This window comes from Scomber japonicus, chromosome 4 (genome assembly GCF_027409825.1).
Source record: "Scomber japonicus isolate fScoJap1 chromosome 4, fScoJap1.pri, whole genome shotgun sequence".
NCBI classification, from domain to species: domain Eukaryota; kingdom Metazoa; phylum Chordata; class Actinopteri; order Scombriformes; family Scombridae; genus Scomber; species Scomber japonicus.
In genome coordinates, this window is record NC_070581.1 from 30,322,909 (window position 1) to 30,394,997 (window position 72,089).

At 40.2% G+C, this 72,089-nt stretch overlaps 1 protein-coding gene across 1 annotated transcript; it reads right to left on the reverse strand.

Moving 5' to 3' along the window:
- Positions 1–12,839: 12,839 nt before the first annotated feature.
- LOC128357693 (membrane-associated guanylate kinase, WW and PDZ domain-containing protein 3-like) lies at positions 12,840–53,480 on the reverse strand. The gene is made up of 21 exons (XM_053318062.1): positions 53,398–53,480; positions 53,041–53,278; positions 52,849–52,965; positions 49,296–49,415; positions 47,372–47,545; positions 45,991–46,207; positions 44,964–45,034; positions 43,704–43,871; positions 40,983–41,152; positions 40,791–40,890; positions 39,542–39,713; positions 38,796–39,447; positions 36,714–36,777; positions 35,982–36,176; positions 35,611–35,883; positions 21,285–21,479; positions 20,347–20,423; positions 19,998–20,144; positions 16,580–16,718; positions 14,515–14,876; positions 12,840–14,448 (listed from the first exon to the last, which is right to left on the reverse strand). Exons 1-21 carry the CDS (start codon positions 53,437–53,439, stop codon positions 13,840–13,842), a joined length of 4,302 nt encoding a protein of 1,433 aa, XP_053174037.1. The 5' UTR covers positions 53,440–53,480; the 3' UTR covers positions 12,840–13,839.
- Between the last annotated feature and the right edge of the window lie 18,609 nt (positions 53,481–72,089).

The following is a 72,089-nucleotide window of genomic DNA, read 5'->3' on the forward strand; positions in this document are numbered from 1 at the left end:
ACACCTTTACACATGGTAACACATTTTACTCAGCAACAACATAGTCGGGTAATCGGTCCTCACCTGATAAGAAGCAGAAGAGCAGAACAGGGTGGATATTCATTCTGAAGTTGTTTCTGATGAAGAAAGATCTTTAAACTGCAGAAAAACTGTGGTAATGACTTCAGTGTCTTCTGTCTGATATATATACACACACTTGTGTGCTTGTGTGAGTCAATGTTACATACTCCCTTCCTCTTAACAGCTGACTCAAAATTGTGACTCATGTTGTGTTTGGAAATTAAATATACAGGAGCCCTAAGAAAAAAGTAGTTGATCTAAATAGTTTACTTAAAAACAGATAAGAGGGTGTGCAGGTGGTTGAGTGGTCAAGAGCGCATGCCATGTACGCAGTGGACCCCGGTTCAAATCCTGGCTGGAGGACCTAAGATATGATGGAGCCTGATCATTAAGAGCTTTGAAAGTGAGGAGAAGGATTTTTAATTCTATTCTAAATTTTACGGGAAGCCAATGCAGTGAAGCAAATGAGAAAAAAGGTTTTGCCGGGATAATGTTTCAAAGTTCCTTGTTTTGTTTTTCTCTGCGTAACATCATTGTTACTCCCCTCATCCCCCTTGCTTGGGGATGTAACACTGTATGAACACTGTATTACATCCACGCTGCATAAGTGTTGACACCAAGATTTCTACATCACATGATTATATTGACCAAAAACCAAAACAATGTACATACATAGTATTGTCATGTATGCATTGTTTTATGACAGACTTTAAAAATGATGACACTATCCTTCAACAATTTAATGACTAGTGTAATGGGAAGAGGGTGCAATCTGTCCCTCCCTGATCCAAAGTTTAAGAAAGGAAAGGGTGTGTTTTTTTTTTGCAATCTAAATTGCTCTTTTTTGTCTCAGTCAGCTTGGAGGTGTGTCATGTTATTATGTGATATCTTATTATGTTATAATGTGATACTCATAGTTGATGTCAGGCAGAGTTGAACTCCCTTTGATATCAATAACATCAGAATCTCACCATGTCCCAAGTATGACGTACAACTTAATCAAACCGTGTAAATGAGCCATATTCCTTTCCATTCACCACAGACTGTTTCCTCATTCAGTTATGAAAATGTGAAAGGTTTCATGCTATAACGTGATAAAGAAAGGTTTTCAATCTAAGGAGTTAATGTTTGTTCCCAATTTAATGTGGTAGCAATGTCACTGTGAAGAAGGTGTAATAGTTTGTGGAAGTGTCTATTGTCTAATGTCTAGTGTTTAGGGACCTGATCGTTTTACAAGAAGGCTGAGGTCACCTTCCCAGGAAATAGGGACAGAAAGCAATTTTTAGGTTAGGCACTGATAAGTGAAAATTATCGAAATAGGTTTCATTTCTTTACATAACTCTTTACGTAGCTCTTACCTCCGTAGATATACATGCACTACTGCCTCTGCTAGCCCTGTACCAAGATGGCAGCACTTTAGGCACGCCTCTCCACAATCAATGTGGCGTCTATGTACTATGATACTACTTCTCAGCCAGTTAGCTGAGTTAGCGGACAAGCTAGCCACCGAGTTAGCAGCTGAGTTAGCCGCCGAGCTAGCTGCTGAGTTAGCAGCAGAAAGCTCTCAAACGTAGCGTCCATGTTTCTGGTAGAGGTGATGACTTTGATTGACAGGTGACACTTGGTAGGGGGCGGGGTTTCAGGGGACTCGGTGGGCACTCCCACAGCGTTTGGGAGCAAAGAAAGAGTTTACACAACTTTGAATCCTAATTTCATATATTTGGCGATCATTCAAATTTGGCAGGGTGGTTAACAACACACTTTTCTGTGGTATGTCAAACTCAGAAAACATATTAATTCTTACTTTACACGGACTTAAGTCCAAAGATAACTGGCTAACCTACTAATCTCACTACAGGCCTCTGTCACTGTAGTACAATTTAAAAAACACACACACAAACACAAACTTGAATAAAAGCCTTTTATTTAGATCTGATAATAATTTTTATTCTTGGATCATCTCGTTATAACTGCAAGTCATTTATTACTCAGAGTTTAGTTAAAATTCTCTGTGAGCTGCATTCAGAAACAATATCAACAGTTTAGAAAGCTGTACATCTCTTCCATCCTCAAGTTGTTGTTTTTTTAAAGCTCACAAACCAATCAGCTGATCAATGATGTCACTGCAGACAGCTGATCCATGATATCACAGCTATTTCCTGTCTGTCGTTTAGCTATACGATAGCTGTATTTCCTGTTCTCCTGCAGCGTTGTCGCGGTAACCAAACCTCCGATAACACTTTGCTCGTGTTAATGTTTTAAATTCAGTGTTTGTGGTGAAGTTTCAGTTCACAGTGTGGCCACCAGGGGGCATCAAACTGCAGACTGAACAATAGAGAGCCAGTTTAGCTTTTAATACTTTTTAATCAGTCGGCTATCACATTTAATTTGAAAATGTCAAATTTTGATATAAAAATTGGAATAATTACAACCATAGTGGGTCAAATTTGACTTTCTTAGTTTGAAAAAGGACCTTTAAGTCCTAATTATAGCATCGTAATTAATAGAAATGTGTTTTCTTCTGATCTTTTTATTTTGTTTTTGTTAGTATTGTATGTATCTAGTATTAGACATTGAAATCTTGGATAACTCTAGAAATTGTTGATACCAAAATTAAATGCTTGACATCAGAATTCATGCTGCTGATATAAGATGGCTAATTAAATTATTGACACTTAAAAGTTAACTGTAATGGGTAAAAACTTCACCTGGTAATGTGAATACACCACTACCTTGGAGAAAAGCACATGAATAGCAATTTCACATTGGAGCTGAATCTACATTATTTAAATTAAAATTCAATAGTTTTCAAATTGAACAAAATATATATTAAGAATACAAAAATATACGATAAAAACTGCAGTTTCAACTTTAAACCAAAATAACACCAAAACCATGTGTTTTATAAATGTGTGGCATACATTTGTTTCATTGTTAAGAGTCTCTTATATCAACAGCATCAATTCTGATATCAAAACGTTTAATTTTTAAGTCGTAGAAATATTTGATTGACTGATGTGAGGTATACTGTATACTCTGCATGTGACAAACATACTGATTTTTAATGTATGAAATGATTTAATCTTGGTATCAAATTAACATGAAAACGATGAATTTCATGACTGAACTAAGATATTATTGGATGCCTGTGTGTTGGATATGTGTTGGATACTGAAGGTGGCACTTTCCTAGAAGACAGTGAGAAAAAAAAGGATTAAAATCTAAACCAGCTTCACTCGACTCTTGAAAGGAAAAAACATATTTCTGTTCATTTTAACATCAGCAGCACAGATAAGAGCTTCTGTTGCTGAGCCAGACCTGATCCAAACCTGATCTAAACCCGAACCAGACCTGATCCAGACCTAGCAGAGCTGAGCCCGGCTGCCGTAGGAGTCCACTGCTGGACGTTACGACGTTAAAGACAGGTTTAACATTTCCAAGTGTGAGTAGACTTTTTTTTTTCATCATTTTGGAACAAAATCATTTTTGTCACCGTACATGAAGTCATTACCAGCTGATATGAAGGGTTAGGGTTAGGGTTAGGGTTAGGGTTTAGGGTTAGGGTTAGGGTTAGGGGTTAGGGTCTGGAGTTAGGGTTAGGGTTCGGGGTTAGGGTCTGGAGTTAGGGTTAGGGTTCGGGGTTAGGGTCTGGAGTTTAAAACGCGTCAAGGCTGTGGCTGCAGTTTCTGTTGACGTTTGACCGCTGTGATAAAAACCTAAACCTAAGAGCTTCTGTTGCTCTGTGGTTCTGTTTCCACTGCTGAACCAGACCTGAACCAGACCCGATCCAGACCCGATCTAGACCTGAACCAGACCTGAGCCAGACCTGAGCCAGACCGCTGTGGCTGCAGTTTCTGTTGACGTTTGACCGCTGTGATAAAAACCTAAACCTAAGAGCTTCTGTTGCTCTGTGGTTCTGTTTCCACTGCTGAACCAGACCTGAACCAGACCTGATCCAGACCTGATCCAGACCCGATCCAGACCTGAACCAGACCTGAGTCAGACCGCTGTGGCTGCAGTTTCTGTTGACGTTTGACCGCTGTGATAAAAACCTAAACCTGCATCGTTTGATCTCTGGCTGGAGGTTTGGTTTCCAATAATAATCCACTGTTGTAAGTGATGTTCTTGTGTGTGTATGTTTGTGTATGGCTCTGATAAAGCATGGCACTGTAGGCACTGACTATCATATGAATGCTAGCTGACTGCTAGCTAATAATTAGACTGATTAGCTGCTTGCTGATTGGATGACACCTTCATCAACTGGCTGTCTCCTGATTGGCTAAAACTGGCTAAAACTCACACATTTAAACTATTAGACCTTTTTTGTTTTTGCATCCAAGCTTTGTGTAGCACTTTGATTATTTTTCTGCGCATTTTCTTTTTCCTTTTTTTTGTGAAAATGTTGAAAACCCCCTCCATGAAAAAAATCTCCAAAAAACATATAAAACCTTTAAAAAAATCTTCCTGTAACACATTGTCAGGTTTACTATACTCATACTAAATAAAGCCTCCAGACAACCACATTCAGCAGGCAGACACTCGGCACCACACAATAACCGCGTTTAACCAAATGTTCAGGTGGCTGCAAGTGGGCAGCATATACCGACTTTATAGTCTATGTATCGTCATTTTAGAAAGAAGTAAGCGTTTTCTGTGGAAGCCAATTTCTGCCCAGAAAATAAAAATAACAAGATTAAATGTTAGAAGTGATAAAAAAAATTCCAAAGTGTAAATGTAGTTTGTCATACTTTTGGTATTACAAGTGACATTTGTTTTAACTTTTGTCTCATTATTTTGACTCATAAAACCCAAATTTTAACACAGTATGTCATAATTTTGACATATACCTTATAATTCTGGCCCAGAATCGCTGTAAAAAATAACTTGGCAATAATTTGGCAGAGTTTGTTATGATTTGAATGTGCCGTGTCATACTTCTGACACAAAAGTAGTATAATAAAAAAAACCCTTGACATCGTACCTTTTATGATTTTGACTTAAAACGTGATAATTTTACAGTAATATCTTATGAATTTGACATTGTATGTTATAATCTTTCATTTTAAAATTCCCAATTATTTTTAAGTATTATCTATTAGCTTTGAAGTAGTGTATTATATTTTTTACTTAAAGCCACAATTTTGATGTAGTTTCACAATTTTCATATAGTATCTTGTCACAGTATCTTATAACTTAGCATCTCATACTTAAATAACCTTAAAAGTTGTTGTAGCTGTCTCTTAAGATCTCACAATTTTCACTAATGAAAATCATCTTTTTGTGTTGGTATTTCATAATTTTACATCATATCTGAATTTTCAAACTATGATATAATTTTGTGTCCTAAATGTGTTTTCAAATTACAGTTTTAAAGTTGTCGCTATCATAATTTTGTCATGGCTTCATGTTGTATCTTATTATTTTTGCATCTTGTTGTAAATGGCATCTCATAATTTTAAACTTACCATGACACAATTTTGACAGCGTAATTCTGACCATTTTATCATTTTGATGTGTTATACTTAAAATTGCATCATTTTGAGTCACAAAGTCACGCATTTGACACAATGCTTTATAATTTTGACATATTGACTTAATAATTATAATTTTATACTAGTGTCATATAACCATGACACTGTATCGCATAACTTTGACCTAAAAAGTAACTACTGTATTTTAAAGTATTATCTTAGAAGTAATGTTTCTATATTTCTAAATATTTTGATTTAACAAGTCATACTTTTACAGTCGCATCTTATAACTTTGATATTGTATCTTTTACTTTCAGCTCAAAATCTAATTTTAAAGCAGCATTTTATAATTTTTGTTTAAAAAGACACAATTTTTAAGTATTATAACTTTAAAGTAGTGTTTATATATATCAATATATGTTATAATTTGTTCTATGTAGTTTCATACTTTTGATGTAATTCTTGTAGTTTTGTCACATTATCTTAAAAATATGAGTTAGTATCTCATACATACTAAAGTGACAACATTGGCGTGGTGGTTATTGTCATCATTTAAAAAAAATAAAATGTGATGTAATGCATACTTATACTTTTTTAGCATCTCAGTTTATCTTATTATTTGGATCATGAGTTTGATATAGTGCCGTCATTCTGCGTTATCACATATTTTGAACATTTCATCTACTTTTTTTCTTTTCCTGACAGACTTGCCCTTCCACAGTTTTCACATTCACTTCAACACAGTCATGGTTAGTTTTTGTTGTTTTTGTCATAAGAGGAACTGGGAGTGTCTGCTGAGTGCTGATTGTGGTTTTTAAACCAAACAGTCATCAGTGTGCTGTTTCTGATCAGGAGTCGATAGGTCATCTCCCCATTAGACATCTGACCAGGCCAACAGCGTACGACATCATTAAATGTTTAAACAGGGAAAAGGAGAAAACTTGCAGACGTAAAACAAACAAAGACATAAAGACATAAAGACATAAAGACGGATCTCTGAGCTTTCTAAAATGAAAAAGGCTTGCTCCTTGTTTGTCTGGGGCTGATTGATGTTCAGAGACCACACAGGCGACAAGATTCAAACTGACACTCATAAAAAAAACAACTCCTGACATCAACAGGAAGCAGATTTTCATTAATTGTTGGGTTGTTGTTTTTTAAAAAGGATAATTAGTTAGTTAATTATCAGCTGTAGATTTTGACTGTTGTTTGTGTCGTCAAATTGATTTATTGTCAACACCGTCGTCTCTGTCGCCTCCAACAGTCAGCCAAGTGTCGGGTCAGAGGAGCTGCGATGTAGACGCGTCAGGATGGCTTTTATTGCTGAAGGCTCGAGGTATAAACTAGAGACTAATACAGAAACACAGTACAGTAATGACCAACAGGTTCATTCGATGATTTTCTCTGAATTCAAGATCATGCAGTTTTTCATTTTGATGATTTTTTGGACACATTTTATCCATTTCCAAGTTTCTGGTATAATCAAGGCCATAGCCAGGATTTTTCAAATACTGAGGTCAAAAAGAAAGCCACAATCTATCTTTAGGTATTGAGGACTCCATGATGTATTAATAACGCTTTCTTGCTGTGCATTTCTCAATCATGGTCACTCTTGTGCTCCGGTCCTTTCTTATCACTTCCAATTTTGCAACTTAAATCAACTCCTATTTCAGTATTCTACAACTTCCATGGTTGCATATTTAAAAATTATAACTGCAATATATTTATTTTCTTTCTTCTTAAAACGTGGACTGGAGCAAGGTCTGCTGGGAGAAAAGGGCTCATCCAATGTATGAATGAACAGTTTGCAAAATCGGTCTAGTCTAATTCACAAAAGTAGACATACTTAACATATTTCTGGCAATTTTCAAGTCGCAGTTCAACATCTACTGCAGTGAATATGTTTTCTGGAAGTGAGCTCTATATAACTACTAAAATCTCCAGTAATATGCCGACTGTATATTTGTGAATTTGTGACGAATCTGTTGATGGAAGCACAACACAGCTGGAGTTGTTCGATAAGGAAACCAGTTAAATTGGAAAACAGTTGGGTCAAAACACCGGGGCCGGTGAAAAGATTCCCGGTGGATTTCAAGGCCTCACTCCGTCGCTTGCTATAGCTGAATACTTTCGTTTTGACATGGCAGCCGATATCTGCAAGTATGTGTCGAAACTTCAAGAAAAAAATACAGAGGACCTCAGTGTCCTCAATCGTAGCTACGGCCATGGGTATAATATTAGATTTGTTGAACATCATTGTACTGTGTTACTTTAGTGGGAATAATAAACTTTCTAATGGCAGACGTTTTGTCACAGCAGGAAAAAGCTCACTTGTAGTTAATAAAGTTATAATAATGCCATTACTCAACATGTCTGCTACAAAAAAAAAGTCATGATCTGTTTTACCTGATAAAGTCAACAGGAAGTCCATTCTGTCACAGTTAAATCACCTCACAGAACTGAACTATAAACTACGTTGTTGGTTATTAGTTAACGAGCTAAAATAATAAACTATTGACTTATCACGAGTCCCATTTACACACTGATACTACACATATATCATTGTTCACAGTATCTAAGTTGTACTTGTTGAGTGTTGTGAAAGGTTCAATCACCTTTTATAACTCGTGTTAACTTTTTATCACAGTTGTGGATTAACCCTCCTGTTGTGTTCGAGTCAAGGAAGGAAGGGAGGAAGAAGGAAGGAAAGGAGGGAGGGAGGAAGGAAGGGAGTAAAGGAAAGAAGGAAGGGAGTAAAGGAAAGAAGGAAGGGAGGAAGGAAGGAAGAAGAGAGAAAGGAAGGAACGACAGGAGGAAGAAAGGGGGGTGGAGGAAGGGAGGGAGGAAAGGAAATAAGGAAGGGAGGAAGGAAGGATGGAGGAAAGAAGTAAGGAAGTAAGGAAGGTAGGAGGGAGGGAGGAAAGAAGAAAGGGGGATGGAGGAAGGAAAGAAGGAAGGAAGGAAAGAGAGATGGAAAGAAAGAGAGAAGGAGAGAGGAAGGAAGGAAGGAAGGAAGGAAGGGAGGAAGGGAAGGAGGGAGGGAGGGAGGGAGGGAGGGAGGAAGGAAGGAAAGAAAGAACAGTCAAAACAGATCAATTTGACCCGGGAGGACGACAGGAAGGTTAAAGAGGATGAATTAGAGTAATCTGGGACATTCAGCAGTATATTTCGATATGAAGCCAAAACATTATATCTGCACCCAATCCTCCTATTTGTCCCAGATCCTTTCAAGATGTGGGACAGTTCGTGCTGAAATCTGGGACATTCACCAAAAGGTCTAAATTACTTTAATTCTTACAATAAAAGACTCATCTGGTCAATAAAACTCAAGGCCAAAGTGCATGCTCATGTTTGGTCATTTCAGTAATTGCAATGTTTTTGCTGTTACAGATAATATAATAATGTATAATAAATTATTATTTATCAATATTTATAATCATATATTTTGAAATCTGCCCAAAAATAACAACAACAAAAAAAAGACACTAGAACCCCTGAATAACTAACTATTGGTATTGCACATGAGTAAAAACCAGCTGACAATGAAAAATTAACTGAGATGAAAAAAAAACCTTCATATAAAACATGTTTTACTATATTATAACATATTTTGATGCCCCACATTAAACCCCACATTCACATTAAACTGAATAAAAGAGAGAATACTGTATGTTGGCCTGTGAACAGACTGAAACACCTGTAGAGTTACTTCTTATACCTGATGGTTGTAATCAATAAATCAATAACTGATCATTTGAGTGAAAAAACACAAATTACTCATTTAAACTTGAACTACTACTACTTTTTATTGTGCTAGACCAGGGGTGTCAAACATGCGGCCCGTGGGCCAGAACCGACCCGCCGAGGGATCCAATCCAGCCCACTTTCCTTCCTTCCTTCCTGCCTTCCTCCCTCCCTCCCTTCCTTCCATCTGTCCTTCTTCCCTTTCTTTCTTTTTCCTTCTTTCCTTCCTTCATTCCTTCCATCTGTCCTTCCTGTCTTCTTTTCCTTCCTTCCATCTGTCCTTCCTTCTATCCTTCTTCCCTTTCTTTCTTTCTTTCCTTCCTTCATTCCTTCCATCTGTCCTTCCTGTCTTCTTTTCCTTCCTTCCTTCCTCCCTCCCTTCCATCTGTCCTTCCTCCCTTTCATTCTTTCTTTTTTCCTTCCATCTTTCTTTCCTGTCTTCTTTTCCTTCCTTCCTTCCTTCCTTTCCGTCTTTCCTTCCTGTCTTCTTTCCATTCCCTTCTTCCCTCCTTCCTTCCATCTTTTTAATGGTCCGGCCGACATGAGATCAAATTGGGCTGTATGTGGCCCTTGAATGAAATGAGTTTGACCCCCCTGTACTAGACCAACTCATTCATCAGGAAGACAATGAGAACCAATAATGAGAAAGGTCTTGGTCTCAACTGAAGCAGAAATGTTGTGTTTATATGCTTCTTCCACCAAATCACCTCATTTCTGTTGTTTGACATAATTTATTTTGACTTTAATGGAAGAAACCCTTTTTTGGGGGACTGTAATATTCATCCTGTAACAACGAGTATGAGCTAATGAGGGACTGAAATGTTTTGAGACATGTGCGTCCACTAACCCGATGACCTGGATCAGACCGTCTTTAACTGTGACAGAACGTCTCAATTTGTTTAAAACACAAAGGATGGTGATTTTCTTTATTTTTCTTATCATCAACAAATCTCATGATCAGACCCAAACCAAACAATGAACGAAGCTTGATATATTTTATTTCTCCGTGCCGTAGATCTAAACATGAGATTTGTGGCCAAGAGGAAAAACACAGAAAATCACCAGAATGATCCTTTTAAGAGAAGAACTTTAAACCTGCAGCGTGGAACATTTACATATAAATTAATGTCTGTTACTTTCAATCCTTAAGCCTCTAATTAACATGAATCTCTGTTTTTGTACAGTACACTAGATGCATACTGCACATGCTCAATGGGCCGAGCCGGCTAACTTCTGGTTAGCTCTTTGCTAACCTTGAATGCGGATAAAATAATTGAATCGTGCAGCTCTTCTAGACTTTCCAAATGTTTTTGGACTGAATGGATCACATTCTGGTAATAAAACAAGTCATTTTGTGGGGGCGATTTGACGATCAAAACAATTTATCCACAGCTTTACAGCCGGACAGTAGCAACAGTCGGCTACAGGAAGCCTACGATGTTAGCACATATTGTAATTACTCTCACTGCCACAAGGGGGAGAGAAAAGTCCCACACTGCAGCTTTAAGTCCCTCAATTCATCATATATAATCAGAATACAATCAATTAATAAATAGTTTATAACACACTATATATATATATATGTAGTTAAAAGCAGATATAAGGACATTTTAAGTGTTTATTTATTATAACTTCTCCTTTTAAGACATATTTTAGTTTATAAATATTGTCATTTATGATCTGTTTATACAGGTAATAATATCTGGATGTCCACAGGAGGAGTTATAACTGTTGAGTAATACATTAATAAACACTAATAGTACTCTAATAGTGTGTTAGCAACTATTCATTAACTCTTTATATGATGATTATTAAGTGTTTCAGTCAGTCTGTGTTGTTTTGAAGCTCGGTGATGTTCTTCGCAGACGTCTGATGGATAAACTGTTGAATCCTGTGCAGACCTCAATGCTTCTTGGTCGTCTTTGGACCAGAACCTGAATAATTCGATCCATCTTTAGAACCAGAGTCAGACTCTGTGACCATCAGCGAGCTCGTCCTCCGATTGGCTGCTGATCAGAGAGAATCGATCACCAGCAGACAGTCTTTTAGAAAATGCATAGAAGACAAAGATCCAAATGCCCTTTAAGAGAGAGCAGGCTGAGGGGGGGGGGGAATAAATGGCAGCGCAAGGGATTGTGGGAGTTGTAGTGTGAGTGCTGAGGGTGTGAATGTAGACAGACAAGGCGTAAAACATCATAATGGATCATGCAACTGAACTGCGTAACATTAAATGAATCATCTAACGTGACCTTTATTAAAATGTTTACTCTTGTAATAATATTTGCTTTGAGATTCAATCAAACCTACAGAACTGATTTCTCCCCTGAAAATAAAGACAAAAATCTAACTGAGAAGGTGATCACATAGAAATACAAAATAAAATTAGATTCATTTAAAAACCATTTCTACCCAAACCGTAAAAGTAAAAATATTGCAATAATAGCATTTGCTGGTTAAATCATCAGTTGGTTTTCAGTGGTATATAGCGTAACGTTATGAAAAGTGGAGGTATATATAGTGTGATATGATTTGACGTGACAGGAAGTGGCAGTATACAGCGTGATGTGATGTGGCAGGAAGTGGCGGTATATAGAACCAATCGCAAAGGTTTGTTTACAATAACTTCCAGGTAGAAATCTCCCTGCGTCAAATACATGCAATTTAACGACTATAGGAGCAGAAATAAATGTCAGTTAAAGTAAAGACTTTAACAGAGAAGCATGTTTATGATGTGTTTTGTGTCCATGTGGTTTAGTTTAAATTTAAAGGGTTAAAATGTGAAAATAAACGTATGAATAACTTGCACACATTCTTTTTTGTGGACTCAGCATCAAATTTCTACTTTTAATCCATTTTGAGAGAATATATTAGAGGATTATGGTAAAAATGTCTAAGTGGTGTAACCATAAAAACTTTCTACCAAATAATTCAACTTGCTTAAAAACAGTAAATTCCCAATAAAACACCATATCAACTAGTTTGGCATGATCTTACATTATAACTTTTATACTAAATAAAGCTAATGGAATACTATTGTTCTAAATATTACATTTAATCTGGAGGATCATGGAGATCAGGAAACATTTCTTTTTCTTTTTAAATGAAGTCATTATTAGTATGAGTCTACTTAAATACACTGTAGGTCTATCATTCTTTTGTGGTTACACCATTTGACATTTTCAGGAGCATTCAGTCTTACTTTTAGTTAAAAAAAATGGTGCAAATGTCATTTCAAATGATATAAAACTAACAAAAAAACAAAATGTTGCTTTTAAAACTTTTTAAAAGATATTCTTCAATTGTTCATCTTGCCAACCCTTATTTGTCACTGACCCATATTAGTATAAGTAACTATAAGCAGTAAGTAGTAAAAGTAATTAAAAGTAAGCATACATGATTAAAGCAGCAGTAAGGCGACTTCCCACCTTGATAAAGTCAGCCACCTTTGGTTTAGCAAAGCAACTCAGTACATAAAATAAGCAGAGATGTGTTTCACTTTATATCTTTTAAATGTTTAAAGTTTAAAGCCAGAAATGAAAACATATCAGCTGATGAATGAATTGTCTACCCGGAAGTGACTGTTATTGTTATTGTGGGACACCACGGAGATAGCATGACGTGACGCGACATGATGTGACAGGAAGTGGCGGTATATAGTGTGACCCGACACGACGTGACAGTACATGACAGGAAGTGGCGGTGTCTCTGCCTGCAGCCTCGGCGTCAGTTTACAGGACAAAGGCTGAAGTTAAATGAGGCACTTGTTATGATGCAGAGCTGCAGGTCGTCGGCCATGTTGGCCACAGAGTGTCTAGGTGTGTAGGTGTGTGTGTGTGTGTGTGTGTGTGAGTGTGTATGGCTCTGTTACATCATCAGGAATTTCAAAACATCGGGCAATTTTCTTTTCATCTCTCGTTTTTTTTTTGTTTTTTTTTAACAAGCAAGCAAGCAAATCAAATCATCTCTGCTTCTATTTAATGTCTAATAATAATGATAATAATAATATTAATAACAATGACGTCATTGAGCCGTCACATGTTCAGTTTATAAAAATAAAAAATCATTCCGCTGATATTCACATGCTCAGATACACAGAAAGACTGTTTGATAAGATCACCAGCTGTGATACGAGCCGCTGATGATGATCTTTGCATACGTTTATATAAAGTCAGAATAATGACGATGATGAAGATGAGCTGATGTGACGTTTTGTTTTTTTTCAAGTGAAACGTCTCATCAGGACACACTGCGGGATTATGGGGTTAAAATTTGAAACATAAAAATAAACATGTTAGTTAAAGATGCGGCTCTGTGTGCAGCTGTTGTGTCATTAGCCAGTCGGAGGCCTAGAAATACCCGTCCACCAGCCAATCAGAAATGGGTCCTCACGCTGCATGCTTCCTCATCCTCCAAACAAAACCAGAAGAGTCACCGACACGATGCAGGAAGAGGCGGGTCTTCTCTCAAAAAGCCCTTGTAATTAGCCAAAAAAACAAAAAAACAAAAAGAAACACAAAAAAACAGTCAGCAAATGAAGAAAGAGAACGTCCTCGCTGCTGGCCAATCAGAGCGAGAGCCCGCCCTCTAGTCCCCGCCCACTGATCCGACTCCGACTCAGCTCCTGCGTCAGTCTCTGCTGGCTCGGTTTCAGCCAGGGACCTGGGCCCTCCCCTTGTTGCCGTGACAACTGGGCTCTTGTCCAACCAGAATCCCCCCTCCACCCTGAGGTGGCGATGCTGGCTGCTGATTGGCTGAGCTCTGAGAAGCTGGCTTCCGATTCGTTGTCAGACAGACGCTCGTCGTCGTCGTCGTCGTCCATCGGCATGAGGAAGGAGAACGCCGCTCTCTGGGCTGAACTCCCAGAATGCTTTGCGTGGGAGGTGGCGCTGCTGTATTCCTCTTTCCTCCTCTCTCCTCTCCTCTCCTCCTCCTCTTCCTCCTCTCGCACCCTCTTGCTCTTCACCTCGCTCTTCCTCCTCCTCTGTTTCGCTCCTCCGTACTCCTCCACCTCCTCACGCAGCGTCGGTGTGTCCCAGGATCGAGCACTGCTCCTGGGTAAGCTCCGGCTCCTCCTCCCCTGCTCCTTCTGGTGGTCTCGCATATCCTTCTCCCTCACAGTTTGGCTCCTCCTCTTCCTCTCCACCTCCTCCTCCTTTCTTCTGCGTCTCTCCTCCTCCTCCTCCTCCTTTCTTCTGCGTCTCTCCTCCTCCTCCTTTCTTCTGCGTCTCTCCTCCTCCTCCTCCTCCTGTTGCCTCCTCCTCCTCCTCTCCTCCTCTTCCCTCTCCTCCTCCCTCCATCTCTCCTCCTCCCTCCATCTCTCCTCCTCCCGTGCCTGCTCCTCCACCACGTCCAGGTCCAGATCAGGAGGCACCAACCCTGCTCCCCCTCCTCCTCCTCCTCCTCTTCCACCTGTTCTTCTTTTGGTTTCTCCCTCTCTGCTCTTCCTCCTCTTCTCTCCTCCTCCTCCTCCTCCTCCTTCTCCTCTGGTACTTCCTCCTCCCCTCTGCGAGCTGAGGGAGGCGGTCTTCATGGTTACTGAATGCACGTCCTGCTCCTCTGTGTGTGAAGAGGAGGAGGGGGAGAGGGCTCCTTCCTCAGGGCCTGAGAACAGACAGAAAACATTGAGCTGCAGTTCCTCTTGCGTCCAGCTGGTGGCGCTGTGATCAAAGACATGTTCATCTCTCAGCAGATTCACTGAACTTCTTCTACTGTCAGGCTGATTTTAAAGATTCAACACTGGCTGTCTCAATTTAGGATGGTTGAATATGATTTTTTATTTCACATCCAAGATAAATAACTTTAAAGGACGTGTTCTCAATTTTTTTAAGTTTGTCTTAAACCAACAGTCAGGAGCCCAAATGAACTTTAAAGCTGTTTTCCTTGCTGTAATCATTCCTCCTGTACCTACTGACCATTAGAAGATCCCTTCATAATGCACTTATAATGGAAGTGATGGAGGACTAAATCCACAGTCCTTGAAGCTTCAGCCGTCCATATGACTCAAATCAAGTCTCCTATGATTCCACATTACAGTTTTTTTAGTGCTAAAGTTCCTCTTTTTGTTACTATACTTCCACCACAGCTCAACAGGAAACACTAAGAGGGAATCTGATGCTATAAAGACTGTAAATGTGTCAGATATCCCTTGATATGACTAACTCACACTGCTGAGCTCAATAGAAGCTGATCAGAGACTTTTAAATGACTGTGTGGATTTTGGCCTCCATCACTTTACATTGAAAGTACATTTGAGACACCAGGTATGTGGTAGAAAATGCTGATCCCAAGTCAGTTTCAGGAGTCAGAAACTCCCAGTTTAACTTTAATTTATATCCCAGCATCCTTTGTACTGTAATTATTTAGTGATTACAGAGTTAAGTCAGTTTGTCTTTGTGTCTGCTGATGAAAATGTACAGATGAAGGGATGAGAGAGAAAGTTCAGGAAAAGGAAAATGAAAGGAAATGAGATGAGATGGAAAAAGTGAGTCTGAGAGAAAAGAGAGAAGTTACCAACCGCGAGTTTTCAGTGCGTCCAATCACGTAGAAGCAGGGCTCCCCCTGTTTAGAGTTGGTCATACAGAGAGACAGGCTGGACAACTCCACTGAGGAAGGCGAAGAGGAGGAAGAGGAGGAAGAGGAAGAACAGAGCAGGAAACAGAAGAAGGAAGAAGAAAAAGAAAGTAAGAAAGAAATAAAAAAAGACAGGAGGGAATCAGAGAGAATCCAGAGCTCTTTTAAAGCATCAGGCTGAAGATTTTCTATATTTTTCTTATTGTCAGCAACAACAGAGCCAAACAATGAACTGAACAATGAAGCTTTGGATACACACACAAAACGTGTTATTAAATCAGTTCATTGTTGGTTTTTGGATCCAAACATGAGATTTTGGATCATCTTAAATCAGTGGTCTCCAACCCTGCATGCATCCACACACCTGAATCTAATAATAAACTCATTATCAAGCCCTTTGACGAGCTTCAGCTGCTTGATAACGAGTTAATTATTAGAATCAGGCGTGTTAAGAGTGGGGCGATACGTTAAACAAGCAGGGCAGTAGCTCTCCAGAAGAAGGGTTGGAGACCACTGCTTTAAAGGCTTTAAGCTCAAACTTCACTTTGGTGAATCGAGAGGAAAAGATTTAGTTAAAGGTGAGAATTCAACACGAATCAGGAGGTTAAAAAGGAAACAGAAGTTAGAAAGAAGCAGCAGCTGGAAGCCTGACAACCTTCTACAAACTTCTTCTTCTTCTTCTCCTCCTGCTAAATGGTGCGTTCAGGGACATCATGTAAAATTGTAAATCTCACCGTAGTCGGGCACGTATCCGTTTCCCTTCTTGAGGACGAGGTGGATCCGGTGTCCTCCTCTCCTGATCTGCTCCACGGCCTGACTGTGAGTCATCCCCGATGTGCTGTCTCCGTTGATCTCCACCAGCTGATCGGACACCTGAGGACACAACAAAGCGGACCGTCGAGACCTTCGGTTACAGGCAGTGAGGAAGACGCTTAGACTACGGTTTACACGTGCCTGGATATTTTCATAAACGGACATTTCATCCTCTCCGTTTACAAAAAAAACTGCGTGCACATCAGTCAGTTTTCAGAAAGCAGCTCAAGCCCACAGCCAAGTTTTTAAAAAGCATCGTTTTCAGGGACTAATTATTCGTTTGCGTCTAAACGGAGGGAGCAAACGATGGTTAATGTCGCCGTTTTTAAAAATAACCGGGTACGTATAAACGGGGCCTTAGTTTATCTTCAGTTTTACAGTAAAGTCGCTGTGAGTGAGGCTGAATTTCTGTCAGATCGATAGTCGTTTGATTAATTATCCGATGGATCAAAATTATGTCTGTTTCATTGATTGGTTGGACTTCTAGCAGCTCCAGAAATAAGAAAACCTCGTTAAAAGAATCTCATTAGCATTTTTGTAACTCTGCTAACACCTGTAACCATAGCAACGCTGACACGGAGCACAGGTGGATCCTCTGGCTTTTTCAAAGAGTGTAGACTTGGTTTTAACTTTGGTAGGGATTTTGTTTTATTTTTTTAAAGCAAACGCCAACCGTAGAGTTAGTAGCTTCTGTAGTATTTCTTTTTTATTATTTATTCATTTATATCTTTTTAATTGACCTCAAAGACTTAATTTGTACTATTTTTCATTCAACTCCTGAATTTATGGCTCAATCTTTTTAATTTTTATTTCCTATTGTTCACATTGCTTGTTTACTTATACTGTAATTTATTCTTTTCTCTTTTTTTTTATTTTTTATTGTTGCTCTTTCTATTTTCGCTATTCACAAATTTCCCCATCGTGGGACTAATAAAGGAATATCTTATTTTATAATCTTATACTATCTTTGTCTCCATGCTGCTGCTGACTGGATTTTTATAATAAACATGATGCCCGATATTCACAAACATCAGTTGGGTGAGCTGTAGTTAATTTAGCTTATGACCCATATGCAATAATAACTCATCCACTCTATGAACTTGGAGGGACGAGGGTTATATAAATATTTCTCCTAATAATGTCAAAGAAGATGAATCATTGATTTTTTTAAAGAAGAAGTCTTTCAGCTGTTATTTACACTTCAGTTCCTCTTTAAAAAGACCTTGAGTCTTAATTTGCTTCTGGGATTCATTTTCGCTGACAGTAATCGTTCTTTAATTAAACATCATGTCTGAGCAGGAATTATAAATCAGGTAGGAGGAGAACACTTAATGGCTTTAAAATTTAAATATGATATTAGTTTTGTTATATTTAAAACACTATGAATAAACCACTTGAAATCCCCCCACTGTTCATCACAGACTGTTACCAGATGATCTAGTCAAGTGTCTCCTCTTTCACTCTCTATCATTATAACCTGCTTCTTTTAACCCTTGTGTCGTCCTCCCTCCTTCCTTCCTTCCTTCCTTCCATCCTTCCGTCTTTCCTTCCTTCCTCCTTTCCTTCTTTCGTCCTCCCTTCCATCATTTCTTCCCTCCTTCCTTCCATCATTCCTTCCTTCCTCCTTTCCTTCTTGTTTCCTTCCTCCCTCCCGCCTTCTTTCCTTTCCTTCTTTCCAACATCTAAACCAATGCTCAACAGTATGTTTTGCTTCATTTTATTAATGAGGACAGGAGTTATCTGAAAAAAAACTGTTCAATATAATTATTTATTCCATATTTGTAGGGTTTTTTTTCCTCTTTTTCTTTTCCTTAATGAACATAATTTCCCAGAAGTCCGTGATGTTTACTGGCTAAACGTGACGGCTCCACAAAGGAGACGAGTCCATGAGTGAGTGGAGGAGATAAGATAAAATGTTCCTTTATTAGTCCCACGATGGGGAAATTTACATTATTGCAGCAGCAGAGTGCATAGTTAAAATAGAAGTGCATCAATAAAAAATAAGAAAGAATGATAAATAATAAGTACAAAAGTAATGAAAAATAATAGGAGTAAAAAATATAATAAAATATTTATAGATGTGGACAAAATCCAGTTACAATAATGTAAGTACTAGCACTGGGATTTGTTGTTTTTTCTGTGCAAATAACAAAAATGTAGTAAAAGAACAAAAGTTTAAAAGTCTTGGAGCTGAGCGGTCTGAGAATATGTCAAATAAACTCCAGGAGCATGTGAGTTTTAGCACTGTCAAAAGCATGCTCCTCTTTTTAGACTCTGTTAATGTGATGTATTGTAGTTCACAACATGCGCCACCAGGGGGCAGTCGGTCCTGATATAAAACAGCGGTTACAGATGGAGAGGAGAGTGAGTGGAGGAGATAAGATAAAATATTCCTTTATTAGTTGCAATTATTGCAGCAGCAAAGTGGATAGTTAAAATAGAAGTGCATTAATAAAAAAGAATAAAGAATGATAATATATATATAATATAATCAAATATTTATAGATGTGGACCAACTCCAGTTACAATAATAAGTACCAGCACTGGGATTTGTTGTTTTTTCTGTACAAATAACAAAAATGTAGTAAAACAACAAAAGTCTTAGAGCCGAGCGGTCTGAGAATATGGAGAAAATAAACTCTAGGAGCATGTGAGTTTTAGCACTGTCAAAAACACGGTCTCTTTTTAGACTCTGTTAATGTGATGTATTGTAGTTCACAACATGCGCCACCAGGGGGCAGTCCGTCCTGATACAAACAGCTGCTACAGATGGAGAGGAGCTTTCAGGATTCTGCGTTTCAATTTCACTTTATAAGAATTATCACTGGACAGTCTGACCGAGGTTCTCATGTCTTATGTATGACTTCACATAATGTACACAATGACTGAAAACACACAGTCTGAACAGCTTCACCAGAAAATGTCCTGAACTCTTTCCTGCTCCTCAGAGGATGATCCCTTTTAGATTTTAATGACCCCCTCTGCAGCCTCTAGGGGGCGCTATCAGCACTTTAGATTGTCAGTCTGGACCGTTATGTGTCGCTGGAGCAGCTGTGATGTTGAATGTTTGATGCTCAGAGTCTCAGAGCTGCAGCAGACAGAAACTGAGAACCTAAAGCTCATGAAAACTTCACTTCATTTAATAACAACGTTTAATATCACGAAGAAAAAAAACAGCTAACGGCCGATCGACTCATTACAGAGAGAGAGAGAGAGAGAGAGAGAGAGAGAGAGAGAGAGAGAGGTGACTTCCTGCAGCTGCTTCACAATAAAGGACTTCAGTGAAAAGAGCTGCAGGAGGTTAGTTTGAAGTGTGTGTGTGTGTGTGTGTGTGTTTACCTGTATCTTGTTGCTGCGCTGGGCCGGCCCCCCCTCCATCAGTCCCAGCACGTACAGCCCCATGTTGTACTCACTGCCCCCCCTCAGAGAGAAACCGAAACCTGTGGGACCTCGCTCCAGATCCACGCTGTAAAACCTCGTCTCCTCCTGAGAGACATACACACACACACACACACACACACAAGAACATTGGTTAGAAACTTAGAAAATTCATCAAATTCCACATTACTGTGATGAAGTAATTGAAATAGTTACATTACTTATTACATTTTAAATAGAGTAACTAGTAATCTTGTAAACTATGACATCGAATGTTAACTTAAATGTCCAGAATGAATGTGAGAATGACCTTTGACCTCCCTCTGGGTCCCTTCATCATCCGGCCGTCAATGTCCAGGTCGGCTCCTTCTGACAGTGACGCCGAATCTGAGGAGGACAGAAGCGTAACCATTAGTTAATGATTAGTTGATCTTTTTATTTTCTGATTCAAGCTTGATAATTTGGTATCAAGTCATAATGAATGTATATTTTAATACCAGTTTTTGGACTTTACACTACTTTATATACAGTTAGCTAGTTTATACTACTTTGTATACAGTTAGCTAGTTTAGTCCAGTGGTTCCCAACCTAGGGGTGGGGCCCCTCCAAAGGGTCAGCAGATAAATGTGAGGGCTGGTGAGATGATTAATGGGAGAGGAAAGAAGAAAAAACAAAGTTCTGATACACAAATGTGTTTTTCAGGTTTTTGGACTTTTTCTCTAATCTTTGATTTTTGCTGAAATATTGGATCATTTGAACATTTATTGAAATGAAAGCATGTGAGAAGTTTAGAGGGAAAAATCATTTATTGGTAAAAGTCCCTGTACTTAGTTACTTTTCACCACTGAAGAGAAAAACTGAGCAAACAAACAACAGTTTCTGTGTCTTAAAGTGACAGACAAGAGCAGAACTGTTCAGTTGTAGATAATAAAAGTTAATGAAATGAAAAGTGAGTGTGTTCTCCTGTTAATGCGTCTCTGCAGCTGCTGTCTGGATTCACACAAAGATTGTTTGTGAGTAAAGAGGCGTCACTCTGTAACTCTGCTGTCTGACTAGTGACAGAGTTACATTTCACCTGTTGTTCATACATGATGCTGCTCAGCTCAAGTTGTGTTTCAGCTTCTCAGACAGCAAAAGATTATCAGACATCTTTGAGTTGGAGTTACTTGAACTTTAGTTGCTCCCGAATCTGAGTACTATTGAAACTCGTCTCTGTGTGAAATGAGCCTGTAAAGTCAAACGTCGTACGGTGTCTGGGCGTGATGCTCAGTCTCAGGGTGTTCCCGGCTCTCCTCAGGATCTGGGCGAGGTCTCGGTGCTGCAGGCCTCCGACCGGTCGACCCTCCACGGCGTCCAGCTGGTCTCCAGGCTGGATCTGTCCGCTGCGGGCCGCCGGGCTGCCTCGCCGCACCGTCACAAAGCGGTGTGACATCATGGAGGGGGCTGCAGAGACGGAGGGAGAGAGAGAGAGACAGAGAGACAGAGAGAGAGTGAGTCGCATGTTCAGACATCATATGGTCAACTTGGATAACACCTGTAACCATAGCAACGCCGACACAGAGCACAGATGGATGCTCGTGTCTGTTGACCCGTCTGACTTGTTTTTTAAATGATGGGATGAAGTTGAAAAATAAGTTGTAATAAATGTGGAGCTGTAATAAATGTGGAGTGTCGCTCTCTCCGACTCTCTGACAGCTGTGTAATAATAAATGTGTTTCAGATTTAATAATTGAGGTCTTTTCAGTCTGCCTGGCTGAGCGAGCAGCTGCTGCCGTAGCCCAACAACCAGTTCTCACATCCGCAGACCCCTGCTCGAGAAGAACACACAGTCATCTGTTCAAGCAGCTAAAAAATATGTTTAAGTTTCACTGGTGAAAGTGGTCACATGACTCTATATTTATATTCTGGGGCTCTACTGGAATATATTTTCATGATTTCCAGTTAAAAACTTCCAATTTATCTTATTCTTATTCTCTTAATGCAGCTCCTCAGTTCAGCCTCTGTCTGAAACAGGCTGTTTTAGCTCCTGCCCCTCCCCCCTCCCAACTTCAGGAAGCTTCCTCTTTCTCCGGAGGCTACATAAACAAACCACTTTTCTCCTTCTCTGCGTCTTTTCTTGAAACACTCCACTCCACTACATCTCAGAGGGAAATATTGTACTTTCTACTCCACTACAGCTACTACTACTACTACAGCTTTAGTTATTTTTCACATGAAGATCTGATAACACCAGTTACCGTGGCAACGCTAATTCTATTCTATCAATATAGTTTAAGGCAGTTGTTAAAATGAGCTCAACCATAACATTAAAATGCTGCTTACATGCACACACACGATAAATACGAGTACTTTTACTCTTGATACTTTAAGAACATTTCAAAGTACAACAATTAAAGTAAGATTTTTCAGGAATGAAAAGAGAGAAAAACAATGGAGTTTGGTCTTGCAACAGAGACCACCAAGTACACACACACACACACACACCTGATCCCATGTCAGTCCAATCCGGTGTGGAAAGGGAGAGAGAGGGAGGAGGGAGTGAAATTCTCAGAGAGATTTTCTGGCTCAGCGAGACATTAATCACCAAGAACAAAGAAACTAGAAATAAGACAAACTGTTTCTGTTTCTACGGACCTGAGGAGTCACATGACACACACACACACGCAACCACCGACTGACTGAGCTGTAGTCAAATGGCAGCAGATAAAACATGAAACATCACTCCAGCCTGAACATGATGGATTACCTCTGATTAGATGTGTTTTTTATAGAAACACGGTAAAGTGAGTGATCAGCTTCAGGATTTCACAGTTTAAGAGTCTAAAAACCCTGAAATGGTCCTTTTAGTCCGCAGAACAACACTAAAGCTTTTTAAAAAAGAGCAACTTTTTGTGTGTAAGAGGCTTTACGGTTACATCACAGACCGGCAGTCAGCTGTGTGTCCAAACACTGAGAACAATCAGCTGTTCAGAGGAGTTTATAAGAGTCACGCACAGATTCGGCATTTTACTGCTAACACGGCTCCTCGCTCCCCTTCGCTCGTGTTTTAGCTCCTCCCAGCGAGGAAGAAGAGATAGCGATGTACACATTATGGTATTCTGAGCTGATACTGATCATAATCATTGGCTGATAACTGATATATACCAATATGTTTTTTTTAATTGTTTTTTTTATGATGTTATAATATTTTGTTGTATTTTATTCCAAAATTAGAAGAAGAATAACTGCATTGTTTTAAAGTAACTCAGTCCATCATTATGTTATCTTTGAATGACCATTCATGAAACGATCTTTCTCTAGAATTTCTTTTTTTTAAAAACTGCTTTAAAATCCATTGAGCCTTTTATGCAATTACCTCCTTAATAAAAATAAATATCTGTACTTCAATAGCTACTGATACTGTCTGAGTCTGACCGTCCGACCACAAATAACCAGAACATCAGCCACTGACATCCATGAATTGTATCTTATGTACTGATCGGCCAATGTTAGTCAACAAGGGGAATATCAGCCCATACTGATATTTGGCTGATATATCAGTGCATTCCTAATAAGGGACGTCATTTTAAGTAAACTATTGATGACACAGTCAAATATGAACAAGTCAACTATAATATATGGATATTATTAATTAACAGTTTAAAAGAAATGAACATTAAGTGTTTTTCTTGCTCCCTGATTCCTCCTGTTCATAGTGACCATTAGAAGATCCTTCATAATGTTTACAATCTAACCCTAACCCTCCTTCTGTGCAAAAAAAGATGTATTTAAAAGTTGATCTGAAGCTAATATGAAGCTTCAGCGTCCAAATGAGTCAAATCTTCATCTTCTATGTTTCAACGTTACAGTGTTTTTAGTACCAAAGTCTCTTTTTGTTACTATACTTCCACCACAGCTCAACAGGAAACACTAAGAGGGAATCTGATGCTATAAAGACTGTAAATGTGTCAGATATCACTTGATATGACTAACTCACACTGATGAAGCTCAATAGAAGCTGATCAGACACTTTTAAATGACTGTGTGGAAACACTGTGGATTTAGTCCTCCATCACTTTACATTGAAAGCACATTTGAAGGATTTTAATAGTCAGTATGAACAGGAGGAATGATTACAGAGAGGAAAAAACATCTTTCACTGTTCAAATGGACACCTGACTGCTGGTTTAAGACATTTATTAAACATCTGACAGTGAAGAGATGAGAGATGATATACAGCAAAGATCTGACCCCCGACATAAACTCTACTCTACACAGAAAAACACTTTTATAGCTAGTTGGACTTGTGCAGCTTTACTTGAACGCTGCACGAGTCTCTGCTTCTTCTGCTCAGCTGCATCAGGAAATGATGCAATGTGACTGAATAAATATAGTGGATCAAACTTCACAAATTAGCTACTGCCTGGAAATCAACGATCTAGAAAAACTGTAGTTTTTTTAACGTTGTGTTGGTGGTCTCAGAGTCTCCGAGAGTTTGTGCTGTCAGGAAACATCGTTGTTGTTGTTCTGCTGGGTGTGTAAATGTCAGAGACAGTGCGTGACGATAAGCTGCACAAATAAACTGTAGCGAGCTCAGCGGGCGCGTACAGTCAACAGGATTTAAAGAGAAAGGACTGAGAGAGGAAAAAACAGCAGGATGGGTCCTTTAAAGTCAGTTTAAAGGACTTTAAACAAAGAGACAAAAGTCTGTGTGTTCAACGCTGAACTCTCACACACACACACACACACACACACACTGAGCGTTGGGTGGATGTTTGCCTGTGAGCTGATAAGCAAAGTGCTGAGTTCTGCATGTATGAAGCTGCAGTGTGATGTTATCCGGAGCGACAGCTGGAGGTACAGAGCAGAAATTAAAATACTGACACAGAAAAACGTTCTGTAGCACTAAAAATAGCAAAACGTCGACATTTTAAATATTTAACCGTGTGGTGTGACTGTTAGAAAGCTCCTTTATAATCCCAATACTCTATTACACTCGCTGTGATGCATGAAAGTATAAATATCTCTTATCAGTTTAGTTCCTGAACGCCTCTTTGCACTCTGTATAATTTCCAAATGCACCAGGCTCATTTTAATTCCTGAATTCCCCAGCGCTCATTTTAGTTCCTGAATACCCCACGCTCAGTAAACAGTGTTTCCCCTCGGCTGACTGCTTTGGGGCGGAGGCAGCAGCTGGGGGAGGAGGGGTAGGGGGGGGGGAGCAACTGAGATTATGAGATTGACACTAAAATGGGAATAATTGGTCCACCTATGTTTTGGAACAGCGCTGCACAGACGCTCCCAAATGCTGTTGATTTCTGAATGGATACATGTTTGTACAGTTCCCAAATGTACCTCATGCACAGTATGGTTCCTGAATGCACCGTGCTCAGTAAGCTATAGTTCCCGAACACCTTGTGCTCAATTAAACTCCCGAATGCACCATGCTCATTTTAGTCCCTGAATGCACCTTAGTAATTTAAAGATCCCATGTTCAGTATAGTTCCTGAATGCACCATGCTCATTTTAGTCCCTGAATGCACCTTAGTAATTTAAGTTCATAAAGATCCCATGTTCAGTTTAGTTCTTGGATCTCTGTTGTGCTCATTTTAGTTCCTGAATGCACCATGTTAATTTTAGTTCCCAAATATCCCGTATTCAGTTTAGTTCCTGGATCTCTGTGCTCAGTATAGTTCCTGAATGCACCGTGCTCATTTTAGTTACTGAGCACCTTGCGTTGAGTGGAGTTCCTGAACGCGTCACTCGTTTAACTCCATTAAACTATGTGCAAAAGACTTCTAAAAAAGACACAAAAGTCGGTCCGTACACAACAAAATATGTAGGATGTCGCTCCACACACACACACACACACACACACACACACACACACACACACACACACACATACAGAATGTTGGGTAGATGTTTACATGTGAGTTGATAAGCAAAGTGCTGAGCTCAGCATGTTCAGAGTCGGTGGAGGAGGAAACATGAAGCTGCAGTGTGATGTTATCCAGACCGACAGCTGAAGGTACAGAGCAGAAATTAAAACACTGACACAGAAAAACGTTGTGTAGCACTAAAAATAGCAAAACGTTGACATTTTAAATATTTAATCATGCAGCGTGACTGTTAGAAAGCTCCTTGACAATCCTTTGTAACAACAGCTGTGACGTATGAAGGCATAAATATCTTTGAACGCACCCTGCCCATTTTAGTTCCTGAACGCCTCACACTCAGCAAGCTACAGTTCCTGAACGCCTCACACTCAGCAAGCTACAGTTCCTGAACGCCTCACACTCAGTAAGCTACAGTTCCTGAACGCCTCATACTCAGTAAGCGACAGTTCCGGAACGCCTCACGCTCAGTAAGCTACAGTTCCGGAACGCCTCACGCTCAGTAAGCTACAGTTCCTGAACGCCTCATACTCAGTAAGCGACAGTTCCGGAACACCTCACACTCAGTAAGCTACAGTTCCTGAACGCCTCACGCTCAGTAAGCTACAGTTCCTGAACGCCTCACGCTCAGTAAGCTACAGTTCCTGAACGCCTCATACTCAGTAAGCTATAGTTCCTTAACGCCTCACGCTCAGTAAAGTTCCTGAATGCCTCATACTCAGTAAGTTACAGTTCCTGAACGCCTCATACTCAGTAAGCTACAGTTCCTGAACGCCTCATACTCAACAAGCTACAGTTCCTGAACGCCTCACGCTCAGTAAGCTACAGTTCCTGAACGCCTCATACTCAGTAAGCTATAGTTCCTTAACGCCTCATTCTCTGTAAAGTTCCTGAATGCATCGACAAAACGAGTCACAAATGTCGCCTTCATCTCTGACTAAACATTTAACCGATGATGAAAACCATCTTTAGTTGCAGCGTCTGTCTGAACCGTCTTAATATGGATGTGAGTGCTGCTGCTCATCCAGCTGCAGTGTGTCTCTGATGTTTAAATCTTTATGAGAAGCTCAGCAGTGAGAAGCAGCTGCTTAAAATCACATTCTGACACTTTGGATTAAATGGCAGATACTGTACATGTGAAAAAAATGAAAGTTTGTCAAAAAAAACATCCTTAAAAAGCCAGTTTTCATTTTAAAAAGAAATTATTTTAGCTACATTAGCTTGTAGCATGCTAACAGCAGCCCAGAGACACCGCCTGTTTCAAAATGGAGACCTAAATTGTCAGTTTATCTGTAAAACGTTGACATTTAGATCACACTGACCAACTTTTTTTAAGATATAACTGTATCTTAGGTCAGGTTAAACTTATTAAAGCATGTTTCTGAACGTTTCCTCTACCAGACATTATGTTTCCTCGCTCTCTGAGTTCAGTTCACTGCAGCTGACTCGATTAAACATGCATAAGAACATTTGGTAAAACTGTTCTTTCAACCACAGCGACTCTGACTCCAGATCTGCAGATGGAAAACCAATAAAATATTAACCTGTTGAGGCAAAAGTCAGCTCCACTGCTCCTCAAACTGCCTTTCTTCCTCCCTCCTACCATCATCATCATCACTAACCAAACTCTGGAAAGTTACTAAGTATTAGTATTTCCATGTGATGCTACTTCATACTTTCTACTCCACTACATTTATTTGACAGCTTTAGTTACTTTTCAGATGAAGATTTGACACAATGGATAATATAACAAGCTTTTAAAATACCACACATTGTTAATGATGAAACCAAAAAGCAGTGTGTAGTCGGCTCATGTTTCAGATGTCTATGAGTTGTTAACAGCTCCACCAAATAGTGATTTTTCCCTCTAAACTTTTCACATGGTTTCATTTCAATAAATGTTCAAATGATCCAATATTTCCAAAAACTGAAAATACATTTGTGTATCAGAACTTTGTTTTTTCTTCTTTCCTCTCCCATTAATCATCTGACCAGTATAAACTAGCTAACTGTATATAAAGTAGTATAAACTAGCTAACTGTATATAAAGTAGTATAAACTAGCTAACTGTATATAAAGTAGTATAAACTAGCTAACTGTATATAAAGTAGTATAAACTAGCTAACTGTATATAAAGTAGTGTAAACTAGCTAACTGTATATAAAGTAGTGTAAACTAGCTAACTGTATATAAAGTAGTATAAACTAGCTAACTGTATATAAAGTAGTGTAAACTAGCTAACTGTATATAAGTAGTGTAAACTAGCTAACTGTATATAAAGTAGTATAAACTAGCTCCACCTCCAGCAGCTACAACAGTAACATGCTGCTCTAACACTGATGCTTCACTATTAATAATCTAATGATGTCATATATAATAATATATCACTACTTTTACTGTAATACTGCATATTACATCACTCATAATACTGCAGTACTTTTACCATAGTAGGATTTTAATGCAGGACTTATAATGTAGTATTTATATATTGCTGCATTAGTACTTTTACTGAACTAAAGGATCTGAGTTTTTCTACCACCTCTCCATGTTTGTTCAAATACAGTTTAGTCAACAGGTGAATTAAATTTTGGTTGAATTACTTTGATGTGAGCTATAATTATGAACTGGATGATATTGTACAAGTCTGAAGCAAAGGTAGTTAATTACAGGAAGTGTGATTCCATAGACGTGCTGGCAGAGCCTCGTGCGTAATGTAGTTATTGAATTATCACACACAATACAACCAATACAACCTGACTGTGTGTAATTTGTAAATTGATTTTTCTACTCTCATCACTCAAAGCGCTCTACATTACAAACCAACCTTCACCCATTCATACACTGAGGCGGAGGTGTCGACCTGCTCATCAGAAGTGACATTGGAAACAGTTTTGGGGTTCGGTATCTTGCCCAAGGACACTTCGTCAATGCAGGATTGAACCACCGTCCTTCTGATTGGTGGACGACCCGCTCTACCTCCTGAGCCACAGCTGCCCCGTGATTTCAGTCCAATTTTACAGAACAATAAACTCACCTGCGCTCCTGTATGATGCGCACACACACACACACATGTACACACACACACACATGCACGAACGCACACACGCACACACACACACACACACACACACACACACACACACACACACACACACACACAGCTCCACTCAGTCTGCTGAATTATGGATTAAAGTGACTATTAATAGAAAGTTTAACATTTCCTATTCAGGGTGCTAAAACCCAACACGAACACTCGACTGACACCTGACTGCTTTAAAATACAGTCTGATAAAATACTTTATTCAGTGGTTGAAAAAGTATTCAGATCCTTTCCTTAAATAAAAGTAAAGGTCCTGCATTTAAAAAACAGCTACCAGCTAAATTTACTCACAGTATTACAGTTGGGCTGTGACTGATTTATTAAATTAATATATTGTTAATACAGATGAGTCAATGCATTTCATTACAACAGCTGCTTGATTTGGTGCCAGTTTAAACTTTACTTTACTTTTTTTTGTGATACTTTAAGTGGATCACAAGTCTTGAGATGATTGACTAGGTTGGAAAGAAGAAAAAACAAAGTTCTGCTCCATAAATTTGGGGGAAAAAAGAAGTTTTGTCTCTCTGGGCCTTAAACAGTTATTTATTTGAAACCATGTGAGGGGAAATGTTTGTTTGGTGGAGCTACAAGCAACATAAAGAAATCTGAAACATGACAAAGAGAGGCTTTTTTTGTTATGTGCTACAAGCCACAGTTTGGGAACAATACAGTGTCATTTCTAAGCTCATTATTATGTTATATTATGTAAAATCTTCATCTGAAAAGTAACTAAAGCTGTGAAATAAATGTAGTGGAGTATGAAGTACAATATTTCCCTCTGAGACCTGGTGGGGTGGAAAATAGTTACTTTATTTTACTTTATAATGTTTTAGACTCAAAACTACATATATTTCAGTCTGAAACAACTTTAAAAACACTCAAATATTTCCTGAAGTTGTCTTGTTCTCTGTCTCTCACGTTCTTCTCTGTATGTCCAGAACATAGACACGTCCCATGTGTGTTTAACCTATTTTAGCTTAGCTTAGCTTAGCACACATTAACAGAGCCAGGCTTGCTGTCTTTGTGCTGTAATCTAGCTGAGACTCTCTCCGTGTGTCAAAGCGTTGACACAAACATTGGACTGTTCCTTTAAACCGGACAGCTCCTGCAGGATTGAGGCGTGAAGATGAACGTATGAATGTGTTATTATTACGAGGTCAGACAGAGTTTGTTTTGGGGTTTGTGGCGAGGTTGTTTTTTTTTTTTGTTTTTTTTTTTATAACGGAGAGCCACAGCTGGAAACAGACGGCACATCTGGACAGAGACAGACAGTCAACTGGGTCGAGTCACTGAGGCTTATTGTTACATAACACACACACTCACACACATATATACACACTCACACACACACACACACACACACACACACAGGCCTATTTGGGAAACGATATGTCAACACAAAAAAATAAAACCATCAGGAGAGCAAGACCTTGTAAAGCTCATCAAATGTGCCGTTATAATATCAGCTGCGCAGTACTGATATTCTGTTTTAGACGTTTTTACACCATGCTTGTTTATATTCTGTTAATTAAAAGTCTGCTGAATCCGCCGTAACACAACGTAAAGACAGTCATCACTGATTATCGTGATATTGAAGAATATTATGAACATGTGATTATTCTCAGGCAGGTTGTTTTTCTCTGATTTTTAGGCAGATTTATGGAGGTTTATTAGCACATCAGAGATAAATATACAAGTGTAAATCACACTGAAAGACAACAATATGAGTTTCATATCTGCGTGTTTAGATTTGACTGAATTATGACTCCTAAGTGGAGGATTTCTTCCCTTCCTCCTTTTTTTTCCACCCCTCCTTTCTCCTCCTCAGCTCTCAGGAATTTCTGAAATATTTTCATCTCATCGAAACTGTGTGTAGGTGTGTGTGTGTGTGTGTGTGTGTGTGTGTGTGTGTGTGTGTGTGTGTGTGCGTACAGTATGTGTTTGTGTCTCTGTGTGTGCATGCATACAGTATGTGTTTGTGCGTGTGTGTGTGTGTGTGTGCATACAGTATGTGTTTTTTTGTGTGTGCGTACAGTATGTGTTTGTGTACGCATGTAAGTGTGTGTAACTTACGGGTCAGTCACTTCACACAGTGTCAGTCAGAATACCAGCTGGGTTTCTGCATCTACATGTATGACCTGCAGAGCTGCTCAGTGTTTAAGATTAAAGGAATATTCCACACAAAAAAAAAGAAAAGAAAAGAAAAAAGATCCTTCCACTAGTTGAGTAGCGTCTGTCAGAGTCTGAAGGACAAACTGTTACTGCAGATTAAATACCAGCTGATAAAAGTAATCACAGTGTAAATATGTAGTGTGGTGTTATTTAATGCTGAATGAGGTTTTTGTTAGAAATCTCTCCTTCGTTCGACCTGTTTAGATTAATCTGTGTTGGAGGTGGAAGTTAGACAAGCCTCCATTATCATTATGATTATTATTCTTATTATTATTAACACTCTCATGTTTAATCTGTTCAGTAGATCCTGTAGCAGCAGTCAGATGTTAAACATACAGAATAAATGTTCTTATCTACAAACTAAACATGTCCCAGTCCAATCCTTAAGTTTCATTCTGAGCAGCGTGCTAACAAAGGAGTGCTAACGGAGGAGTGGAAGAAGAAGAAAAAAAAGTGTTTCAAGGTTAGTTTTGGTGCGTCATGTGTGTCTGATTTTTATGAGATGATTCAGGGCTGCAATTAATGATTAGTTGAGAAATTTCCCAAAGCTCTTGATACAACAGTCTACAACCCAAAGATATTCAGTTTCAGTCAGAAAACTGTCATAGAGAACTTAAACCAGAAAATAATCGCATTTGAGAAGCTGGAAGCTTGAATCACTGTTAGCAGAAAGAAGTGTATATGTAATGGTGCTTTTTTTCATTTTCAAGTAAAATAACAAATAAGTGCACTATAAAGAGTAAAATAGTGATGTGTTCAGGTGTTTGACAAACAGTCCAAAACCTAAAATATTCAGTTTAATGTAATTTAAGACACAGACAGAAGCTCACACCAGAGACTGGATGCATTATATTGCTGATAAATTACTTTAACAATTAATCGATTATCGAAATAGTTGTTTATTGGTGGTGTTTTACTCCAGCTAAACACTTCTATGACTACACAACGCTCTGCTGCCGCTCTTCAAGGATGCTGTGAAGACTTTAGAGGAAAGTGAGGAGATCACAACTCTTCACATGTTGTCTTCAGACAGACTGGATTAAATCTGTCTTTTAATATAAAACATGGATGTTTTTATCTTTAACAGAGTAGTATTCATGCTTTCTCTGTTCTGTATGAAAACACACACACACACACACACACACACACATGGTGACTTACGTTTGGAGTCCTTGACAGTTTTCAAAGCTGACTGCAGTCGCTCCAACATGCTGAACAGTTTAGATCACAAACACCAAAAACAAAAAGTACTGCAGCACGTCGACTGTCTCTCTGTTCACCTGACTGTCTCTCTGTTCACCTGACTGTCTCTCTGTTCACCTGACTGTCTCTCTGTTCACCTGACTGTCTCTCTGTTCACCTGACTGTCTCTCTGACTACGTTTCTGTCTCTGTGTGTGAGGTTGTGCAGGTTGTGCCTCTGAGAGCCGACGAGCGAGACTGAGTCAGAGAGAGAGAAAGAGAGAGAGAGAGAGAGAGAGAGCGGGAGAGAGAGAGAGAGAGAGACAGCTGGTGGGGGGGGCGTGGCCAAATGAGAGCAGATAGCGGTGGGAGGGAACAGATATGGACGAGAAGTTGAAGGGGAGGAATGTTAACACAAGAGATTATTGTTCTGTTTTCAAGAGAGGAAACCAGAGGAAACAAGACATGAAACAAGAGAGGAAACAAGATATGGAAGAAGAGGGGATACAAGGGAGGAAACAACAGAGGAGAGGAAACAAGACAAGAAACAAGACAGGAACTGAGAGGAAGCAAGAGAGGAAACAAGATAGGAGAGGAAACAAGAGAGGAAACAAGAGGAAGCAAGAGAGGAAACAAGAGAGGAAACAAGAGAGGGAAGAAGAGAGAAGATGAAACAAGAGAGGAAGCAAGAGAGGAAACAGGATAGGAGAGGAAACAAGAGAGGGAAGAAGAGAGAAAATGAAACAAGACAGGAAACAAGAGAGGAAGCAAGAGAGGAAACAAGATAAGCGAGGAAATAAGAGACGAAACAAGAGAGGAGAGGAAACAAGAGAGGAGAGGAAACAAGATAGGAGAGGAAACAAGACAGGAAACAGGAGAGGAGAGGATAAAAGACAGGAGAGGAAACGAGAGGAAACAAGACAGGAAACAGGAGAGGAGAGGATACAAGACAGGAGAGGAAACAAGAGAGGAAACGAGAGGAAACAAGAGAGGAAACGAGAGGAAACAAGAGGGGAGAGGAAACAAGAGAGGAGATGAAAAAAGACAGGAGAGGAAATGGTGTGTTTGAGTGCTCTGTGACTGTGTTGTTCGTCTCATCGCTCCTTCCAGCTGAATTGAGCTGAATCAGTGGAACAAACAGAAGCTCGAGTGCTGCTTTAATCAACCGGAGACTCAGTGAAGCTGCACGTGGACACATTTACTGCAGAGTCCTGCCTGCGTCCTCTAGAGGCTGCAGCCATCACTGCAGACAACAAACAGTCTGATGATTGATCTGTGTTCACACTCTGATTGATCTACACGGTGACATATTGGGATGTTTTGCAAATCTCCTCCTCATGTAATGAATGCTAATGAGGAACACTCCAGTACGCTCCATATTTTAAATGCAGGACTTTTAGTAGGAATGGAGTACTTTTATATTGCTGCTTTACTCTTTTTACTTAACCTTCCTGTCGTCCTCCCGGGTCAAATTGACCCCGTCTGTTTTGACTGTTCCTTCTTTCCTCCCTCCCTCCCTCCCTCCTTCTCTCTTTCTTTCCTTCCTTCTTTCCTTCCTCCATCCCCCTTCCTTCCTTCCTTCCTTCCTCCCTTCCGTCTGTCCTTCCTCCCTCCTTCTCTCTTTCTTTCCTTCCTCTCTCTTTCCTTCTTTCCTTCCTCCATCCCCCTTTCTTCCTTCCTTCTGTCCACCTTTCCTCCCTCCCTCCTTTCCTTCCTTCCTTCCCTCTTTCCTTCCTCCTTTCCTTCCTTCTTCCTTCCTCCCTTCCATCCTTCTTCCTCCCTTCCTTCCTTCCTTCTTCCTCCCTTCCTTCCTTCCTTGACTCGAGGACAACAGGAGGGTTAAAGCAGCTATTATCAGGGCCCGAATTCCAGTGAGGGATTGCAGGTATTGTGCATAGTTTAATAGATTCTTGCAAATCCAGCAACGTTGGAAATTGATATTTACTTGAAGGCATACAAACACGGACCACTGGCTAAATTTGTAAATCTATTTCCTCTGAAGCTGAACCTGCTCAGAAAAAAACAGTAGAGCCCGAAATGACACAAACAGCAGCACCAGTGATGTCGACATTAACAATGTTAATCCTCAGGATCCTCAGACAGCTAACAGTAACATTACTGAGGTGAAGCAGCCATTCACAGACACGTTTTAGGCTAACTGGCTCCGAATATACCCGTGGCTCCAACTTGTAAAATGTACAGTGCAGTGTGCGTTTCACCAGCCGATGTTAGAATACGTCAACTTTACGGCACCAGATTATTATACAGCAGCATTAAAGAGAGAAAGCACAAGGCTGATTCAGCAAAGAAAGTGATGCTAATGCTACTGAAGTTGCAGTTGCTCTCCTCCAACTTATAATATATATTACTTAACTATATAATACAGTTCAGAGAATATAACTACTTAACTATATAATACTGTATACCTACTAATTACTCTATAATACAGTTCAGAAAATATAATTAAATTGGAGGAGAGCAACTAAATGCAATCTGATGTAAGAACAGGACAAGGTGAGACCTGTAGTTCCCTCTCACAAAGTTAAATCCCCCCTATGTGAATCATTTAAGGTTCCTAAGAATTCCCCCCAATTTTGAAAAATGAATTTCAGGCCCTGATTATTGATTATTTCTAACGATGTCTGATCTGTCCGTGTGTGATGTGTTTGTGTCTCGTAGTGATGAACCTACAGAGAATTATCAGAGACTCTGCAGCTTTACGGAGCTTTATAGTGAGTTTCAGCTCATTGTTTATTTGGCTAGCTGCAACTTTACTGTCTTGGTTCACTCTCAGGGATCTCATAGTGTTGCTTTTTAGAGAATAAGCTGTAAAAAGCCACTGTACACCACCTGCTCAGTTAGCTGTAGACTAGCTGGTGAACATAGTGGAGCATTTAGCAGCTAAAGAGCGAGATATTTCCCTCAGGAGTTGGTAGAGAGTAAAACACAGAGCTAAAAGAGAGTGAATAATGGACTTACATTCAGCAGGTTCATTCACGACTCTAAATGAATGATAATGTTGATGAGTAACTGCTAGATGTGGAAATAAGCAACAGTTTGATGATGAGTTCAACACATCAACTTAAAAGATGATGATATGTTAGTGTTGCGTTCATAACTCGCAGGTTTAAGTGAAGGATCAGAGCAATTCCTCTGGCTCTTCGTTTCTGAGAGTATATATACTTTTTTAAAAATCCAACATGGCAGAAAGCGAAAATAAAACCTTTGGATTTATCAGGACTCACCTCCGTTCACTTCCTGGGAGGAGATGACGAATCCGAAGCCTTCTCCGGGTCGCCTCCTCAGCTCCACCTCCACAGTCTTCGCTCCTCTTCCGTCTTTGGCGATTGCACCCAAAGCTCCTCCCCCTCCTCTGATTGGAGGAGGGCCGCCGGCGCTCTCCTCCACCCCGACCAGGTCTCGTGGCTCTAAGGTCAGCGTCACGGGAACGGAGTCCAGGAAGCTGGTGCTCTGGATGAGGGCTGAGGGCCCGTTGGTAGTCTGGGCAGGAGGGGCCCCTGGAAGACAAGGAGGACTCAGAATGATGGGAGCTGAAGTACGAGGAGAAGTCAAATGGTACCAAGGTGAGCGGGGGGAGGGGGGTTGTTTTGTTTACCTTGGTTGATCCCTACAGCAGGTAGGTGCCCCTCCTGGGGGCTCTCGGGGGCCAAGCCGGCCTGGCTGAGCAAGGGGACGACCCCCACCAAGGCACCCGTGGACGGGGAAGGCAAGTCGGCTGAAGTGGGGGGATGTGAGGAGGAAGGGAGGGTCTTATAGAGGTTAGGAGTGACGACTGGGGAGGCGACGGGACCTGAGAGAGGGAGAAGAAAAAGTTATTTATTATTTTGTTTGTTCCAAACTACGACTGCAAACAACAATTACTGACATGATTGATTATTTTCTTGATTAATCGATTAGTTGTTTGGATATTATTATATATATCCAAAAATATATGTTATATATATATTATATATTGGATCGCTGTCAGTCATGAGACCTCTCCAACAACTTAGATCTTTTTTTTTCTGTCAGAAAATGATGAGAAATGTTTCCTTAAGTCCAAGATGACGTCCACAAATGTCTTGTTTTATACACAACCCAAACATATTCAGTTTAATGTCAAAGAAGACGAAAGAAACCAGAAAATATAACATTTCATTGATTATCAAATAAGATGCAGATTTATTTAATAGTTGGCAACTAATCAATGAATCCACTTATCGTTGCAGTTCTCTTCCAAACATGCAGCCAGAAGTCTTTTACCTTTATTGTTGCTTTATAACCTCAATAAATTGCTAATAATATCAATAATCAATGAACAGGTTTGGAGGTTTTCAGACAGACGTACCTCCTCTGTAGACCAGCAGCACCACTTCGCCCTGTTTGGTGTGTTCTTGCAGAACTCTCTGGACCTGAGATAGACAGATCTTTATTGTCAATGCAAGTATACAACGAGACTCTGTTTGAGCAGTCCAATGCAGTATAACAAAATAAAGAAAGAGATATAAGATATGTACATATAACACTAGTACACACATGCACGAGCCAAGCATATCTCACCCATACCCATAAAACTTAAAATACACCTAGAACTAGGAACGAAATACACCTTTATTACTGTATCAGGCCAAGTATCGAATGACCCCAATACACCTGTCATCTCTCCAAATGCTGTTTGAAGATAAATACTCCTCATACACTTTCCTACTTTGTGGCTTAATTATTGTGTATCGAGCTCATTATTCCTTCACGTTCTTCAAATTAAACAAGCAAGGTTTTCTAATTTGGCGTCTCTGTCAGCAGCAATCAGCTAGATGACATCATTTAACAGCGCTTTATTAAACCGTCACACATCACTGTTAAACAATAATGATGTGACAGCACCGCAGTGAAGATCTGGTTAGATTCAGGCACAAATACAGTTGATTAGGTTTGAAGAAAATTCATGGTTTGAGTTTTAAATGATGACTTTGTTAATGTTGCAACCAACTGCTGCTACTGCTACCATCTTACTACTACTTTCATCATGATTTTAACTACTTATTAAATCCTTCAGGGTCATGCTGCTGCAATACCTCGTGGTCTGTGAGAGTTTTTTTTTTCCTGACATACACTGCACTGCTTACTTTACCCCTTATCTCATACTGTATTTTATTTATTTATTTTCTGACTCATTATGCCTACTGTGTATGTTCTTTATTTTATCATATATTTCTTCTTCTTTATTTTTTTAACTACGATCACGGGACCTGAGTACAGTATTTTGTTCTCTTTCATGTATCTACACAGCTGGAATGACAATAACAATCCTGGGATCCTTGATGAACCCTGTGATATGGGATAAAGTCACTACTTTCTTAAAGTTAGATGAACTTTAGCATTGTTGTCAGGGTTAAGGTTAGGGGATGATTGTAACTATGCTTTTTAAACAACTGTATGAAAACAGGGGCCTCTGTCTGAAAACAGGAAATGAACAGGGGCCCCCTGTGGCAAAGTCCACTGTTGGGTTAATGCCTCTATCCACTCCTCCTCCCCCCGTGCTGTGTCTCTTTGGAAAAACAGTCTCCAGACAGTCTCCACTACCTTTACCTGGACTGTGCACTATAGTGTGTGAAATTCTGATGATTATTTATAACGTATTGAATGGGAGGAAGCTGTGTTCTGGGTCTGAAAGGTAACGTCAATGTGGAAGAGCCTCAAACCTGCATTCTCTGTAATGGCCAGCAGGGGGCGACTCCGCTGGCTCCAAAAAGAAGTCAGATTGTATGGAAATCTATGAGAAAATGATCAAACCTACTTCTCATTTCATTTATTACCTCAGTGAACTGGTTTCAATTGAGTTTATAGTCTCAATCACTAGTTTTGAGTACAGCATGATGTAAGATTTAGTATATAATGGCCCTATTTATAGTAAAATAGACAATAAAGCAGGGTATGCTTTAGGGCGTGGTTACGTTGTGATTGGCAAGTCGCTACCAAAGCAGTGCATGAGGCACTGTAGTTCCTCACCACCTCCACCAGCTCCACTCACTCTTCATCACCTCTGGCTCCAAAAAACCAAGATGGCAACGGTCAAAACGTTAAACTTCGAGGTATCAAAATTGGAGTCCACAAACCAGTGGGTAATGTCATAGTGGCTATGTCCATTATTATTATAGTCCATGTGTTAGCTTTGGGCTACAACTTATACATTTGTTCAAATTTGGTCAAATTGTCTCCATTAAGAGTTGACTTAATTATCTGTTAGCAGCTCCTGTTTACAGTGTGGCATGACTTACAGACAACTATCACTGCATTACTGTGATACTAACGAAAACTAAATGTTGGCGTTTTATAATCTATCTGAATTCATGTAAACGTTCATTAAGGTTGTGGTCAGCCAATCAGAGTGAAGCACAGTTTGGACATTGGACAGGTAATCATCTCTGACCTGTGAGAAGCTGAGACTCTGCACATCGGCTCCGTTGATCTTCACTATAGCGTCCCCCAGCTGCAGGGAGGGGCACTGCCTTCGATCCCAGACCCGTCTCACCACCGCCAGCTGACCCCCTTGGCCCCCTGCTGTCACGCTAAACCCGAGCCCCCCACCCTCATTTCGCCCAAGGGCCACCGGCACAAGTTCACCACCGGGGGCTGACCCAGGCGACCCCGACCCAGGCGACGCCGCCCCGAATGGCAGCGCCAACCCCGGGTTTCCTCTGGAGGCCGTGGAGGGGGCTGAGTGATTGGCGGGGCAACCGTTAAAACCGCAGGATGGGATGTCTCTGGGCGGGGTCAAAGCCAACGAGGTCTGAGGCATCGGCGGGCGCTGAATAGGAGCACAAGGGGGTGTGGAGGAGGAGGTGGGGGTGCTAACGGCACTGGGGCTGGTGGAGGGTTGGTGGAGGCCCGACTCGGGCTGAGAGAGGGGCAGTTTGGACAGAGTGTGGGAGGACGAGGAGTTGACGGGGAGGGTGGAGGAGGAGATGGGGAGGGTGGACGTAGACAGGTCGCTCTCTGAGGACTTGGAGCTCTGATGGTGGAGGAGGGAGGTGGAGGAGAGGGCGGGGAGAGTGTTGCTGTTGTAGCGAACCAGAGAAGACCTACGAGGAGGAAGAGGAAGAGGAGGAGAAGATTAAAGCTGTAGTAGCTAACGATGCTAATGCTAATGCAAAATAATGCTAGAGCTCTCCTCACCTTCGTGTTCCAGGGTTGGAAAGGCCGGAGTCAGAGTTGCTGTGATTGGTTGCTATCCTCTCTGGAATGGGCGGCGGACCCAGTGGAGGTTCAGAGGATGTGGGAGTGGGTGGGCTTATGAGTCCATTCGTCATTGGCTGAGCAGCAAAAGCGGGAGGAGGTTGGCCCATTCCTGGATTAGAGAGTGAGGGAGATAATCAACAGGGTGAAATTAGAAAACAACAGATTATAAAGTGTGTGTGTTTAATTCTCTGCAGGTGTTTCTTCATCTTGTCAAACACACAGAAGAAATTAAACCAGAATAATGAGATGTTTGGAAACCTTGAGCCGTGTCTCAAACTCCATGGTCAAACATCTACAATAGTAATTTGCGTTTTGGTTCGTTATTCTACAAACAAGGCAACACAGTTAGCCATCTGTAGGTTTAGGGAGTCAGACAGTGATATACTCTGACCTTGGGTGTCACAGCAATGCTACACTGCTTTCAGAGTGACTCCTGCTTTCCCCAAAAACACCACAGACAGGTTCAAATCTCTTCTTCTGTACTGTACTGTAAGTGCGTTCACACTGAGAATTATGGAAAAAATGCAGTGCCTTCAAAATGGTCAAAAAGTTGAGTGTGGAAATAAGGACATTTCTCGCCCTCAAAGGTCGCCATCTTAGCTACGTAGCAGAAGGGGAAGGACCACATTTCGAACAGGAAATGGTGTCCGAGGACATTGTAACTATGTCAACATCGCCACATTATACAAATGTAAATTATGCATGTGTTTTTGCACTAAGCCATCAGTAGGTTTATTGGGTTAATTAAGCAGTGTGTAATGATTTGGTGCTGTGAACAATAACACGAATGCTAACGCTAGCTTGATAACTAGTTAATTGTCATTTCCGGTAAATCCACAGCGGCCATGTCTGATTTGAGACACTAACCTGTTGAATTTTGCACACCACAATAGTAAGTACATAGTGTGCACAGTGTACTCAGTGAAGTATGTGATTTGAGACACAGTACAGGTGTATTTTGAACCTTGAACCTTGAAAAGTCTCATTCATGCTTCTCAAACACAATATTAGTGACTCTCAGTTCTTCTTCTACAGTTTGGACCAACATGAAACTCTTCTTTTTGAATCATCAGTACAACAGATGAACGACTTTGTTAGAAAATATCAGGTTGTTTAGTAAAAATTTGAAGCTACGAGACTGTGATGTCTGAAGACTGAAGAACAGAAGTCAACTCTTGTTCCTGACCTGCTATGCTGCCGTTGGTGTCCAGCGTGCGGCTGTAGGTGAGGTGTGTCAGGCCGCGGTTTACGTTGGGGGGGTTCGGGGGCTCGCTGGGGGTCTGTGGCTGTCGGAGGAGTTAGAAGTTTAATGATTAATATTGATTATAATGATTCATACAGAGTCATAGTGATCATGAAAACTAAGTGAACTCTGTACCGTCTCCAGACTCTGTTTGGGACATCCGTCGGGGTTGTAGAGCATCGGGTATCCTCGCCTCAGCACCACGTCCACGCTCTGACCCATCGGCACCGACTTCAGCATCTCCACCACTTCTTTATGAGAGCGACCCAACACGCAGCTGTCGTTGATGTAGACCAGGATGTCGGCTGCAGGAGAGCAGAGACGCACACAGAGTTTATCATCAGCTGACCAGGGCTGGGTATCGGTACGTAATCGTAATTAATTGATACCAAGTAGTATCAGAAACATCTCCTGTCAAACAATACCTGCAATCAATCCTTTTTGCATGCAGATCTTTAAAATTACATTGGCCAAATAATAGTTAATTACACAGTTATTGTAATGTTTGTTGACTTTGGAGCATTTTGAACATTTTGCCTCCTAAGTAGTATGGAAGCACATTCATCCATTCATTGCACTTTCATGACTTTTATTTGAGTATACGCCTATGTACATTACACACATACATGGATTTATAAGTGTGTGTGATTTATGCTGTGAGCAATATACTGATTATTTAATCATTTGAAGACTTTCAAAATGCATTTGGGTAAAAATCAAATCATTTAGATGTGGAGGAGTTGGTGGCATTTTATGCAATTTCATGGTTATCGAATAAAATACTCAGTTGGTATTAGTATCACTTTAAGGGTACTTGGATTGTTATTAGTATTGTAATTTTTTAAACGATACCAAGTCCTACACCTGATGCAATGATTACCAATATTTTTATATAATGGACCCATGTTGTACCACCCAGCAGGGTTTCATACTTTAATTTCACCAACTTCTCACCACAAATTACCTTCAATTATGATTTAGTCCATCACCTCTGCAAAGTAAAGAATTCATGAAAATGTTTGGTCATTGTTTTCTTGAGCTTTGTCTACTTTTGCACAAGGATAACACAAAGTTTGTCATTAATCTAGTCGAGGTGTTTCTGATGAAAATACATCAGTAAGGACGCTTAAAACTGAAAAATATCAACAGACAAGAAAAAGCAGGAATCACCATCGCATAATGAAATGATCTTGTGGATCCATCTGAACAATTTACAACATCTGTCACATTGTTGGTTAGTTTTTGAGGATTTTACCATTTTAACTGGTTTCTTACAGTTTCTGTTTCTGCTGTTTTCAGCTCGTTTCTCTGACATTTTTCTGGGGCTTTTCTCTGTTATTAAACAGGAGTTTTCCGCTGCCTATTGAAAAAAACTCTCTGCTCTCTTTTCTTTCCCAGGAGATTTTATGAAGTGTGTGTATGTGTGTGTGTATGTGTATGTGTGTGTGTTACATTCCTGACTATTTATCCTATGTGCACGTGAGCAGGTCTGACAGTGTGGGAGAGAAAGGAGGCTGTGTCGGACAGATTAGAGAGAGAGAGAGAGAGAGAGAGAGAGTGTGTGTGTGTGTGTGGATTAGCTGTAGATCATGTGTTTTGTGTCCCTGTGAAAAAAAATAAAGACCTTAGAAGCAAACAGCAACATAATCCTTCAAAGAGAAAGAAAGATGCTTGTTTCAAATACTGTGTCTGTTTTATAAGATCTGAACGCGTCAGATCATTTTCAAGTTTAGGGGTTTAAAATACGACACACACTGTTTGCTACAGCCGCTAGATGACTCATATCTGCAAATGTGGTCAGATTTAGCAGACAATGTGATGTAAAGTTGTCTGAAATGGTGTGTGAAAATCAGGAAATCGTGTGTGTTCACATGGGGAGGGTTAATTGATCATGATAGCCCTGACTTTGTGCACCGCCCCTGAACAAAGCCAGTAAAAACAAAGTGAGATGGAAAATCGATCAATCAAAAGAATTAACTGAGAAAATAATATTTAGTTCTACTTCACCCATCTTGTTAATAATGTCCTCAGCAATAAAACCAGAAGATAAAACTGCAAATAGCTGCATAATAACATAAAAGAGAGGTGGAGATAGATTCTCACTTCCTATTGTTTAGAGAGGTTTTCATTGACAAAATAAATCATATATATGCTGAGTTTCTCACCCTGACCCTCAGAAACTGCCCTATCTGATGCTATCAGCCATTAAAACTGAATATACACAATAAAACAATGATGTGATAATTGTGCATAAAAAGAGCTGCTGTGCTTGTTTGTCAATAGTTAACCTCAACAGTGGAGAAAGAGTCCAGGATGTCTTGCGCTGAAATGTTTATTGAAGCTTGGCCAAAGAGAATCAAAGTATTATCAATACACTCGTCTAATGAATGATGCCACCACGATTATGAGGGAACTCTCCGTAGATCATCTTTAAGCCTTCACAGATAGTACCATAAATACTCGATGCCCATAAATGATCATATTCAATGCATCTACAGTAATGGGATTTGCCTTTTGGTTCACTATTCTACAAAACAAGGCAACACAGTTACCCATCTGTGGGTTTAGGGAGTCAGACAGTGATCTCCTCTGACGTTGGGTGCCACAGCAATGCTTCAACTTGATCAAAGTGACTCCTGCTATCACAAAAACACCACAGACAGCTGCCTTCACTGTCTCACAGAGAGAAACAGCATGTCTCTCTGCCAAGATGATGCAGCTTTTACTGTGAATTCAAGGTCCATGCTTGACCCTAAATATGGAAGATTCCCTAACAGTAATATTAGTAGTAGTGAGGCAGTAAAATTAGTAGTAGTGAGGCAGTAATAGTAGCAGCAGTGTAAACAGCATCAGTACCTGTATTGAGGGCAGGCGGGCCTCCAGGTGTGACGCTGTACACCTGCAGGAACTCTCGCGGTCGACTTCCTCCGACGATGTTGAAGCCGAAACCTCGAGGGCCTTTAGAGAGCCGGGTGTGGATGGAGTAACCCTTCAACTCACTGGGCTCCTCAGTGAACTCTGGGACTGAGACAAGACAGAGACAGAAGATAGAGAATAAAACACAGGTCCAAATTTAAAGATTCACTCTTAACCAGACAAAGTCCTGATTGAAGGAAGTAGACTTTTGTGTAATTATTCTACTATTATTCTATTCTGCATTTATATCACATGAAATAAAATGTCAGCAGGTGTTTGAGGTTCTAAATATAAAATATTAAGAGAAAAAGGGTGAAAATAATAGTTTCATAAACTTCAGTAAAATGTGCATTGAACCAACAGAATGTGAAACAGTTTGTCTCTGCTGCCCCCTGCTGGTAAAATAAGTCTAATGCAGCAGTTCTCAGAGGTCTTAACCCTTAAATATCATTCATACTCTGACCTCAGTGTTCTGTCACAGTGTTTTCTCATAATTAGCCTCTATACCAAACTATTGATAAACACTTTTGTCAGTCACAGATAAATTAGTGATTAATTCTAAACGAGTCTTTCAGAGAGCAGAGTTTACACTATATAATATAATTGTCCTTTGTTACATAAAACAGAAGAGCAATGTATTATATTACATTTGAAGAATCCAACAATATTTGTTTGAAAGTTGATTTTTGAATGTTTTAAAAAAATGTTAAAATACATAAAAATTATATGAATCAATCGATCAAATTTAAGACTATAAGAAAAAAAGTATTGTGATATGTAAGTTAATCATTTAATTTCACTACATCTCCATCAGGAAGTAACACAGTGACAGAGTGTGTTGGTCATTGGTTTTATTATCTTTCTGTAATAAAAGTGTCATTAAAAAAATTATGATAACAGTATTAATCAAAAATTCCCATTAAAGTGATACCAATACCTGAGTACTTCATTCAATACCCATCACGTGAATAAAAACATTCAATTGCATTAAATGCCACCAAATTCATATTTAATAAGCTTTGGGTGCAAAAAAGGTTAAGGCTTAAAAGGTTTTGAGTAGCGATACCCAACCCTACGGTCCATGATGTGAAAAACTTCAAGAACTACTGATCTAATGTAACAGGAAGTGAGTTTCTGTGATTATAACTTCAAAGACATAAAAACAGGGAGTAAAAGTTTGGATGCTGACAGCAGACTTACGTTCTGTAGAGGAAGTCGTTTCTTTGTTCAGAGTCCGAGGATCCAGCCAGCTGGTCGTCTTCGAGTTATGACTGACAGAGAGAGACATCATCATCATCATCATCATCATCATCATCATCATCATCATCATCATCATCATCATCATTCACAATGATTTCTGGGTAATGTAGGAACCAGTCAGAACAATGTGGTAAAATCTGGTGTTTTCTTAACCCTTTATAGGACACTCATTGAAAGGAAGGGAGGAAGGAAGGAAAGAAGGAAGGTAGGAAGGAAGGAAGGAAGGAAGGAAGGATGGAGGAAAGAAGGAAGGAAGGAAGGAAGAAAGCTAGGGGGAGGAAAGAAAGAGAGAAGGAGGGAGGGAGGGAGGAAGGGAAGAAAGAAGGAAGGAAGGAAGGAAGAAGAAAGGGGCATGGAGGAAGGAAAGAAAGAAGGGAGGAAAGAAGGAGGGAGGGAGGAAGAAAAGATGGAAGGAAGGAAAGGAAGGAAGGAAGGACGGAGGAAGGAAGGAAAGAAGGAAGGGAGGAGAGAAGGAGGGAGGGAGGAAGGACAGATGGAAGGAAGGAAAGGAAGGAAGGACGGAGGAAATAAGGAACGAGAGAGGGAGAAAGGAAAAGAGCAAGGGAAGAAAGAAGGCAGGGAGGAAGGAAAGGAAGGAAGGAAGGAAAGGAAGGATATTTTGGGATATTTACAGATGTTACCAAATATAATTATTTGCCCAATAAAGGGTTAACCCGGTTATATGTGGAAAATATCGACTTTTCTAAAAACAGCAAACATTCAATCAATTCTGAAAACTGACTTATTAAATTCATCCATTAAAATGTACTGATGCAGATAATGAGGCTTTTTTTTAGGATTAAACCATCAGTAGGTACCAGACTCCATTGAAAATATATTCGATTTAAGCTAAAAATGTTATTTAAGTGTCCTCAGATCATCTTAATATATTACAGTCTAGTTAAACTGACGTCAAACTGAGATAAAAATCAGATTATTGATGTTTTTAATTGATCTCGTCACTCACTCGATGTAATACGGCTCTCCTGAATCACTGAATGCTAACTCCCAGTTCTCAGGCAGCGGACCTCCTCCTCCTCCTCCTCCTCCCCCTACTCCTCCTCCTCCTCTTCCTCTTCCCACTCCTCTTACTCCGCCGTTCTCCATTCCCTCCCGGCTGCCGATCGTTGACTCCCATGATTGGCTGAGAGGCAGTGTGGTGGGCGGGGCTCCGGCTGAACCTGCTGGAAGAGATAAAAGAAAGAAAGAAAGAAAGAAAGAGGAGTGTCATCATCAAACACCTGCTGAAAAGGTGAAAACAAGGTGTGGTGAATTCTCTTTAAAGCCTTCAGGTCGGCGCTATCATTCACCTCTTAGGAAACCAAAATGCTCTCCTAATTCCTTCATTCCTTCTTCTATAAGGCTGCTAAATGCCGAAAGTAGTCATTGAAATGTCGGCCACCTCTTTTAATCTTGTGGTTTAACCAGGCTCCTCACCTAAGCCTACATATAGGGGGCAACCTGAAGCTGACTGAGGGTTTCTGCTGCTTGTGTTTTTCCTTTTGGACCAATATGTCGATCTGTTGTCACTGGCCTGCCCTTCTAGTTTAAATTAACTTGTCAATCACACACACACACACACACACAAGCTTCGTGATAGTAGATTTTATAGCAGAGCTGTTGTATTGGGTTGTGTTAGATCAGGGGGGGCAAACACACTGGATAACATGAAAGTTGCAGAAAAGTAATTCCAATTTTTCTGCTGCTTCAGAGTTTTTTTCCACCCTGACCATGAATATAGTTCTCTGAAAAATCAATAAGTACATATTGTGCTCATATTTAAAGCATTAATATATTGATCATTGTGCAAAATGTTGTCAATCAGCAGCTTCTGTGCAAAAAAAAAATAATAGACGGTTTATTATAGTAAAGCTATTACTGTATATATATTATGTATAGGTTATTATGCATTGGTTTTACTGGTCTGGCCTTTGAGATCAAACTGGGCCCTCTACATGGCCCTCGACCTAAAATGAGTTTGACATCCCTGTTATAAAGTTCTCGGTGAGTGTAAATATACACATGTTTATCATCTATTCAAATCCCATATGAAGTTACATTGCTTGTGTACATTCATGTGATTTTATTTTATTTTCTTACAATATGAACTATGTCTCACTTCTTTTTATCATAAGTTATGAGCAATATCATCTTCTAGCTAGATGTATTTAATTTATTTGATTTATTTGTGCCTTGTCTGAGCAGTCTTGAATCACATTGATTATAACTAATAATAATAAAAATAAAATCACGTGTGTGTGTGTGTGTGTGTGTGTATATGTGTGTGTGTGTGTGTGTGTGTGTGTGTGTGTGTGTGTGTGTGTGTGTGTGTGTGTGTGTGTGTGTACCTGACAGTCCGCTGTCCTCCTCGCTGTTGTCTCCTTCCTCCACAGCTTTCTCCAGGTTGCTCAGAGATTTGCTCCTCGTCCTGAAGTTCCTCAGCAGGTTTCGGTGCTCCTGGTAGGTGATCGGTGGACTCTCTGGACCGATGTGGACGGGGCGGGGCGTCCCGTAGTAGTTCCCTGTGATTGGACGGAAGAAGAAAATAAGGGGGGAAAACAATCATAGAAGAGCTGAAGGTAACTGACAGCAATAAAAGAAACCAAATAGAACACATGACAGGAAAAAAGTCAAAGATAGATATTTATTAAAGTTTAAAAACTGAAAAAATGTGTTGTTGAATAAGAATAATGAAAAAATAGTGAACAAAGACAAATAATACATCAAATAAAGTATCAGGAAACCAGTTTTTAAAAATCATATTAACAATAGAATAGAATAGAATGGAATGTAGAATGGAATGGAACGGAATAGAATAGAATAGAATAGAATAGAATGGAATATAGAATGGAATAGAATGGAATGGAATAGAATAGAATAGAATAGAATGGAATAGAATGGAATGGAATGGAATGGAATGGAATAGAATGGAATAGAATAGAATAGAATAGAATAGAACGGAATAGACTTTATACAGATGATGTCACAAATATTGTATCATTAATTTAGTTGTATACTTATTTTACATCTCTCTTTTTATTTCTCCTCGTTCTATTGCACCCTTAAAACTAACTGTATTTCCATTTATCAGTCTTTTTATTCTGTTACTGTTCTAGGTGTTCTAGGTGTTATTTGCATATATGAAAAGAAGCCAGCTATCTTTGTAATGGATACTTTACAAAAAAAAGATATGGCACACAGTTAAATCACATTTAAGTCTGGAAAAAGAAACATAAATAAATGAAGAAAAGTGCTGATGAAATGAATAAAAGACATGAGAGAAATGAATCATTCATTTTAAAAAAAGAAAACTTTTATTATGCAAGAACAACAGGAAATGAAAAGATGGAAACTTTTCAGTCAGTTTGAGGATCTTTTTTCTCGCTTCAAAGAATTTTTTCAGGTTCGTCACTTTGTTCAGCGAACACAGAAATGTTTGTGTGAGAATTCAGTTTCTATTTTGGTCTCATTAATCCATCAGATTACAGCTGACAGAGACACAGAGAGACGAGCCGCAGCGAGCTGCTGACGGGCAGGTTTGAGGTTTGAAGGATTAGAGGCAGAAAATCCTCTTTTCTTCCCAAATACTGTTAAAAAAAAAACTCCACGCAGATCAGCTTTCAAACACACTGCACACTGTAAAAAACATCACTGCGTTTGCTCCTCACGGCTCAGATTTAAACGCTGTGAAGAATTATGATCTCTTAATGAAGTAAAGCATCAAACACAATAGAAAACATAAAAGGTCCTGCATTCATAACCTTATTTAGATAAAACTATTAGAAAAATGTAGATAAAGGATCAAAAGTGAAAGCGGATCACAATGACCTCATTCAAAGTGTTACATAATATTATTTGTGATTATTACTGATGCATTCATGTGAAAGCAGCATTTTAATGTCTCTGATGGATGTGGAGCTGATTATAATATCATTTTAATTTAATTTGTTTAAGAAAGTCTCACAGTTAGACTCATAATACTGCGGTACTTTTACTGCAATAGGATTTTTACTTGCTATCTAATATCTTGTGTTGTTGTATTTGTACTTTAACTGCAGTAAAGGATCTGAGTTTTTCCACTGCTGGCAGAAAGTCTAAAAATAAATGACGAGCTGATTCCACTAAATTCCAGCAAGATGTTTCAGAGTGAAGCCAAATAAAATAAATCTGTAAATAACCATGAGTTGAACGTGTTGTAATAAAGGGACAGTCTTCTGTTTTTCACAGCTCAGTACAGTGCTGTAGTGCTCTGGGTGCGTTTGTTTTCTGTACCTTTGAACTTGCCGCTCTCCAGCAGAGCTCCAGACTCCTCCAGAGAGAAAAACTCCTCGATGGACACAAAGTTGTAGTCCACACCTGTGATCTCCCCGTCCCGAGGCTGCCTGGTCGTACCTGCAGGGAGGACAGCAAGATGTCAACACAGAGGGACAAGAGCTGTATGTATTCTGTCTTAAATCAATAGTCAGGAGCCCAAATTAACATTCAAGCCTGTTTTTCTTGCTGTAATCATTCCTCCTGTTCACACTGACCATTAGAAGATAATGCACTTATAATAGAAGTGAGGAAGTCCTTTTTCTGTGTAAAAAATGTATTTAAAAGTTGATCTGAAGCTAATATGAAGCTTCAGCGTCCAAATGAGTCAAATCTTCATCTTCTATGTTTCAACGTTACAGTGTTTTTAGTACCAAAGTCTCTTTTTGTTACTATACTTCCACCACAGCTCAACAGGAAACACTAAGAGGGAATCTGATGCTAAAAAGACTGTAAATGTGTCAGATATCACTTGATATGACTAACTCACACTGATGAAGCTCAATAGAAGCTGATCAGAGACTTTTAAATGACTGTGTGGAAACACTGTGGATTTTGTCCTCCATCACTTTACATTGAAAGCACATTTGAAGGATTTTAATAGTCAGTATGAACAGGAGGAATGATTACAGAGAGGAAAACCTATTTCACTGTTCATATAGACACTCTTTAAAAACTGTGAACATGTCCTTGAAGTTCTGCTCAAAAATCCACACATTTGTCACTAGCTGCTTTTTTGAAAAGGAAAAGAAAAAAAGACACTAAAGAGGTCTTATAAAACTCACTAAGTTGGCCACTGAGTGTGTGTCATGTTCTTTCATATTAACATATCAGCTTTCATTAAATGGTTGTCTTTTTTTAAGTCATCACAGTAACTTAAGCCACTAATTATAACATGAATTATTGCTTAACAAGTGTGCTGTGTGTAATTAAACGGACTAGCGTGGCATATAAAGGTAAAAATCTGCTTTTCACTGAGTTCAAACAACATAAAACACTGACTGTAACTCAGATGGTGTTTGTTTTAGTGACATTTCAAGAAGCAGAATGTCTCTATATTTACTTTGATCAATCATTTATGTGTTTTTCTATTTTGTCAATAGGTGAATTACTTCTATGTGAGCTATCATCGATGTTGAAGCAGCACTTCAGAAAGTCCTCTAAGCTCTCAGCAGTCTATGTGTGTGTGTGTGTGTGTGTGTGTGTGTGTGTGTGTGTGTGTGTGTGTGTGTAACCAAACACACACCCACACGCCTACAGTAATCATTAACAGAGTTCATCAATTCTCTGACACTACTTAAATCTACACAAACAGAAACCTGCAGCTCTGATCCTTTTTGAATTTTGGGCCTCAGTTGTGACATCACAGAGTTGACTCCTGTCACAGCAAAATGAACCAAAACAGCTGGAAGAGGTAAACAATGAATCTCACTTTAAATCTGTGTAAAGCTGCAGAGTTGCTGATGAATCACACTGACACACACAGCAGTGTTATACACCCTTTAAAGTTAAATAAAGATGAATGGAATGGAATGGAATGGAATGGAATAGAATAGAATAGAATAGAATAGAATAGAATAGAATGGAATGGAATGGAATGGAATGGAATGGAATGGAATGGAATGGAATGGAATAGAATAGAATAGAATAGAATAGAATAGAATAGAATAGAATGGAATGGAATGGAATGGAATGGAATGGAATGGAATGGAATGGAATGGAATGGAATGGAATAGAATAGAATAGAATAGAATAGAATAGAATAGAATAGAATAGAATAGAATAGAATGGAATGGAATGGAATGGAATGGAATGGAATGGAATGGAATGGAATGGAATGGAATGGAATGGAATGGAATGGAATGGAATGGAATAGAATAGAATAGAATAGAATAGAATAGAATAGAATAGAATAGAATAGAATAGAATAGAATAGAATAGAATAGAATAGAATGGAATGGAATGGAATGGAATGGAATGGAATGGAATGGAATGGAATGGAATGGAATGGAATGGAATGGAATGGAATGGAATGGAATAGAATAGAATAGAATAGAATAGAATAGAATAGAATAGAATAGAATAGAATAGAATAGAATAGAATAGAATAGAATAGAATAGAATGGAATGGAATGGAATGGAATGGAATGGAATGGAATGGAATGGAATGGAATGGAATGGAATGGAATGGAATGGAATGGAATGGAATGGAATAGAATAGAATAGAATAGAATAGAATAGAATAGAATAGAATAGAATAGAATAGAATAGAATAGAATAGAATAGAATAGAATAGAATGGAATGGAATGGAAAGCTTTATTGTCATTGTATTTAACATATAATGAGATTACAGCTGCTACTCCATTTGTGCTTTTAAGACAATAAAAACAAGATACACACGCAGCTGGTGGTCATGGTTAAAAGAAACCAGCGTTCTGTTAAAAATGACAAATGTGGCTGATGATGTTTTTGTTTTTCTGATGAGGACAGTTTGAAAATTAAATGAATGATCTGTGATGCAACAGAGCTGCAGCCACTAAACAACCTCTGATGAGAAGTTAAAGAGTAAAGATAAAAACCTGTTCTAATACAAAGAGTGAAAAACAATGCAAAATAAAGGGTCATTTTCTCTGGTTGCTCTTATTAAACTCTAATTCTCATAATTATGATTAATGAGAAAACATCTCTAGTTTGTTTAACAGACTTCCACACATGTTCTGTCCTCTAGTAAATGATTATGTTCTGTATATATGCTCTGATTATGTTCCTAAAGGTTTAAAAGGATCAATTTATTCATCCATAAGAACGTGGAAATTACAGAGCTTCCACCCTGATCAACCAGCACTGATTACCAAAATAAATAAATACTCACAGTGAACCATAAGCTGAAATGTCAGAGGTCGGACTGTCCCTGAACGCACCAACAACACTCACATATAGTAAGTTCAACAAAACCTGAAGTTAATGAAACACTGACAGTCGGATTTTCTCGAAGCAACAAGTTTCCAACGAATGAGCCGAAAAACATTTAAAGTCATGTGACAGAAGTCAACGCTGTGATGTCACAAATGAGGTCAAAGTTTCACCTGAGGTCATAAATTCAAAAAGATCAGAGCCGCAGGTTTCTGTTTGCGTGGATTTAAATTAAGTGTTGGAAAAGTGATGAACTCTGTTAATGATTATTGAGTGTGTGTGTGTGTGTGTGTGGGCGCTTGTCTTTTCCAGCTTTGAGAGAACCAATATCAGCAAAACCAGCGTTGTTTGGACATTTTGGTCCTCACAACTTCAAAGAGTAATTTGAGGGTTAAGACTTGGTTTTAATGTGAAGGTTAGAGATGGGTTTAAGCATTTAGTTGTGATGATTAAGGTTTGAGTAATGGGCTAAGGAATTGATTATGTCAATGAGGGCCCTCACAAGAGAGAGACAAGTGTGTGTGTGTGTGTGTGTGTGTGTGTGTGTGTGTGTGTGTGTGTGTGTGTGTGTGTGTGTGTGTGTGTGTGTGTGTGTCTTACAGGGTACGGCTCGCAGGTACAGGTTCTCTCTGATGAGCTGCTGCAGCTGGCTGTCCATCGAGCCCGGAGTGAAACACTTGCTGAGGTACAACCTGAGGTCCTTACAGAGAGACGAACCTGACAGACAGACAAAGAGATTATGATGCTGCGCCGTGAAATACAAATGAACTTTGACAAACATCAAACACTCACCTGGTGAGACGGTCTTGATCCTGATTGGATGAGGACAGGAGTTGAGCACTCCTCTGACATCACCGAGTGTCATCCCTAACACGGGCGTCCCCCCAATCTCTAAGATAATGTCGGCGACTGTGGCCGCGCCCCCTGGGGCAGCTGTGACGAACGGGAACTCGCCGTAGTCTGCCCCGCCCCCGATGGCGAGCCCCAACTCTCCAGAGCCGCCGCCCAGCGGCACAAAGCTCTCCTGGACCTGAACACACATGGAGGACAGGAAGTGATCTTTAAATGATTCACTGATGTCATTATTTTATTAAGTTCAATTTTAAAGATATTTATTCTCATTCCAGGTATTAAAAAAAATGTTGATACCTTGGAGCGCCAGTGTAGTTTCTTCACTGTCGCTCTAGACATGGCGGCCGAGCTGCAGATAGGAAGAAAACAGCAAGAGGTTACTGAGCATGCTCACTAACACACTTCACTGGCTCGTAGACACAGGTAATCTGAATTTAATCCTTCAATGTCCTTCATTTCTACCAGATAAACACGATTTCTGTAACTGTAATGATCACATCTGTTAACGCCTGTAGATACATGTAGACGATTATAAACACCTTAAAACATCTGTAAACACCTGTGAGCAACTGTAGACACAAGTAAACAACTGTGCACACATGTAAACTTCTATGAAATCACTTCAGTTCATGGTCACAGACACCTGTGAACAGTCCTGGTCACCTGTAGACACTTGCCAAAATCTGCAGGTATCTTTTCACACCTTTAAGCAACTGTCAACACCTGTTTACACCTTTAACCAAAAGAGATATTCACACCTTTTGTTGCCCTTTAAACACACATTAAAAGACCTCCTTATACTTTTAAACACTTTCAGACACTTCTTGATAACTGCTCACTCTTTTAAAACATCTGTAAGCACCTCTTCACATCTGCAAACACCCATTCACACTCTTTGAATAGTTGTTCACATCTGGATTTATTTATTAAAGCTCATAGACTCCTGTGACAGGTAAAGTACCTTTTCACACCTGGAATCACCTGCAAACTATGTAGACACTTGCTCACACCTGTTATACTTGTAAAACATTATAAACACCTTTTGAACACTTCCTTCCTCCCTCCTTCTTTCTTTCCTTCCTTCCTTCCGCCTGTCCTTCCCTCCTCTCTCCCTCCTACCTTCCTTCTTCCTCCCTTCCTAACTTCCTTCCTTGACTGGAGGACAACAGGAGGGTTAACCTCCTTGTTTCTTACTCTCTCTTAAGGATTAGTTTTTTCTCGACGTCCTTACTAAGAAGCTTCTTTACCAAACTCCCGACTTGAAAGCGTCGCACAGTGCCTACAGACATGTTTCTACGATGCCTGTGGGTTTAATCCGTCTCCTAGCAACAATAAAACATTGTGTTGGAACGTTTAATCAGCGGAGAACCGTTTCCTGTGTTCTCCGAGTGTTTGGGATCAGTTCCTCCATCGACTCATCCACTCTCTGCTTCAGTCGGAGAACAGCAGATGGTGGCAGACAGCAGGGAGCCAAACACAAATATAAATACATGCAGACCAGCACTGACACCATTTCATTTACACAATCATACCCACGGGGAAACACACACACACAAACACACACACGCACACACACACACAGGCTGCTAGACGTGGTACATTAAATATGGATGAGCATATGCGAAGGTGGGAGTCAGTGAACAGAGCAGTGACTGAAACAACAAATTTAAATGACACACACAAAAAAAAACACAACTCAGGAGGATTTCTAGTGCGGAAGCAAAGACGTGAGGAAGCTTCTTAAATTAGAAGATTTAAAAGGAAACGAGGAGTTAAAGAAGATTCCTCGTAAGGTAGTGACGTAAAAAAGAAGCAAGGGGGAGAGAGGAGAAGACATACTAAAGTCTAACCATTTCTAGTTAGGAGTTTAAGAAGCATCCTTGGTACGTAATGAGGAGGTAAAGAAGCTTCCTGGTGAGGTAAGAAGGATTTTAAAGAGAATTTAAGGTAGCAAAGAGGATAAAATGCTTCCTAATTTGGTAATGAGGGGTTAAGAAGATTTCTAATTAGGTAGTTAGGATGTTGACAATTATTTAAAGCAGTGAAGAGGTTAAGAAACCTAACACTTTCAGTTGTGTAGATGAAAAGAATTAAAGGCAACTAAGTAAGAAGAGACGGTGTGAGAAGAATTTAAGGTAGCTAATTAGGAAGTGAGAACCAACACAGAAAAGAAAGCTTCCAAGTTTGGCAGTAAAGGAGACGCCGTGTTCAGATGTGAGGTTGACAGTAATTAAAAAGGTAGCTAATTAGGAAGTGAGGAGATTTTTTTTAAAACCCTGCTCCTGGTATGATAGTGAAGGCGATAAGACGCTACTAGTAAGGTAGTAAGAAGCTTAAGAAGAATTTAAGGTTAGTTAGGAATTAAGGAAAAAAATTGAAAGCTTCCTGGTTAAGTATTGAGGTTGAGAAGAATTAAAGGTAGCTAATTAAATCTATGGAGGTAGTGAAGAAGATATGAAGAATTGAAGGAAACAACAAGGTCAGAAAGCTTCCTAGTTTAGTATTAAAGGAGATTCCTTGTTAGATTGTGAGGTTGAGAAGAATTAAAGGAAGCTAATTAGAAAGTGAGGAGGTAAATAAAACCAATAAGAAGCTACTAGTAAGGTAGTAGGATGCTTAAGAAGAATTTAAGGTAGCAAAGAGGTAAAAAAAAAACTTCCTAGGTATGAATTAAGGATGTTGAGAAGACTTTAAGGCAGACTTTAAAGTTTCCTCATTAAGTAGTGCGGTGGAGGCGGAAGCTAATTAGGAAATGAGAAAGTACAAAAAAATCTAGTGAGGCAGTGAAGAGGAAACAACAAGGTAAGAAAGCTTCCTAGTTTGGTAGTAAATGAGACTCCCTCCTAATTGAAGATAGCTAATTAGGAAGCTCAGAAGAATTTAAGGTGGCAAGGAGGTCAAAAGCTTCCTAGTTAGGAATTAAGGAGGCTGAGAAGACTTTAAACACTTCCTCATGAAGTAGCGAGGTTGAGAAGAGGTAATGAGGTAAAGATGGGGATAAAAAGCTTCCTAATTTGATAGTGAGGAGATAAGATGAGTTAGTTTGTAGGTAAGAAGGATAAAAGTTGGTAAAAAGGCATTTTTTAAGGTCAGTTTAGGTACAGTAGTGAGGAAATGAAGAAGCTTCCTATTTAGGTAGTGAAGTAGCCTCCAAGTTGAGAAGAAATTAACAATGCTAAATGATACATTGATACATACAACGATAAAGCTTATAGTTAGGGCTCCTAGAGCTCTTGGCTTATGCTGCTATAGGCTTAGACTGCCAAGGGACTCCCATGATGTACTGAGCTCCTCTCTCCTCCTCCCTCTCTCTCTCTCTCTATCCATCCATCTATATCCATTAACATTCATGTTCTGTTAATGCATTCAATAAGAGTTGTCTGTGCTTTCTGGTCTCACAGGTAATCTGGGCCTGTAGACGTCCGGATGACAGATTCCAGTCCCGGACCTTCTAGCTTCAATGTTGATTTTCATTGTGCTTCTCTCCTCTCTATCCTTCCTCTCCTCTGTCCTTCCTTCCTCTCCTCTCTACCCCAACCGGTCGAGGCAGATGTTCTCCCACTCTGAGTCTGGTTCTGAGGGTTCTTCCTGTTAAAAGGGAGTTTTTTCTTGCCACTGTTGCTCATGTGGGAATGTTGGATCTCTTTAAAGTTAAAACCTGAAGAGTTCGGTTTAGAACCTGCTCTATGTGTAAAGTGCCTTGAGATAACTCTGTTGTGATTTGGCGCTATACAAATAAAGATTGATTGAGATTGATTGACATTCAGTACAAAGAAAACAACAAAGAACTACTCTACAGAGACTGAAAACATGATCTTCGGAGCGATTTCTAAACAAACTTAATACACGACTAAACTCTTAATATTGAAGGAACATGTCATCTAGCGTAACTGACAGAGAAATAAGAGATATCACACTTTGGATACACACATAATACTTGTTGGTTTGGCTCTGAACATGAGATTTTCTTTTTGACAGTATAAGCAGAAGAAAAAAGAGAAAATGGAGAGAGCCAAATCCTTTAAGAAGACGTAGTGAGAAGATAAAGGAGGCAGCGAGGTGGTGAAGATGAGAGTGAGGAGGCAGCATTATGAGGATGTGAGCGTGTATTTGTGAATGGATTTGGTGAGCTGGAGGTTTTGGGTTTTTTTGTCAGTCACGCAGGAAGTGCAGCAATACTTGTCGCAGCGTGAAGTCGACATGCTGCTATTAACACATCATTAACACATGCTCGCTCGTCCCGTCACTCTCTCTCTCTCTCTCTCTCTCTCTCTCTCTCTCTCTCTGTCACTTCCTGTCTGTCAGCTCGTTCAAATGCAAATGCTTTTACAACCTTTGCATATCTGAATACATGAACCCTGCCTGTAGAGGTGTGTGTGTGTGTGTGTGTGTGTGTGTTTTTGTGTGTGTGTGTGTGTGTGTGTGTGTGTCGTACCTCGTTGTGTGTTCAGCTGCCATGTCCAGACTCAGTATGTCAGTTAGTTCAGTTTGTTTCTCTCTCATTACTCGTATTTCTCTGTAGTTCCCCTCTATCTCTCTCTCTATCTCTCTCTCTCTCTCACTCTCTCTCTCTCTCTCTCTCTCTCTCTCTCTCTCTCTCTCTCTCTCTCCTCTCTCTCTCTCTCTCTCTCTCTCTCTCACTCTCTCTCTCTCTCTCCCTCTCTCTCTCTCTCTCCCTCTCTCCCTCGCTCTCCCTCTCCCTCTCTCTCTCTCTCTCTCTCTCTCTGATAAGACTGGTCAGAGTACAGAGTGTGATGTAACTCAAAGTGTGTTTAGGGAGTGGACTACTTTGCTCTTTATGTATGCTGTTTGAAGGAATGTGTGAGTGTGTGATCTGATTTATATAAATCCCCCCCAAAAATTAAAAAAAAAATAAAAAGAGCTATGTGACCTCCAAACAGTATTTACTCATGCGAAACTAGAAACTAGGGTGGAGCTCAACCATAAAAGCTGACTCAAACACCTGCCATTAAACTTGCCCTTAAACACACTGATTACTTAAGTTCTGCAGCCGTCTGGTGGACGTTCTCCAGGCAGCAGCCGCCACAGACGGCCGCTAGCTGCTGCAACCGACTCGAATTCAAAAAGGCTCAACTTCTCTCTAGAAATATGCAGTCAGTCATTTTTTTTAACGAGTCATTCTGGTCTGGTCTCAATCTCTAAAATCAGGCCCTCTAATAAATGTGCTGATGGTCATTTTGGATATTACTGCTCCATTAATAAGATTTGAAGACTTACAGCAGCTTTCATGTCTCTGCCGCGTGTGTGTGGGTGTTGATTGACAGCTGTGATTGACAGTTGGCTCCAGGACGGATTCACACTGAGCGAGAAAACTGCTGCAATATTTCACTGAGTTTAACGTTATTTAATCCTTGTGTCGTCCTACCGGGTCAAATTGACCCCGTCCGTTTTGACTGTTACCTCTTTCCCTCCTTCCTTCTTTCCTCTCTCCCTCCTTTCCTTCCGTCTTTCCTCCCTCCTTCTCTCTTTCTTTCCTCTCTCCTTCCTCCCTCCTTTCCTTTTGACTGTTCCCTTTCCCTCCTTTCCTTCCTTCTTTCCTCCCTCCTTTCCTTCTTCCTTCCTCCCTCCTTCTCTTTCTTTCCTCTCCTTCCTTCCTCCCTCCTTTTCTTTCTTCTTCCTTCTTTCCTTCCTTCCCCCTTTCTCTTTCTTTCCTACCTCCTTTCCTTTCTCCTTCCCTTCTTTCCTTCCTCCCAAATTGACTGTTCCCTCTTTCCCTCCTTCGCTCTTTCTTTCCTCCCTCCTTTCCTTCTTCTTTCCTCCCTCTTTCTCTTTCTTTCCTCCCTCCTTTCCTTTCTTCTTCCTTCTTTCCTTCCTTCCCTCCTTCTTTCTTTCCTACCTCCTTTCCTTCCCTCCTTTCCTTTCTCCTTCCCTTCTTTCCTTCCTTCCTCTCTTCTTTCCTCCCTCCTTTTCTTCCCTCCTTCCTTCCTCCCTCCTTTCCTTCCTTCTTCCTTCCCTTCTTACTCCCTCCTTTCCTTCCTTCCTTCTTCCTCCCTCCCTTCTTTCCTTGACTCAAGGACAACAGGAGGGTTAATGATGAATACCGGCACTCCGATGAAACCACGAGGTGACATCACACATAAACAGGAACATCAATGGTGAAAATTCAGCAGAGCAAAAAACTAAAGAGACCACAGAGATCCATGCAGCGTCTCTAGATTGAATCATCTTGTCGCGGCTAAGTGAGGAATTTCATTACAGGGAAACAAGGAGATTGTAAGATTGTAATTTTGCACCAAACAGACTGCAACATTGGAAGAAGCCAACTGAATGTATTTAACTTGATGCATATTCACATTATTGCTGCTTCTGCATGTTGATTTCTTAGTTTATGAAGTCACTTTGTTATCACATAGTTTTAGAAATTCAACACCAGAAGTATCTTTCAGTTTAACCCTCGTGACTGTTCCTTCCTTCCTTCCTTCCTTCCTTCCTCTCTCCTTCTTTCATTCCTTCCTCCCTCCTACCTTCCTCTCTTCCTTCTTATCTTTCCTCCCTCCCTCCCTCCTTTCCTTCATTCCTTCCTCCTTTCTTTTCATCTTCCTCCCTCCCTTCCATCCACACTTCCTTCCTTCCTACCTTCCTCTCTTCCTTCTTTTCTTTCCTCCCTCCCTCCCTCCTTTCCTTCCTTCCTTCCTCCTTTCTTTTTATCTTCCTTCCTCCCTTCCATCCACACTTCCTTCCTTCCTACCTTCCTCTCTTCCTTCTTTTCTTTCCTCCCTCCTTTCCTTCCTTCCTTCCCTCCTTCCTTCCTTCCTCCCTCCAACCTTCCTCTCTTAATTCTTTTCATTCCTCCCTCCCTCCTTTCCTTCCTTCCTCCTTTCCTTCCATCTTCCTCCCTTCCATCCATACTTCCTTCCATTCTTCCTCCCTTCATCCTTCCTTCCTTCCTCCTTTCCTTCTTTCTTCCTCCCTTCCTCCTTTCCTTCCTTCCTTCCTTCCTTCCTTCCTTGACTCGAGGACAAGAGGAGGGTTAATGCAGTGGTTGCCAGTGATTAGTACCCATAAAGTTGAGCACAGTTCAGTTTCAAAGCTTAACAAATTTGAACTTTTGGTGCACCCCCCGCATTATGAAGATCTTCGGGTGCTGTACATTTTGTGCCCATTTTCAAAGGAACATTCAGAGTGAAAACAGGCCTGAGTAAAACACTGCAGAAAGCTGCATTGGTGGAACATTTTGTTCAAGGTATTGTTGAACATGTAAGAATGGATCGATCTGTAATAGAGAGAAGCAAACCTGGCAGACAAACAGTAAATTGTCAGTCACAGTTAATAAAAGCCTTATGTGCCATATTCTTTTATTTTGAAAACTATAGCTCAGAACCACAAATAATGGTAAATAATGGTAAATTAAATTAAGTTAGTTGTTAAAGATAAGTCACAATTTGAGAAATTACCGAGACACACAGACAAGGCTCAGGAAATAACTGTAAAATACCCGAATATGTGAAAGAAAGGAGGAACAAGAGAAAACTGAGATCAACCTTTCAGGTGAAGCTCAGTTTTATATAAAGAGAGGATGCATTTGTTTGCTTTGTATCACACTTTTTGATGAACAGTAAATCTAATGGGAGTGGGAATCACCAGAAGCTCCACGATACGATATTATTGTGATTTTAAATATAATTGTAATATGCAGCGATATATTGCAACTCTGCAAACCCTGATATAGCTATAGCAGGGTATGGATTGGGGCATGGCTACGTCCTGATTGACAGGTTGATTGACCAATGTCCTCGAGATCCAGCCCGCGCAACCATAGCAACCTCCCCGCTCCGCCCATGGCCCCGCCTCATGCCCATATAAGTAGAATCCGTGTTTTTATTTTTCCCAGCATGCACCTGAAATTTTCAAGATGGCGCTGCCCAGATTCGAAACTATTGGCTTTCGAGCAGCAGTCCACAAACCAATGGGTGACGTCACGGATGTTACGTCCATTTCTTTTATACAGTCTATGGAAAATACTGACACATTGGATAAGAACACTTTGCAGGGCCCAATATGCAAAGATGATATTCTATCTAGGTTACTTCTTGGGGAAATACCAGCAAGACTATATTCACTGTTTTATCACAATTGTATCTATCCTGCATGCCGTCTGATGATCCGGGCACGTATTAAACATGCATTAAGAAAGAACTCCTGATTGATGTCATCTTTGCATCTTCAACATCATCACAGAAACATCGGCTCTCAAACTAATATAAAATAATAAAAGTAAAAGTGAGCTTGCATGTACGTGATTGGCAGGGGACCGCTGTGCAGGACGACCCTGTGTTGGCGCTCTCACTGCGGTTCAAGAAGAAACAGATTCTTTGAGTTTGTTTTTTTTCTTCTTCAACTCAGCTTATAACTGAACTCAGGACCCACCAGAGACTCAGCTTTCTTCTTTTATTTCCCTCCAGTCTCTCCTCCTCCCCCCCCCCCCCCCCCCCCCTCATCTCTGTACAATGTAGAAAGCTGCAGGACACGGGGAGATTTTCACTCGACTCGAAACATATTCAGCTGAAGCTCAGACTCATCTTCGCTTCAATTCGCGCTGCCTCGGGTGAATTTGAGTCTAATCTCATCTTTCCATTGACTTTATACACAATTACACCATGATTCACTTCATGTACTGTCTGAACACACACGGATACAGTGGAGTTTAATTCAGGGGAAATATAATTGAGAACAGTACGGAAAGCAGCGATTGTTAGAGACCCATTTCTATGTAGATATGAGCCTGGAGGTATTGTGTTAAAACATGCTTTAAAAAAACAAACAGAAGCCCTCTTTTTTTAACCAGATTTCACAGATTTCGTGGTTTTTTACTGTACAAACTGTGATGATACTGCAGAAACATCCAATCATGAAAAAGTCACCATCTCTCCCAGCGAGCAGAGAAGCAGAGAAGCAGCAGCAGCTCTCCGTGGGCAGAGGATGGCAGCAAATTAAGAGATTTAATGGATCAAATCATTAATTTAAGTGTTTTTTACTCATCCTCTGAGACTCTGCAGCGGAGCAGATTCCGATCCGATATTCGGTGTGTGTGTGTGTGTGTGTGTGTGTGTGTGTGTGAGAGGCTGGATTTATATTCAGCAGGTCATATGTAGGTCACATACAGACGCTGTACGAATGTGAGGATGTTCGTTTCAGTGTGGCCTCGTTTTCTCTCCCTTTGTTTTTCTGTCTAACTGTATGTAACCTATTTTTCATCCCTGTGTATGTGTGTGTGTGTGTGTGTGTGTGTGGCCATCTAGATGCTGACTGACATTTCCAGCGTCTCTAATGAGGCTGCAGATCTTCAGACTGTGCAATTTAAACCAGCTCTGACACTCAGACGCACCAACAAAACACATTCATCCTACAGAATATCTTCAGTGACTTCATTCAAGCCCCTCAACTCAACTCAAAAACTCCAAAACAGCAAAAAAAAAAGCTCTTATAAAAGTAAATATCATCAGTTTGAGGAGTCGAATAAGATGTAGGTCTGCTCTGCTAGAAGGCCGGGTAATATAACGGCTAATTATCTGTTTCACTTGTTATAACTGCTGTAAATGTGTCAGTGTGGGTCTCAGGCTGAGGCTTTAACCCTGCTGTCGTCAAATTGACCCCGTCTCTCTTTTGACTGTTCCTTCTTTCCTTCCTTCCTCCCTTCCTTCTCTCCTTACTTCCTTCCTCTTTTAGTCTCTCCCTCCTTACTCCCTTCCTTCCTTCCTTCTTTCCTTCCTTCCTCCCTTCCTTCTCTCCCCTTACTTCCTTCCTCTTTTAGTCTCTCCCTTCTTACTCCCTTCCTTCCTTCCTTCCTTCTTTTCCTTCCTTTCCTTCTCTCCTTACTTCCTGGTCAGAAATCCCTCAGGTGGTGCAGCTGCAGCGTAGAGTATCACGACCCCTCCCACTGTCATTACAGATTCAGGTTAAATGAACATGTCTGTCTTTATTTTTCTTCCTTTTAGGAACATTTTAGAGTTGTAATCACAACACCACCATACCATGAAACCGTGATATTTTTTCTTATGGTTATCATACCGCCAGAATCTCATACCGGCCCATGCCTAGAATACACGCTGTCGTTTTAGTACGTTTGCTTTAAAGAATATGTAATATGGGATGTTTTTACCCCAGTGTGCAAAATACAGGGAGCAGAAAATGCAAATGTGTTATTTAGCACACACATTGTGATTTACCAAACATGACGGAAACTGCGTCTATAAATAATACCTTTTGAAAGGGCAGGTATTAACTAGCTGTTACTATGGAGACGAGGAGACGGAGGCACAATGACAGAATACGTACAGGACGGAGTTTTTCACAAATATTCTCCCATATGTTGTTTTTTTTCTGGTAATATTCGGGGTTTTTTATAACTCAATATATTAGTTAACCTCTTCCACGAGAACCTCATCACATTTCATTTTGCACTTGCAGCTTTCTGCTCGTCCAAACTCTCCATTAACATTCAAAACCTTAATTTAAATCCTGCTGTCTGCACCTGTTGCACCTGTTGCACCTGTTTTCATTTACGCAGTTATTCTTAGTAGATCACCTGCAAAACACACTCAAATTAAAAACACAATCTATTGCACTGTGCACGCTATTTAGTAGCTTTTTATTTGGGATCTTAGTAAATCAGAGCCTAAGAGCGATAATTATAACAATAACTGTCAGGGTCTGTTAGTGTCTGTTTCGGGTTTTAGTTGATTTTCTGTTCTTGTTGTGCCACTTCCTGTTTTATTTTGAAGTCCTCGTCTTACCCCTGTCTTCCTGCCTGTGTGATTGCTTTTCCCACCCCTAATGTGTTTCACCTGTGTCTAATTGTCTTCCCCCTCCTTGTGTATTTAAGCAGTGTTTCCCTTCTCTTCTGGGCCAGATCGTCTTGTCCTTTGAGTTCCAGCGTATTACTTCCTAGAGTATCTTCCTGTGAGTGACTAGTTTTGATTCCTCCTTTGAGTTTAGCCTGCCGATTAATTGTACCTTTGCCTGTTGTACTGCCTACCTTGACCCCCGCCTGCTATAAACGACTCTGAGTAAGCCTGAGCCCATCGGTTCCTTCATTGTGTCCTGATCCGTACCTGATAGTAACGATGTGAGCCTCCACGCTTATGAACGATAACATCCTGTAAACAGCGATGTCGAGCGGCATCAACTAATTATGACGGTGGGGGGGGGGGGGGGGTCGATGGGTGGATGTCATGATATTATTGGTTCAAGCCTCCATGTATCATATTTAGTTTTACAGGAGGAAAGATGATTGAATTTTGATATAAGAATACAAAGAAATTAAAAAGGTACGTGATTTAAAAGGGTTAAAAAAAAGGCATTTCTCATTTCATCACGACAGGAAACAAGCAACAGGAAACTACAGCCAACAGCCAATCAAATCGCTTCAAACAAAGTGACATCAACAATAAATCTTCCCTGAGTGTCGACGTGTCAGGATCACACAAACCTCGGGCTCATCGCTGCCTTCACAAACACGTTTCATTCATAACTCCAAAACACAACAAACAACTAACAACTAACACAGCCGCCTCCGCAGCCTTTCCACGGCTCCCCTGGGAGTTGTAGTCTTTTACATCAAAGGTCTGTAGTCTGAGCCGCGTAACAGTTGAGCCCCGACTGAACTCTAACAAGCAATGAGTTCGAGCAATCTTCTCCTTCACAGCGAGGAGCGTCTGCTGTGTTTCACTGATTCAGACAGAACCTGCAGAAGTCATCAAGAAACACGTAAAAACGCCTTTAACCCTTTAAATGCTGCTCATACTCTGACTCATAGTTCGTCTCTACGGCAACTCACATTCATAAAATCCCCACCAGCCGTTAGTACATGTTTGATTCGTCTCACGGAGAGAAAAAATACTTTAATAATCACTGTTTGATGGTTTATGATGCAGTGTGTTTGAGTGCTGCTTTTTAATCTTTTTTTAACCTTCCTGTCGTCCTCCCGGGTCAAATTGACCCCGTCTGTTTTGACTGTTCCTTCTTTCCTTCCTTCTGTCTTTCTTTCCTTTCTTCCTTCTTTCCTCCCTTCTGTCTTTCCTTCCTTTCTTCCTTCTTCCTCCCTTCCTTCCTTCTTTCCTCCCTTCCTTCATCCCTCCTTTCCTTCCTTCCTCCCTCCCTCCTTTCCTACCTTCCTTCCTTCCTCCCTCCTTTCCTCCCTTCCTTCCTCCCTCCTTTCCTTCTTTCCTCCCTTCCTTCATCCCTCCTGTTTTTCCTTCCCTCCTTCTTCCTTCCTTCATCCCTCCTGTCCTTCCTTCCCTCCCTCCCCGCCTTCCTTCCTTCCTTCCTCCCTCCCTTCCTTCCTTGACTCGAGGACAACAGGAGGGTTAATAAACTGAGGTCAAACTTGTACATTTGCATATATAAAAATGTGTATCAGCTGCACCAAAATTAAGAAATGATGCATTTTATTTCCATTTTTGTAAACTGTAGTTCACATTAAGAAAAGTCCTGCTAAAAGAAATGTGTATATAGTGTTTTTACAGCTCTCAAACGAGTCAAATTTGACCCTGAACAGCATGAAAGAGTTAAATTTGACATTTGGCCAAGTCCATCCTGCTAGATGCCACTAACTTCTCCACACTGCACCTTTAAATCTAACCAGACCTTAATCGCAGCGTCATCACATCATAAAACACATTTATCCTCCGACGGTGATGCCTAACTGTGTTTTTGATGGAGTCGGATCACAAAACACCTCCTGCATCATAAACCACTTCTTCTTCTTCTTTTTTTTTTTTAAACCAAACATCTTTCAAGAGTTTGCTCGACTACACCGAGTGTGAACAACAGAAAGATTTCCTCAAACCGACTCCAGTAAAACCTTCATCCTGCTGTTTGTGACTCATTTAAAAAGGCAGATTTAATGCTCTGTATATACAGTACCAACACATTTCTGTCATCTCGTGATATTTATCAGACACTAAAGGATGATCAGCTGATTCTGAAATGTGAGTGAAGTGCTGAACTCATTGGGACAAAATAATCAGTTGATATATTGATAATTGATTAATTATTTAAGTCGTTCATTAAGTTAAGTAAGGGAGGGAGGGAGGAAGGGAGGAAGGAAAGAAGAAGGAAGGAAGTAAGGAAGGAAGGGAGGGGGCAAAGGAGGGAAGAAGGAAAGAAGGATGAAGGAAGGAAAGGAGCGAGAGAGGAAGGAAGAAGGAAGGAAAGGAGGAAGGAAGGAAGGGAGCAAAGGAGGAAGGAAGGAAGGAAGAAGGAAGTAAAGGAGGAAGGAAGGAAGAGGAAAGGAGGAAGGAAGGAAGGGGGGAGGAAGATGGAAGGAAAGGAAAGGAGGGAGGAATGAGGAAGGAAGGGAGGTTTAGGAAAGAAGGAAGGGACGAAGGAAGGAAGGACAGAGAAAAGAAGGAAGGAAGGAAGGAAGGGACGAAGGAAGGAAGGACAGAGAAAAGAAGGAAGGAAGGAAGGGAGCAAAGGAGGGAGGAAGATGGAAGGAAAGGAGGGAGGGAGGAAGGAAGTATATATAGTCTATCTTATATTACATTAATATTTCTTTCCTCCTTTTTATGTGAAGCACTTGGTTTATTTTGTTGTAAAACACTTTGAGCTGCATTTATTGTATGAAAGCTGCAAGACGAATAAAGTTATCATCATCATCATCATCATCATCATCATCATTATTATTATGAAAGGAAACTGTGAGCGGTTAGACTATGAGCAGTATTTAAGGGTTAACTTCTGTGCAACAAACTAAAAGCATTGTCACATCCATCCACACAGCAGGCCGGAGGTCAGAGGTCAGCGCAGTCTGACAGGAGAGGAACAAATCTTCCTCAGAGTCTGCAGCGATGAAGATGAAGATGAGGATGAGGATGATGGAGACGAGGCTGAGTTTGTATTTTTCTTCCTCCGCTAACGCTGAGCGGCTCTGACAGCGACTGTCAGCCCGAATCTCGGAGAGAGCCGCGGACGCACAGCGAGCAGCCACCAGTGACGTCATCACTAGACACAGCAGCTTCTGATGATGTCACCGGTTTTTGCTTTGTCATGGGTCAAAGGTCAACGGTGTGTTTGATCTCATGGGGACGCTTTCAGGACCTCACAAGGTTTTCAGTTTAACCCTCCTGTCGTCCTCCCGGGTCAAATGGACCCCGTCTGTTTTGGCTGTTCCTCCCTCCCTCCTTCCTTCCTTCCTCCCTCCCTCCTTTCCTTCCTACCTTCTTTCCTTCCTCCTTTCCTCCCTCCCTTCTTCATTCCTTCCCTCCTCCCTCCCTCCCTCCCTTCTTCTTTCCTTCCCTCCTTTCTTTCCTTCCCTCCTCCCTCCCTCCTTCCTTCCTTCCTCCCTCCTTCCTTTCCTTCCTACCTTCTTTCCTTCCCTCCTTCCTTCCTTCCTCCTTTCCTCCCTCCCTTCTTCATTCCTTCCCTCCTCCCTCCCTTCTTCTTTCCTTCCCTCCTTTCTTTCCTTCCCTCCTCCCTCCCTTCCCTCCTTCCTCCCTCCCTCCTCCCTTCCTTCCCCCTCCTTTCCTTCCTTCCTTCCTTCCTTCTTCTTCCCTTCCTTCCCTCCCTCCTTTCCTTCCTTCTTCCTAAAAGTGCTTCACAGCTGATTGACAAGCTGACAACATAAATAAAGATCGAATTAAAAGACAAAAATTGAGACCAATGCACGTAAGAGAAAATAAGGATGATAAAATGTTAAAAAAAAAATGTAAATAAAATAAAATAAATAGTTAAAAATAAGAGAGAATAGGGCAAAAGGTTTCTTAAAAAAGGTTATAATAGATTAAAAATGACAAAAGGAAAAAGAAATAAGAGACTAGTTGAAGATTCAGGTTTAGAAATAAAAAGTCAAAAATCAGGGGTCCTGATCATGTGACCTGACAGCAGCACATCCGGCACAGATATCAGCAGCTTCCTGTTTCCATGGTGACACATTTTGTCCATAGACTGATTTTATCTGATCAGTCTGACGATGCAGCTTTTACTGTGAATGTGTTGCTGTTTAAAAAAAAGCCAATAAAAATATGCTTAAAAAACTAAAAAGTGAATCTAATTTGCAGATATGTGGTTTTATTTTTTTTATTTTCAGACATTTTAACAGAATTTGGTGCAAATGATACGTTGGTTTAGTTAGTAAGTGTCTATTTATTACATTATTTAGGTTCATACATGAATGATAAACAGACTGCAGGTGAGCAGACGGTCACATGACAAGACAGACTGGCAGACTGTGTTTTAATATTTAATCATCATGTGACAAAACATGAACAGTTATATTTTTACTTTACTTTATGATGCTTTAAATATCTTTAAGGTCACATTAATTAAAGAATCAAAAATGTTTATCCTGCATATTGAAGCTGTGGGAACGATATTATAAGTGAATAGTTAATTAGGACTTAGGGTGCAAACAACAACATGTCTCTCAGGTGAGCTCACTTCTCTTTTCTTTTAAGTTGTTAAATTTGCTTTAGTAATCTTCCCTATTTTCTTTTTTGACACATCTGATAAAATCTATAAAACAGAGAAACTAGTAACTGCCGGTTAGAGTAATACACAGACTGCCAGTGAATTAGTGATGAAAAACCCCTCATACATGAATCATGCATCAACAATAGCCATATTTAATGCGTAATTCATGATGATGAAGACACAGAAAAAATAAAAATGCATATTATGAATATTTTAGACCTTCCTCCTCCCAAAATCATGTGTTCAGGGGAGCTCATGTCTTTGTTTTTATCCATTTTATAACTTTCTTTCTGTTTTTTATAAATATAATGATTTGCATATTATTAGCACCAAATTATTTTTTTTAACCCTCCTGTTGTCCTCAGGTCAAGGTAGGAAGGAGGGAGGGAGGGAAGAAGGAAAAGAGGACGGAAGTAAGGAGAGAAGGAAGGAAAGGAGTAAGGAGGGAAAAGGAAGGAAAGGGGTAAGGAGGGAAAAGGAAGGAAAGGAGTAAGGAGGGAAAAGGAAGGAAAGGAGTAGGGAGGGAGGAAAAGAGGAAGGAAGGAAGGAAAGGAGTAAGGATGGAAGAAGGAAGGAAAGGAGTAAGGATAGAGGAAGGAAGGAAAGGAGTAAGGAGGGAGGGAGGAAATGAGTAAGGAGGGAGGGAGGAAAAGAGGAAGGAAAGGAGTAAGGATAGAGGAAGGAAGGAAATGAGTAAGGAGGGAGGAGGGAGGAAAAGAGGAAGGAAGGAAGGAGAGAAGGAAGGAAGGAAGAGGGAGCAAAGAAAGGGGGAAGGAAGGGAAGAACGAAGGAAAAAATAAAGAAAAACGACTGGGTCAATTTGACCCGGGAGGACGACAGGAGGATTAAAGTTTTTTTTTTTTCCAGGAAACTTGAAACTGATGCAGAATAACAACAGGAAGCGGTTGTATTTCCTGCCGTGGAGGTGAAGCTCGTCTCGTGTTGACTTTTCTCTCTCCTCACATTCCTGTGTGAGTTTCTACTCGGCTCCGCTGTGTGCTCGTTTACGTTCAGTAATCTGTCACCTGCTCCAACGCTGGCTAATTATTAACCAGAACGACACCTGAACACACTCTGCTCTAACGGACGCCGACTCTCACCTTAAATCTCCTCTCACAGTTTTATTATGAGACTAACTTCATCTCTCCTTTCCTTCCTTCATCCTTCCTTTCCTTCTTCCTCTCTTCATTCCTCCTTTCCTTCCTCCATCCATCCCTCTTTCTTCCCTCCTTCTCTCTTTCTCTTTCTTTAACCCTAACCCTGGTGTGTAGAAACCAGTAACACCCCACATGTCCCAATCTGTGGAAACCAGTAACACACCATCATGTCCCAATCTGTGGAAACCAGTAACACACTATCATATATCAGTCTGTGAAAACCAGTAACACACTATCATGTCCCAGTCTGTGTAACACACCATAATGTCCCAGTCTATGGAAACCAGTAACACACTCTCATGTCCTAGTGTGTAGAAACCAGTAACACATTATCATGTCCCAGTCTGTGGAAACCAGTAACACACTATCCTGTCCCAGTCTGTGAAAACCAGTAACACACTATCACATCCCAGTCTGTAGAAACCAGTAACACATTATCATGTCCCAATCTGTGGAAACCAGTAATACACTATCACATCCTAGTATGTAGAAACCAGTAACACACTATCACATCCCAGTCTGTAGAAACCAGTAACACATTATCATGTCCCAGTCTGTGGAAACCAGTAACACACTATCATGTCCCAGTCTGTGGAAACCAGTAACACACTATCACATCCCAGTCTGTAGAAACCAGTAACACATTATCATGTCCCAATCTGTGGAAACCAGTAACACACCATCATGTCCTAGTGTGTAGAAACCAGTAACACGATATCACATCCCAGTCTGTGGAAACCAGTAACACAATATCACATCCTAGTGTGTAGAAACCAGTAACACACCATCATGTACCAGTATGTAGAAACCAGTAACACACTATCATGTCCCAATCTGTAGAAACCAGTAACACACCATCATGTCCCAGTGTGTAGAAACCAGTAACACATTATCATGTCCCAGTATGTAGAAACCAGTAACACACTATCATGTCCCAGTCTGTGGAAACCAGTAACACACTATCACATCCCAGTCTGTGGAAACCAGTAACACAATATCACATCCTAGTGTGTAGAAACCAGTAACACACTATCACATCCCAGTCTGTAGAAACCAGTAACACATTATCATGTCCCAATCTGTGGAAACCAGTAATACACTATCACATCCTAGTATGTAGAAACCAGTAACACACTATCACATCCCAGTGTGTAGAAACCAGTAACACATTATCATGTCCCAATCTGTGGAAACCAGTAACACACCATCATGTCCTAGTGTGTAGAAACCAGTAACACGATATCACATCCCAGTCTGTGGAAACCAGTAACACAATATCACATCCTAGTGTGTAGAAACCAGTAATACACTATCACATCCTAGTATGTAGAAACCAGTAACACAATATCACATCCTAGTGTGTAGAAACCAGTAACACACTATCATGTCCCAGTCTGTGGAAACCAGTAACACACTATCACATCCCAGTCTGTAGAAACCAGTAACACATTATCATGTCCCAATCTGTGGAAACCAGTAACACACCATCATGTCCTAGTGTGTAGAAACCAGTAACACGATATCACATCCCAGTCTGTGGAAACCAGTAACACAATATCACATCCTAGTGTGTAGAAACCAGTAACACATTATCATGTACCAGTATGTGGAAACCAATAATACACTATCATGTCCCAGTATGTGGAAACCAATAATACACTATCACATCCTAGTATGTAGAAACCAGTAACACACTATCCTGTCCCAGTCTGTGAAAACCAGTAACACACTATCATGTCCCAATCTGTGGAAACCAGTAACACACCATCATGTCCTAGTCTGTGTAACACACCATAATGTCCCAGTCTATGGAAACCAGTAACACACTATCATATATCAGTCTGTGAAAACCAGTAACACACTATCATGTCCCAATCTGTGGAAACCAGTAACACAATACCATGTCCTAGTGTGTGGAAACCAGTAACACACTATCATGTCCCAATCTGTGGAAACCAGTAAGACTAGTCTGTGGAAACCAGTAACACACTATCATGTCTTAGTCTGTGGAAACCAGTAACACACCATCACATCCCAGTCTGTGGAAACCAGTAACACACTATCATGTATCAGTGTGTAGAAACCAGTAACACACTATCATGTCCCAGTCTGCCAGTATGTGGAAACCAGTAACATAGAAACCAGTAACACACCATCATGTCCCAGTGTGTAGAAACCAGTAACACACTATCACATCCAAGTCTGTGGAAACCAGTAACACAATATCATGTCCTAGTGTATAGAAACCAGTAACACACCATCACATCCCAGTGTGTAGAAACCAGTAACACACTATCACCAGTAGCTCCACACACACACACACACACACACACACACACACACACACACACACACGGAACTACATGATGTCACTCTGTTCTCTCCTCACATTAACAACCA

Coding starts and splice junctions, on each gene's coding strand:
- LOC128357693 (XM_053318062.1), bottom strand. CDS start 53,439: ATGTCTAGAGCGACAGTGAAGAAACTACACTGGCGCTCCAAG. Junction 20,424..21,284: donor GAGCATCACGCCCAGACACC/GTACGACGTTTG, acceptor TGTCCTCCTCAG/ATTCGGCGTCACTGTCAGAA. Junction 14,877..16,579: donor CGGATACGTGCCCGACTACG/GTGAGATTTACA, acceptor GTCTGTTCTCAG/GCCCTGAGGAAGGAGCCCTC.